Source organism: Brachycentrus maculatus, unplaced genomic scaffold (assembly GCF_059751285.1).
Source record: "Brachycentrus maculatus isolate JH-2025_06_01 unplaced genomic scaffold, ASM5975128v1 h1tg001229l, whole genome shotgun sequence".
Taxonomy (NCBI): Eukaryota; Metazoa; Arthropoda; class Insecta; order Trichoptera; family Brachycentridae; genus Brachycentrus; species Brachycentrus maculatus.
In genome coordinates this window covers 1-55581 of record NW_028281911.1, presented here as the reverse complement: position 1 = coordinate 55581, position 55581 = coordinate 1, and the positions used below count along the sequence as shown (strand labels likewise).

At 37.2% G+C, this 55581-nt stretch overlaps 2 protein-coding genes across 4 annotated transcripts; one reads left to right on the top strand and one right to left on the bottom strand.

The window, feature by feature from the left end:
* Positions 1-6523: 6523 nt before the first annotated feature.
* Positions 6524-13038, bottom strand: LOC148299269 (polyubiquitin-C-like). Of its 3 annotated transcripts, XM_088276250.1 has the most exons (4): positions 11904-13038; positions 10282-11193; positions 8890-9573; positions 7462-8179 (listed from the first exon to the last, which is right to left on the bottom strand). In XM_088276250.1, the coding sequence occupies exons 1-4, from the start codon at positions 13036-13038 to the stop codon at positions 7485-7487; spliced, it is 3426 nt and encodes a 1141-aa protein (XP_088132376.1). In that variant the 3' UTR covers positions 7462-7484. The 3 variants fall into 3 exon arrangements, with proteins under 3 accessions (XP_088132377.1, XP_088132378.1, XP_088132376.1); XM_088276251.1 differs by lacking the exons at positions 10282-11193; positions 11904-13038 and adding an exon at positions 6524-6785 and having other exon boundaries at positions 7496-8179; positions 8890-9796; XM_088276252.1 differs by lacking the exons at positions 8890-9573; positions 10282-11193; positions 11904-13038 and adding an exon at positions 6524-6864 and having other exon boundaries at positions 7584-8402.
* A 24615-nt stretch (positions 13039-37653) lies between these two features.
* Positions 37654-38793, top strand: LOC148299268 (small ribosomal subunit protein RACK1-like). Its single transcript, XM_088276253.1, has one exon. The coding sequence runs from the start codon at positions 37947-37949 to the stop codon at positions 38697-38699; it is 753 nt and encodes a 250-aa protein (XP_088132379.1). The 5' UTR covers positions 37654-37946; the 3' UTR covers positions 38700-38793.
* Positions 38794-55581: the final 16788 nt, after the last annotated feature.

Sequence of the window (55581 nt, the reverse complement as noted above, 5' to 3'; positions counted from 1 at the left end):
TCCCAACCCCAACCCCAACCCCAACCCCAACCCCAACCCCAACCCCCAACCCTACCGATGACCCAATTATCCGACGAAGAATTAACGAGATAATTTCATTTATCTTTCAACTATTCTTCTCATACACATAATAAATAACCTTGATTACCCTTATAATATCATTTACAGTGTGTAGCAATTGAGGCACTTTATGTATTTTTGCTGAACGAACGATGTGCATATTTAATACCGATTGCTATGGATCAAACTAGCATTATAGTATAGTAAATGTATTATTAATAAGTGAAATAAAACTAATGAAGATGGGTAGATACCAAGACTCACAGAATTCAGTAAGTTTCTTACAATTGGGTAACAAATTCAAACCTCGAAGCACGCATGGCTCACTTCCCAAAAACCCAGAGAATACAGTTTAGTTGGGATTGCAGATGAAACTGCCTTCGCTTTCAGCTCGACGGTCTGGTCTGTCTTTCACCAACGAACGCAACACAACAAACAAACTACAAAACCTTTAGCAAAAAATGAAAGATCTGCACTCTTAATTGCACAATGCGAGAATGGATGCGAATGTAGCTTCATAATAATTTTAGTAAACTCTGAACAATATGAAATTCCTAAAGTAGTAACTTGTCGAGAAACAGCTCGCACAAGATCATGAAGATCTGAAAAAACAAGTGAATGGATTCAAGAAGTTAGTACAAAGCACAAAAATAAGCCATGAGTAAAGGTCAAATGAATTGAGAGAAGATTATATTCGACTTTGGAATCAAACTGAGTAGATGCGGGAGCTTGTTTTTTCGTTACGTATGAGGACTGACAGGATCTAGGGAATTATGGGTATGAAGACTATTGAATGATGACGGGTGCTTGAGTTCTAGTTATATTTAATTCTCTGCGTCATGCTAATATATACTTTTAATTATTTGTATCCTATTTATGCTTGTTCGACAAGTTCTTGCTTTGAAAGCTGTTTAAAAGTCGATATACTCCTTTGGAGTATATTCGATATCTCTGACCATTGATCTAGAAAGTGTGGAGTGAATCGTCAAAAAAAATGGTGTGATTTTTCTTATCTAATAATGTGCAGGCATTAACTCTTTGATTCGTGACGAAAAGTATGTTGCTGTAGGGGCTAGGAAGTTAGTGGGAGCTGACATTGTTCTGAAGCTCTGACTTTTATCAAAAGAGGAAAGTGAAGTCAAAGATGGCTTGAAACTTTTTTCTTTCTTGTCTCCACTCGGTCTAAATAACGATTCTAGAAGATAAAAAATCGAGGAGTCATATCTTTCACTTTGGATCACATCCCAAACATCACAAGAGTTCGGAAATTCGACATTTTATCTTATTTGTGAGCCTGATAATTCCACCCAGTGGCAGGTTGAATATCAGGATAAATGAATGTGCGGCCCGCTGAAGTTGATATCTCTACAGTATTGTGCTGGAAATGGAAGAGATTAATGGCGATTTCCATGAAACTTATGTCGTGCTCGTAGTTAGAGCCAACTGTATCATAACTCCTCAGTTCTCAAAGACCCACGTAGCCTCATGCTTAAAAGTGTGGAAATCGAAGACAATAATTGTGAACAAAAATAATAGGAAACGGATACGCAGATATTGACAACCATCTCTTCATTCCTTCAAAGATAATCCCATAAAGTCCATGGATAGCATAAATTGATCCGCCAAATAGCTTAGATCACATGCCTAAAATAACTCTCAATGATATGTGTTGCGAGAAGCCATTATTTATTGATAGAACTAAAAAACTAATACAGTTACAACAAATTCAATTACCTTTAGCATAAATTATTCATCTGTATATAAACCGGGCATCATAGTCAGCCCAACTTGATCATGAAATACGATAGCAATCTCCCAACTTAGTCGTCATAAAGAATGTTTTATCCTTCCGTCAGATATATTCCAATGATGGTTTTGCGTTGAATCGAGTAGATATCGGTTTACAGGGGATGTGTCCTTTTACACTCGTTTAGTGCTACTTCCACTCGATCCTCGAGATGTTCATGCTGCAATGTAACATTTCGATTGATTGTCTCGCTGATTTTGAAGGTCATTTCTTTCAAGTGAGGGTTATTTGCGACTCTGAAGAGTTTCTTTGAGCTTGGGCTTTACACAAAGAACCTGAAAAAAAATTTGATGATGTTCATGCAGGGCACCAATATGATTTTAATCATCTCCCTTCTCTCGTGGATCGGAAAGGCCGTGTAGACTTTATCGAAGTAGTCGGTATGGTGATGCAGCCTGTTTTCGGCCTTCATAATCAGTTCGATTTCCCAGAGGAAAAGCAGAATCATCACCATGATCTCCATTTTGAAAGCCTGGTGAATTTACCCTTTCTTCTCTCCAATCATCGTCAGGAAAGTGCAGATTATGTAGAAAGCTGAGGCGCCAATAATTGATGACAGTAAGAAGCTTTGGCTTTTGAATGCCCATGCAAACTATGTGCCCGTTTCTCCGAAAGTATCGTAGGAGAGACGGCGAGCTGGATGGATAAGCACATCAGCCATACTTTACATCTGGCGAATATTGGCCATCTTTTCAGGCATGGGCATAAGCGAGTGACTCAGGATTTTAACTTTCATGTCAGCCACATGTTATTTGATCTACAGCGCTGAATATGAACGAGGGACATTCAACTACTCGTAGAGATTGCGTGACTTGAACATGAAGAATACTGTCTGATTGAGCCCAATCAACAAAACAACAAAGAGCAAAAAGAATAAATAGGTTTTGAGTGCCTTTTTGCCTTACCTTTTCGATGTAATTTTGGTTATTTTTTTACTGGCGTAGTTGCAGATGATGACATTCATGACCATCTGGATGACAAAACGGGAGGAACTTTATGAAGACATTCCTTGGTATCTGCGATTAATGGTGATATTTATATAAGCGGCTCCGATAATCTCTGATAAACACAGAAGTTGGCTATTATTATATTAATCAAGTAAATGTATGACATTTAATTGCAGAGAAATGCCGATTGTAATAGCAATTGCCTCTCAATTCTAACATCATTTATAATGGTGGATTAGAAATTACTGCATTTTTCTATTTAGTTCCTCCTCCCTGCAATACCCAGCAATGGGTAACTAACAGCAATAAATATAACAGAATTTGATATAAAATATAAGGGTGCTAATTTATAATCATGTGCCATTTCGAAATATGCTCGTTGCAATGATATCTTGTATTTGGTGGATAACATCGAGCATTATTGCTTAGTCATGCTCACTACTTTTATGGTTATCATAGTTTTGTTGTTTTTAATGTCTGTTTGTATGATCGCCTATGTTCGCATATGAAAATTGGATTCCCTCGGCAAAATGATCAAAACTGATGGAATCCTATATCCCGGATTTCTCGATATAGTCGCTAAACAATATCTTATTCTCCTTCATCTCACAGATGTCTTTGATGTTCTTGATGATGGTGGTGAGTCTGCTGTTTGATTCTTCGGCGGCGGCTGTCTTTGAGAGGAGTTATTGGTTCCGGAGGAGAAGAGACTAGTTTGTTTATAGTAACTGGTTTTATATTTATTCGAGTTCGTCCAGTTTGGTGACGAGCTCGTTATACTATTCAAGTTTTTTTGTGTATAGCTATTTGTAATGTTTGTACTTCTGCTTGTATTACTTTATGTGAGGAGTGTGGGGGGTGTGAGGAGTCTGAAGGTTATGGGAGGTGTGAATGGTGCTACTGTTGCTGTACTCGAGTAATAATGCTTCATATTGCTTCTTGAGCATCGTATAGTTATTGTTGACTAGTTCCAGGTTATCATTCAAGAGCCTGATTTTATCTAACAGCAGCTCCTAGCTGCTTATATTCTTGTTGTAATAGTTCGAGCTCGCAGTTGTGTCCGATATGTCTGTTAGCTCTAGGTATGGGTTATAGGCTCTATTCTTTATGTTATTTATGTTGTGCATGTTATGTATGTTATGCATGTTATGCATGCTGTGCAGATACGCGATATTGCTCTGTGCTTGTTCTCCTTCTAGTTCTGGTGAGTTGCTCAAAGTGTTATGCAAACTGAAACCATCCTTTTTGGTGGAGTTGTTATTGCTAAGATTATTGATGTTCTTTTGGCTGAGCCTTTTACTGGCTTTGCCACTAACTTTGTTACTGGTTTTGTTGTTAGCCTTTGTACTTCTGCTACTTTTGTTACTATTGCAGTTGCTATAATGGTTCTCATTGGGCCGGTTGGGACTTCTTGCTACGCCCATTTTTATACTGATTTCAGTGTTAGTTTCTGCATTGGGTTTGCGATGAGATAAGGGAAGTACCGGCTGTTTGGATTTGTTTGCTGATGTCCAGTATAAGCAATTATTATTCTTTTGTCTGGACGGAGTGTTGCTATCGATGGTATTACGGTTCGTCTGCTCCTATGCTATGCTCTTCCTGTTTGTGTGATCCTATATGTTGCATTTATCGGGTTGTGGCTTCCATATGCGCTATGTGTTCCTTAAACTAGCAAAAGATAGGTTCTATTTGCCAGGCATATTGTTGCTGTGCATTTGAATGCATGGGACTCTTTTGGCAAGAGATGGCTACTTTGACAATGACATAATTTTGTTAATATTTCTATGACACGATTCAACGACTAAATACTGTATTTATTTATAATTTATGTTATTGTTATCAGATTCATAGGAGACGATGATTCGATAACGAAATATACTGCATGAAATGAAGTAGTTGATATATTTATGCATATATAATTTGAGGATCGTCATTGATATGTGCATGCAATCATCATTGTTTGGCGATGTATTTGGGTTTCTGGGGGTTCAGTTTCTCGGGGGTGGATTCAAGTGATGTATCATGGCTTTTGTCTTCGTTCTTTTTCTTGTATCTATTGCCATTGTTACTGCCATTGTTGTTGTAGCCACCATTGTTGTTTCTGTATCCCCTGTTACTACCTGCTTCGTTATTGCCACGATAGTTATAACTGCTGTTGTTGTGGCTGCCATGAGTGCTGTTGTTGTAACCATTAGTGTTGTTGTTGTAGCCTCTGTTATTGTTGTAGCCTCTTGCACTGTTGTTGTTGTAGCCTCTAGCGTTATTGGAAGTCTTGGCTGTTTTGTTAGTGTCACTGATTTCGGATTTTTGGCTAGTTTATGGAACGGTTTCTTGTTTCTAGATTTTGGATGATTATGGTTCAATTTTTTATTGCTGTTGTTTGTTCGCTTCTTACTTTTTGCCCTATTATTTTGCTAGTTTGTTGGAAGCTTTGGTTTATTTTTTAATCTAGGGTTTGACCTCTACTTTGGATTCTGGCTTTGCTTATGGCTTAGTTTATGGCTTAGTTTAGGATTTCGCTTATGTCTTGATTTACGATTTCGGCTCAATCTTGGCCAAAAGCTTGGATTCAGCTTTAGTTTACGGTTTATTTTCTGGTATAATCTGGGCTTTGGTTTCTGGTTGAACATTTGCTACACTTTTTTACGTTTAATTTCCACGAGGCTAGTGACCATTGATCAATTATTCCTAGATTTCAGCAACCTCTGAAATGTAATCTTGACAGGCTGCATAGGATTTAGATGCTAGGAATTAGTTTAACACTGTGAAGTTCAACCCTGCCACATCGGCAATTGATTAGCCCTTTCCCCATTTTTGTCCATTAAGTTGCCGATAGCTTTCCGAAACTGCTTTAATCTGACCATTTTTATTATGAGCTGTGGATGTCTTGCTCAGAGTGAGATGAGCCCCGACTGCCATTAGTGTTGCAATCTTCATAAGTTCCTCAGAATTGTCAAAGACGATGCCGCCATTTTCAACAAGTATGCTCTTATAGAAAAGTGCAAACTATTAGTTTTTAGCAATTTAGGCCTCTACTTATCCTCTTGATTGTATTTTGGCGATCTGCTCAGGTTTGAGGGTGGCTCGGTCTAGTTCTTCAAGACTCTCGATATGTGTGAGCTTCTTATTCAAGTTTCGAACTCGCTTATAGATGGCTTTGAATATCGGATTGTTGGCGCGGTCTTCCTCTGTGATTAAGGCAGACTATTTGATGGATTTAGCTTAACTATTCTTGGAGCCTTGTTTCATCTAGATTCAATTATTTTGAATTTATACATCAGAGTCGAATATATAAGGAATAATGATAAGACACCACTACACTTAAATTTTAATCGATATCTTAGATTAGTTTAGGCGCTTCTAACTAGAAAGTATTGTTTTTACGGTGAGCGAGATTATAGATCGTTGCGATTGCTATGCTAGGCCATATACAAATGTTGAGTTTAAAGAAAAAAATATAATTGTCTAGACTATAAAATGTTGCTTCATTGTTGTGAATCGATCTTGATACTTTACTAATTTTAGAATTGACTTGCATTTTGTTTTCGGATAGTGTAAAGCTTGAGTGCTAGATATACAACATAAAAATAATTTTACGGCAGAATTCTAGAAATTATCTTAGTTTTAATAAACCTTGCAAAGCGATTACCGAGAATATATTGATTGAGTTTGGTTTCATAGGCAATTGAATTAAAAAAGTGTAGGATGGGAATATAGTTAGATTCAAAACAATCATTGACCACCTCTAAGTCTGAGAACTAAGTGGAGAGTGGACTCCTTCTGGATGTTGTAGTCAGAGAGCGATCTTCCGTCTTCGAGTTGCTTTCCGGCGAAGATGAGTCTTTGCTGATCTGGGGGAATTCCTTCCTTGTCTTGGATCTTGCCCTTGACGGTTTCAATGCTGTCAGAGGGCTCAACGTCGAGGGTGATGGTCTTTCCTGTTAGGGTCTTGACGAAGATCTGCATTCCACCTCTGAGTCTGAGGACTAAGTGGAGAGTGGACTCCTTCTGGATGTTGTAGTCAGAGAGCGATCTTCCGTCTTCGAGTTGCTTTCCGGCGAAGATGAGTCTTTGCTGATCTGGGGGAATTCCTTCCTTGTCTTGGATCTTGCCCTTGACGGTTTCAATGCTGTCAGAGGGCTCAACGTCGAGGGTGATGGTCTTTCCTGTTAGGGTCTTTACGAAGATTTGCATTTGTAATTAATATAAACTCTTTGCTTAAATGTGCCTTTAAAAAAGCTGATTCGTATAAATACCGATTACTATCCTTTTTTTATCAGAATTCATTAGTCATACAAATCTTAGTTCACACTCGCCGACAAAATCTTTTTACTCTTCTTCTCTTTGTGCTCCATAACTCATAAATAGACATTTTTCGCAAGATATGCAAGATGTCCTCGTTCGATTTTCGAAAAAGAATTACTTAAACTGTAGAATTTAATGAATACTTTCATAAGATTTATATCTAGCGAAAATTCGATCAAAATCAAGAAAGCTACGAAGGAATACAATAAAGCTATCGGCTAGTTTAGATTTTGATATCAAGGGAAGGCAAAGATTTTTATTTATTAGGATTCAAATAGATAACAAAAGTGTATTAAAGTTTAAAAGATTGAATAGGGAAATAAAATAAAAAGTGTAGGATGGGAATATAGTTAGATTCAAAACAATCATTGACCACCTCTAAGTCTGAGAACTAAGTGGAGAGTGGACTCCTTCTGGATGTTGTAGTCAGAGAGCGATCTTCCGTCTTCGAGTTGCTTTCCGGCGAAGATGAGTCTTTGCTGATCTGGGGGAATTCCTTCCTTGTCTTGGATCTTGCCCTTGACGGTTTCAATGCTGTCAGAGGGCTCAACGTCGAGGGTGATGGTCTTTCCTGTTAGGGTCTTGACGAAGATCTGCATTCCACCTCTGAGTCTGAGGACTAAGTGGAGAGTGGACTCCTTCTGGATGTTGTAGTCAGAGAGCGATCTTCCGTCTTCGAGTTGCTTTCCGGCGAAGATGAGTCTTTGCTGATCTGGGGGAATTCCTTCCTTGTCTTGGATCTTGCCCTTGACGGTTTCAATGCTGTCAGAGGGCTCAACGTCGAGGGTGATGGTCTTTCCTGTTAGGGTCTTGACGAAGATCTGCATTCCACCTCTGAGTCTGAGGACTAAGTGGAGAGTGGACTCCTTCTGGATGTTGTAGTCAGAGAGCGATCTTCCGTCTTCGAGTTGCTTTCCGGCGAAGATGAGTCTTTGCTGATCTGGGGGAATTCCTTCCTTGTCTTGGATCTTGCCCTTGACGGTTTCAATGCTGTCAGAGGGCTCAACGTCGAGGGTGATGGTCTTTCCTGTTAGGGTCTTGACGAAGATCTGCATTCCACCTCTGAGTCTGAGGACTAAGTGGAGAGTGGACTCCTTCTGGATGTTGTAGTCAGAGAGCGATCTTCCGTCTTCGAGTTGCTTTCCGGCGAAGATGAGTCTTTGCTGATCTGGGGGAATTCCTTCCTTGTCTTGGATCTTGCCCTTGACGGTTTCAATGCTGTCAGAGGGCTCAACGTCGAGGGTGATGGTCTTTCCTGTTAGGGTCTTTACGAAGATTTGCATTTGTAATTAATATAAACTCTTTGCTTAAATGTGCCTTTAAAAAAGCTGATTCGTATAAATACCGATTACTATCCTTTTTTTATCAGAATTCATTAGTCATACAAATCTTAGTTCACACTCGCCGACAAAATCTTTTTACTCTTCTTCTCTTTGTGCTCCATAACTCATAAATAGACATTTTTCGCAAGATATGCAAGATGTCCTCGTTCGATTTTCGAAAAAGAATTACTTAAACTGTAGAATTTAATGAATACTTTCATAAGATTTATATCTAGCGAAAATTCGATCAAAATCAAGAAAGCTACGAAGGAATACAATAAAGCTATCGGCTAGTTTAGATTTTGATATCAAGGGAAGGCAAAGATTTTTATTTATTAGGATTCAAATAGATAACAAAAGTGTATTAAAGTTTAAAAGATTGAATAGGGAAATAAAATAAAAAGTGTAGGATGGGAATATAGTTAGATTCAAAACAATCATTGACCACCTCTAAGTCTGAGAACTAAGTGGAGAGTGGACTCCTTCTGGATGTTGTAGTCAGAGAGCGATCTTCCGTCTTCGAGTTGCTTTCCGGCGAAGATGAGTCTTTGCTGATCTGGGGGAATTCCTTCCTTGTCTTGGATCTTGCCCTTGACGGTTTCAATGCTGTCAGAGGGCTCAACGTCGAGGGTGATGGTCTTTCCTGTTAGGGTCTTGACGAAGATCTGCATTCCACCTCTGAGTCTGAGGACTAAGTGGAGAGTGGACTCCTTCTGGATGTTGTAGTCAGAGAGCGATCTTCCGTCTTCGAGTTGCTTTCCGGCGAAGATGAGTCTTTGCTGATCTGGGGGAATTCCTTCCTTGTCTTGGATCTTGCCCTTGACGGTTTCAATGCTGTCAGAGGGCTCAACGTCGAGGGTGATGGTCTTTCCTGTTAGGGTCTTGACGAAGATCTGCATTCCACCTCTGAGTCTGAGGACTAAGTGGAGAGTGGACTCCTTCTGGATGTTGTAGTCAGAGAGCGATCTTCCGTCTTCGAGTTGCTTTCCGGCGAAGATGAGTCTTTGCTGATCTGGGGGAATTCCTTCCTTGTCTTGGATCTTGCCCTTGACGGTTTCAATGCTGTCAGAGGGCTCAACGTCGAGGGTGATGGTCTTTCCTGTTAGGGTCTTGACGAAGATCTGCATTCCACCTCTGAGTCTGAGGACTAAGTGGAGAGTGGACTCCTTCTGGATGTTGTAGTCAGAGAGCGATCTTCCGTCTTCGAGTTGCTTTCCGGCGAAGATGAGTCTTTGCTGATCTGGGGGAATTCCTTCCTTGTCTTGGATCTTGCCCTTGACGGTTTCAATGCTGTCAGAGGGCTCAACGTCGAGGGTGATGGTCTTTCCTGTTAGGGTCTTTACGAAGATTTGCATTTGTAATTAATATAAACTCTTTGCTTAAATGTGCCTTTAAAAAAGCTGATTCGTATAAATACCGATTACTATCCTTTTTTTATCAGAATTCATTAGTCATACAAATCTTAGTTCACACTCGCCGACAAAATCTTTTTACTCTTCTTCTCTTTGTGCTCCATAACTCATAAATAGACATTTTTCAAGATATGCAAGATGTCCTCGTTCGATTTTCGAAAAAGAATTACTTAAACTGTAGAATTTAATGAATACTTTCATAAGATTTATATCTAGCGAAAATTCGATCAAAATCAAGAAAGCTACGAAGGAATACAATAAAGCTATCGGCTAGTTTAGATTTTGATATCAAGGGAAGGCAAAGATTTTTATTTATTAGGATTCAAATAGATAACAAAAGTGTATTAAAGTTTAAAAGATTGAATAGGGAAATAAAATAAAAAGTGTAGGATGGGAATATAGTTAGATTCAAAACAATCATTGACCACCTCTAAGTCTGAGAACTAAGTGGAGAGTGGACTCCTTCTGGATGTTGTAGTCAGAGAGCGATCTTCCGTCTTCGAGTTGCTTTCCGGCGAAGATGAGTCTTTGCTGATCTGGGGGAATTCCTTCCTTGTCTTGGATCTTGCCCTTGACGGTTTCAATGCTGTCAGAGGGCTCAACGTCGAGGGTGATGGTCTTTCCTGTTAGGGTCTTGACGAAGATCTGCATTCCACCTCTGAGTCTGAGGACTAAGTGGAGAGTGGACTCCTTCTGGATGTTGTAGTCAGAGAGCGATCTTCCGTCTTCGAGTTGCTTTCCGGCGAAGATGAGTCTTTGCTGATCTGGGGGAATTCCTTCCTTGTCTTGGATCTTGCCCTTGACGGTTTCAATGCTGTCAGAGGGCTCAACGTCGAGGGTGATGGTCTTTCCTGTTAGGGTCTTGACGAAGATCTGCATTCCACCTCTGAGTCTGAGGACTAAGTGGAGAGTGGACTCCTTCTGGATGTTGTAGTCAGAGAGCGATCTTCCGTCTTCGAGTTGCTTTCCGGCGAAGATGAGTCTTTGCTGATCTGGGGGAATTCCTTCCTTGTCTTGGATCTTGCCCTTGACGGTTTCAATGCTGTCAGAGGGCTCAACGTCGAGGGTGATGGTCTTTCCTGTTAGGGTCTTGACGAAGATCTGCATTCCACCTCTGAGTCTGAGGACTAAGTGGAGAGTGGACTCCTTCTGGATGTTGTAGTCAGAGAGCGATCTTCCGTCTTCGAGTTGCTTTCCGGCGAAGATGAGTCTTTGCTGATCTGGGGGAATTCCTTCCTTGTCTTGGATCTTGCCCTTGACGGTTTCAATGCTGTCAGAGGGCTCAACGTCGAGGGTGATGGTCTTTCCTGTTAGGGTCTTGACGAAGATCTGCATTCCACCTCTGAGTCTGAGGACTAAGTGGAGAGTGGACTCCTTCTGGATGTTGTAGTCAGAGAGCGATCTTCCGTCTTCGAGTTGCTTTCCGGCGAAGATGAGTCTTTGCTGATCTGGGGGAATTCCTTCCTTGTCTTGGATCTTGCCCTTGACGGTTTCAATGCTGTCAGAGGGCTCAACGTCGAGGGTGATGGTCTTTCCTGTTAGGGTCTTTACGAAGATTTGCATTTGTAATTAATATAAACTCTTTGCTTAAATGTGCCTTTAAAAAAGCTGATTCGTATAAATACCGATTACTATCCTTTTTTTATCAGAATTCATTAGTCATACAAATCTTAGTTCACACTCGCCGACAAAATCTTTTTACTCTTCTTCTCTTTGTGCTCCATAACTCATAAATAGACATTTTTCGCAAGATATGCAAGATGTCCTCGTTCGATTTTCGAAAAAGAATTACTTAAACTGTAGAATTTAATGAATACTTTCATAAGATTTATATCTAGCGAAAATTCGATCAAAATCAAGAAAGCTACGAAGGAATACAATAAAGCTATCGGCTAGTTTAGATTTTGATATCAAGGGAAGGCAAAGATTTTTATTTATTAGGATTCAAATAGATAACAAAAGTGTATTAAAGTTTAAAAGATTGAATAGGGAAATAAAATAAAAAGTGTAGGATGGGAATATAGTTAGATTCAAAACAATCATTGACCACCTCTAAGTCTGAGAACTAAGTGGAGAGTGGACTCCTTCTGGATGTTGTAGTCAGAGAGCGATCTTCCGTCTTCGAGTTGCTTTCCGGCGAAGATGAGTCTTTGCTGATCTGGGGGAATTCCTTCCTTGTCTTGGATCTTGCCCTTGACGGTTTCAATGCTGTCAGAGGGCTCAACGTCGAGGGTGATGGTCTTTCCTGTTAGGGTCTTGACGAAGATCTGCATTCCACCTCTGAGTCTGAGGACTAAGTGGAGAGTGGACTCCTTCTGGATGTTGTAGTCAGAGAGCGATCTTCCGTCTTCGAGTTGCTTTCCGGCGAAGATGAGTCTTTGCTGATCTGGGGGAATTCCTTCCTTGTCTTGGATCTTGCCCTTGACGGTTTCAATGCTGTCAGAGGGCTCAACGTCGAGGGTGATGGTCTTTCCTGTTAGGGTCTTGACGAAGATCTGCATTCCACCTCTGAGTCTGAGGACTAAGTGGAGAGTGGACTCCTTCTGGATGTTGTAGTCAGAGAGCGATCTTCCGTCTTCGAGTTGCTTTCCGGCGAAGATGAGTCTTTGCTGATCTGGGGGAATTCCTTCCTTGTCTTGGATCTTGCCCTTGACGGTTTCAATGCTGTCAGAGGGCTCAACGTCGAGGGTGATGGTCTTTCCTGTTAGGGTCTTGACGAAGATCTGCATTCCACCTCTGAGTCTGAGGACTAAGTGGAGAGTGGACTCCTTCTGGATGTTGTAGTCAGAGAGCGATCTTCCGTCTTCGAGTTGCTTTCCGGCGAAGATGAGTCTTTGCTGATCTGGGGGAATTCCTTCCTTGTCTTGGATCTTGCCCTTGACGGTTTCAATGCTGTCAGAGGGCTCAACGTCGAGGGTGATGGTCTTTCCTGTTAGGGTCTTGACGAAGATCTGCATTCCACCTCTGAGTCTGAGGACTAAGTGGAGAGTGGACTCCTTCTGGATGTTGTAGTCAGAGAGCGATCTTCCGTCTTCGAGTTGCTTTCCGGCGAAGATGAGTCTTTGCTGATCTGGGGGAATTCCTTCCTTGTCTTGGATCTTGCCCTTGACGGTTTCAATGCTGTCAGAGGGCTCAACGTCGAGGGTGATGGTCTTTCCTGTTAGGGTCTTTACGAAGATTTGCATTTGTAATTAATATAAACTCTTTGCTTAAATGTGCCTTTAAAAAACACTGATTGGCATTAATACTTTTTATGACATTTTTTACCAGAATTCATTAGTCGTATCAATGTTTTTTATATATCCCTATCACTAACCACATGAGCTTCTTATCGAATCTTCATTTATAACTTTTACGACTTATTGCCCACACTTTCCATTCTCTTTATCCCATCATATGCCAGTTTTATAAATTATTCCGACAGACAGACACTTTCATATTTAAACCATCCTAAATTAACTTCATATTGCTCCTATGCAAACCTAGCTATATTTTTATCTCATAATGAGCTCTAAGATTAAATCTATTCATATTTGCTTGCATATAATTATATTTTACTTCATCCTTATATTTATCAAATTAATGTTCCTAGGAGTCGAATTAAACTAGGGTTGGGGTTGGGGTTGGGGTTGGGGTTGGGGTTGGGGTTGGGGTTGGGGTTGGTTCCAGCGACGTTCGAATTAACTAAGTTATTGCTACCGATGACATAATTTCCATCGCCTTCCACACTGTTCCTTCCTCCTTTAAGCTCATTGAATCCTCCAAGCACAGCATTCTGACTCCCATCTAGGACATTTCTAACCCCTCTGAGTTGATTCGAATCTCCTAATACGCTGTTCTGATTCCCTAAAATCTGATTTTGTGCGCCGATTAAAGCATTGTTGAACCCGTTCACCTGATTGGCATTCCCTTACATGGCATTAAGGCTTCCTTTAACTTGATTTTGATCCCCTTTAACCTTATTTTCACTGCCATCGAACGCATTCAACGATCCAACTACCTGATTTAAATTTCCAGCAAGCGTGTTTTACGTACCTTTCACTTTATTTGCTTCTCCTTTAACTGCATTTTTGTCACCCAAAATCTGATTAGTGTTTCCAGCCACCCCATTTAAATCGCCGGCCACTTTATTTTAATTTCCATTCATCAAATTTCTGTTTCCTTCGAGGAGGTTATTACTTCCTGTTAAGGAATTTTGCAGGCCTGATAATATGTTTTGGCGACCTTCAACCACGTTTTCAGTTCCTCTCAAATTGTTCGAAGTTCCTGCAACTAAATTCTTATTGCCGAATAAATTATTTAAATTGCCAATGACTGTCGATTCGTTGCCTGAAACGCTATTATTATTTCCTTGAAGAATGTTGGTAATTCCCAAAATGGAATTTTGGTTGCCTTAGCCGAGATTGCCATCCCCCTTCACAAGATTGAGATCTCCTCGAAGAGTGTTGGTATTTCCTTGGACTTAGTTGGTATTTCCAGCAACTTTATTTTGGCCTCCATTGATTTTATTCACATCACCCAATACTTGATTTGTATTTCCTTGAACTATATTCTTTTGTCCCAAAAGACTGTTGGAATTTCCTTGGAGGCTATTGTCCTCGCCTCCGACCTTATTCAGCTGCCCTTAAAGCCTATTCAACCTTCCACTGAGTTCGTTTTGGTTACCAAAGACAAGATTATCATTGCCAGCCAAAGAATTTTCTGAGCCAAGAATCCTGGAATTGTTGCCCCTAACAAGATTCCTATTTCCTTGGATTTATAGGCTATTTCCGGCTGCTTGATTTAAGTCTCCAGATATCGTTGTTTGTTACCCTTGAATCACGTTAGTATTTCCAGTAATACGATTTAGATTTCCTTCAATATAGTTCTGATCACCTCTTGGAATGAAATTCAAATTTCCTTTAATTTGATTTTGGTTACCAGAAAAGATGGCATTTTGATTGCCGAGTATTGTGTTCAAAGAGCCTGAAATTGTGTTATCATCGCCCCCAACTGCATTCTAATTTCCTGCCAGAGAAACTCGGTTACCGGATAAGAGGTTGCCATTTCCATGAATGCTGTTATCATCTCCCTTGGCCCTATTTTTATTGCCTTGGAGAGCATTGAGGTTGCCAATTAAAGAATTCTCAGATCCTTCAATAAAGTTTTCATTTCCTGCAACTCTATTGCTATCTCTAATAATAGAGTTCAAGTTGCCAACTATTTGATTGCTGTTTCCGACCAGCCTGTTAACATTGCCGTTCAGGAGATTCAAACTCCCTGAGGCCTGATTATTGGAGCCAACCAAAGTATTCTGCGATCCTAATCCTGTGTTCTTATTCCCTGAGACATTGTTCTGATCACCAATGAGGATGTTCTATGAACCGAGCAGATTATTTCTGTTACCGAAAACAGAATTGATACTACCATCAGCTTGATTTATGCTTCCATCGATCAAGTTAGTGTTTCCTTTGAGAAGATTTTCACCCCCTCTTACAATGTTACCATTTCCGCTTTGGACATTATTTTGATTTCCAAAAACAGAATTCTTTGAACCAAAGACAAAGTTTGTATCACCGAAAATAGAATTGTCTAACCCTGTCAGCTTGTTTGTTGAGCCCTAAATTTGGTTTTGAGTTCCTCTTAGCTAGTTTGTTGATCCTTTCACAACATTCACAAGCTAACTTGAAAAGGCTGGTCTGTTCTTTAGCAATAAGTCATCCCATGCTTTTCTTTGTTGGTCGACAAGAATCTGAGAATTTGCAGCATTTTGGCCTGCTAATAAATTATTTATGTTTGTGCTGGGGCCAGTCAAAGCTCCTGAGACAGAAGTTGCGGGGGTCAATGTCAATAATGGGCCGGATGTAGATGTAGATGTCGATGGAGATGGAGATGCTTGTGGAAGAACTAAAGTTCCTGAGACAGGAGCTGGCCCAAGAGGAATAATCTGAGCATCGACTGACATCATCATAAAGAAAGCAGCCGCACAAATCATGCCATACTTAGTTTTCTTATTACTGTTGGATGAATTCATTTCTGGTACTTTGCAGAAGAATATGTTATTTCTATAAATAGAATACAGATATCAGTCTCTGAAAAGTTCGAATTATTGCAGTGCATATTCTAATTAGGCGTTATTTGGCAAATGGGGGACCATTGAGTTTATTGCACATGCCACGATTAGTAGTTCATATTATAGTCATAGTCATTGTAATTTAGTCGGCATTCAAATTATCAGTCCTTCGCAATTAATTTATCAATTTTATTTGTCATAAGCTGCATTTTGGATGTTTGAAATTTGATGTTCGATGACAATAAGTCTATGCAATTATTCCCTGAATATGCCAATAACTCAGATTAACAAGCAAATGTAATTAATTTTGCATGAATATCAAAATGCAATGGCAAATAATTGCTATTCGATCGCAACTTCCACAAATTTATATTCACTTTACTGTAAATAAGATCAAAGAAAAAGCGAAAAAGCCATATGAAAATATCTCAGCCCTAAATATGATAATCTTCTGTAATCCGCATCATATTTTTATGCAAAATCTTACGATAGAATATATCAGTTCTGTTTAATTCTAATAAATATATACATAACATCCATTACACTACATCCCAAATATAAATTAACAATACTTTCCCCTCATTCTGAGATTATCATATTTTGGTTCACATTGACCATATAATTAACTCCATTAATTATAAGCACAATCTCCAAATCTCTACTCTAATAAGATAAGAACACCGACATTATATTCATATTAATTATAATGCTGTTTAACGGTTATTAAAGTTAAAGTATCACAATCCCAAACAAAACACCTATGAATAGAAGATACACGCAACGTGGCTCTTACGCAAATTATAAATAGCAAAGACAGTTAGGAACAATCAATAAAAATATACATACTCCTGCTCATCAATTCGATACCTTTAATTAAAAAATAGCCTAAAATCGGGAAAGAACATAAAACTATAGTAAAAGATAGGTTTATCGTTCTTTTGGGAATAAGTAGCATTAGTAAATAAAAAGGAAATATGAGAATTAAGCCATGAATAGGAACTGCAATCTTAATGAAACAATTAACAGAAGCTATAATTCGAATGACAGAAATTGTGATTATTAGCCGCATAAATAGAACCATCTTCAAGAAAGAAGGCAGGTAAAAATATATGAATAGGATCAGTTTGAACAATTACAGAAGAATACTCATAATCATAACACTTTTGAAGCTCAGTAACCAAGGTACTCTAAACAAGCCAATTTATAGCCTGAAAACTATGGGACAGCATCTTTGAAATATGGAGAATCCGCACAGAAATAGTTACGATCGAAAGACGAGCTTATAAACTAAAGGGGAAGATGCGAAGAAGTATACAAAAGAAGAAGAGCCGGTATTTATGAGAATAGGGAAGGCCCTAGTACAAGATAAAACAAATATAATAAATAGAACAAGACAAATGCAAACCAATATTATAACTATTCCTTGCAAAACAATCCGACAAATATGAGGTAATTCACATAAATCAGCGAAATGAGTGACTACTCTAAATACTCGTATTTAACAAATGATAAAAATTAACGCAAAAAGGAAGGAGATCCGAATTGCAGGCCCCATAACAACTATCTCCAACCGAAGCAAGATCTGTCAAGAATCAACCCGACAGTCAGCAACTAAACATTATAATATTCAGACAAGAACATAAGTGCATATGAAAGAACTTAATACCAGTTTCGTAAACAAATTACTCCTCATCTATAAAAATAACCCAATCGTGAAAAATAACCCAATCGTTAATAATAACCCCATAACCCAATTATCCGCCAACCATACACTCCTTAATCAACAAATAAAAGCTTAAACCATCGGTAATAGCTTATAAACAAATCTAAAAGATTGAAATAAAAAGTGGATGAATTATCGGCACAGAAGAGTAACCACTCCCCAAACATCGACAGAAATAAAAATTCCTACCAACCCCAAAGCTGTGAGTTGAACCCCAAATAATAAAATTAATATGACAGATTGAAAAGAATAAAAAATCAGCCATCAAGAATCTATGACTCACCCTATAAGTAAACACTGAAAAGTAGAGAAGGCTGTAGAAACTACGAGAAGTACCAAAGAAATACAGAGATCTAATGCAAAAACGATGGCATATCTATAAAGAAATAAAATTATCACTAACCCAAATAACAATGCAGTCAAGTATAAATGAAACGTGTCAGCTTATTTGGTCATGACAATGCAGAATAGCAGCGTTATAAGGTTTCAGACAAATCTATTGCAAAGAATGAAGCAGGAAGTCTAAAAGATTCGAGAAACCACGCAGAGAGAAATGATGGTATTGTTAAAAATCATGTTGTCAACCGAAATTATGCATGTGCTAATTCATTAAAAAAAGGACAAGGAAAATAAGGGGACTGTATGGGCAGAATCGCAGAACTTAATAACAAAATTAATTAGAGAATCAATTCGATAATAAACTCCTATGCAAATAATAAATGATCCCATTTTATGCTATATTTTAAAGTGTAGAGATATATATATTAGTATGTTAATGAAGGTGATGTCTGTTCTCCTATTGTTTGTTTGAGCATTAGTATTAGTAGGATTATTAGGGAAATTATGGAATCTATATCACTATAAATATTATAAATTCTAAAGCTCATGAAATATAAGAGAATGCAATAAACAATGATTTATTTATTATTATGAATATTTAAGAGCGCATACATTCAATTGCAACAAAACAGAACCATGGCACTTTTCGGTAATCAAAACTTCATCAAATAAATCGCCAAATAAATGGGATGCAACAATCTTAACGAATAAGTTCTCGATATGATTCAGACCTTCGCATAGACAGAAACCAGAAGATTGGTGCAAAGAGCTGGCAAGTTTATGCACAGTGACCGTCGAGATTAAATAGATTTTGAAGATATTCAAACAGCAGCATAAGAGCTTGGTCATTCTGACATGGCACTTATCCAACAAGAAGAGTAGTACATTCGAGATGCATCATGCTATATACGCAGGGATCCAATCTACAAATCGGCGAAAGAGCTCATTGAAGAATAACTTAAGACTTTATTTGTCAATTTCTCAACCCCTCCAAAACTCCGTGGACGATGGATTTATATCGATGGCAAAATACCAAAGATAAATGATAACAAAGCCCTGAAATGTAAAACTGAAATTCTGAACATCCGACAAAAAGAACTGGGATAAAAAAATAAGAAATTTAACATTATAATGGATCAACCTGAATCAATGCTCACAGGCTTCGAACTTAAATACTATCGAGATGTCACAACAATGTTATCATAAGGCAATGAAAATATCGCCAAGCTTAGTGGCATTGAAGTGACAGGAAATTTGAATAACTTGTTTCCTTTATTCTTGAAGTATTTGCTTAGCACAGAAATCACGGATATCAAAATGACATACTGTCTTAGTCTCCTCTCAAATAAGTATGTGGAAGCGAGTGTTGAATATCATTTGCATCAGATTCTTACATATCTTTGGGCATACGAAGGCCCTTTAAGCTTCAAAATCGGGGAGAAGATAGGGCATTATATCAAACTATTCTCACATAAATACCCATTTCTCTACACAATTTGGGGTTAGTCCGAGTAGTTTTAAAGACATTAAGACTCAAATGAACTGACCACAGAAGAAAGCCGAAACACAGCCTACCATAATACCATAAAAAGAATCGCAATTTAATTAACCACTGGCATCCAAATCAAAATCAACATCCAGATCATCAAGAAACTCGAAGAAGATGTGGTTTGTAACATGAAGAGTGCACAGCTATGCAAGCAGGTTATGGTGGAGTACTGGGGGCATATAAGCTGCTTGAAGGGACCAAGGCCCGATGGCAAGTACGAATAGACCAATTATTGGCTGCCGAATTAGATTGTTAATGAGAGATATTTGATGATGGGCCTTTGATTCTCTATGTTTTAGTCAATGAATATATTAAACTTATGTTTGCCTCGTGTTATAGATACAATTGCCCTCGATTTGTACTTATAATTGGATTTTGTGCATATTAACTATTGAGCTTCTGAGAATATCTCATCAAATTATTAGCACAATAAACATAAATATTTGTTTTTTAAGTCCAATGAAGACTGTTATTAATAATTTAAATGGGTACACTAATTATATGTGTATGAAATGCTATTAATGGCAAATTCATAAAATTATAATTATAAACAAACAACAACGCATAATCCAAATAAAAAGCACTCTCCCTCCAACGAAAATGATGCGAGTCCACCCAATACTGCAGAAATTCATCAAATAAGAGCTCACAAAGAACCCTAAGCTGGATGAAAACTCCCTCTCTTAGAAGATATGCGAGAACCCCAACATGTTCAAAGAGCTCAGACTCAAGAAATAGTCGATAAAGTCAGGCATCAAACACTATTTCATCAAAATGAAAGATCTCAATGAACAGTCAGGTAACAATTAAGCCAAGGCTGCCGAAGTATTACCAAGTATCGCAACAAACGACAACTAAGATCATGGGCATGACACCATGAAGAAGAAAGTGAAAAGGAATTTCAATTTCTCGCATTTCGAGAATTAAATGCGATTCATTGATCGTAAGTAGTACAAATTTACAAATTTGGGAGGAATTTCTAAGATTATAGCTGAAATCGATTTCTATTTGCTTGCGCCTCTTCGGACTAAAATCTAACCTATAAACCTACTCAAAAACTTCATAATTTCAGGGCCGATAGGTTGTGGCAAATCCATGCTTTCTAATTGCATTCTTTCCCTACTCAAGAATTAGTATTAGTTCAATGCCTACAGCATAAACTTGAGTAGCGTAATCGGCTCTGCTGGAGATGCCGACTAAAAAATCAAAAAGGTGTTCCAATAAGCCATCTAAAGACAGCCTTCAATAATTCTTTTCGACGATCTTGACTTACTGTGTCAGAAAGACCTATCGAAGAGACCACAAGGATCACCATTGTCAAGTTTCTTGCTAGAGGTTGATCGATTGAAGGACCATCAGGTTTATTTGTTGGGCACATCTTCAATGCCTTAGAAACTGGACATTCAAATGAGAAAGTTGCATAGATTCGAAAAGATAATTGGGATCGATGTCTCAAGCGAAGAGAATAGATTGGAGATTATTAAGATTCTGCTTACTAAGATAAAAAATGATGTAACAAAGGAGGATGCTGAGGCCCTCTCGAGAGTTACCTCTGGGTATATGCCTGCAGATCTTGAACTACTCATTAAATAAGCCATTATGCAGAGAGTTAATCAGCTTAAAGCGAAAAAGAATCCCAGCATCAGCAATCTTCAATCATAGTAGCCCATTGTTAACTAGCCAGTTGCAATTGCCATTGCTGATGAACCCATTGCAATTGCTGATGAACCTATTGAAATTGCTGAGGAACCCATAGCGATTTCATTTTAAAACATACTATCATCAATTCAATTAGTGAAGCCTTTGATGATAAAATAAGGTTTTACAGAAATTCCAGAAACGAGCCTCGAAGATGTGGGAGGACTCCATGAACTAAAGAAGCAGCTAATAAAATAAATAATTATTCCCATCCAAAAACAAAGATAGTTTAAAGAGATGAATTTTGCTGTACAGAATGGAGGTGTGCTCCTCTATGGCCCACCTGGCTGTGGTAAAACTATGCTAGCAAAAGCAATAGCCAATGCAGTCCGTGCAAACTTCATCATTGTCAAAGGGCCTGAACTGTTAAACAAGTATGTCGGATAATCATAGCAAGCAGTCAGATAAATCTTCGGAAGAGCACAACGAGCAGCTCCATGCATTATATTCTTTGATGAGTTTGATGCGATTGCACCCAAAAGAAGCGATCAGGGCAACCAGGTTACATAACGAGTTGTGAACACTCTTTTAACCGCCTTGGATGGAGTGGAATAAAGAAAGATGGTGTTCATTGTGGCCGCTACAAACAGGAAAGATATGATTGACGATGCTGTCCTCAGATCCGGGAGAATCCAGAAACATCTCTATGTCCCGCAGCCTGACAGCCAAGATCGAGTGGATATCATCCGAGCTATCACTAAAAATCTGTCGATCAAATCAGATGAAGATGAAAATTAAATGGAGATAGAAGAGAAGATTCTCATTTGCTTCGAGAAGATTGCAGGACAGACTGAGGGATGCTCTGGGGCTGACCTTCGTTATATCATTAAAGAAGCTGTTGTGGAGACAGTCACACATGGTCGAAAACATGTTCGGATTTCGGATTTATAAAAATCTCTACAATAGTTTCTCCAAAGGAAAGCAGAATAAGCCTACCATGAAAACAAAAACAGCTCATTTTTTGGGAAAGTATCTTCGTTAGAGAATCGATTCGCATCTGCTAATTTAAAGAAGCTAGAACTCTTCGGTAATGGCGATCACTTCAAATTTCAAGCATCCTCAGCCATAGAATAATAGTAACATGCAAATCCACAATAGAATATAGAAATCGAAGGCCAAAACAAAAGAAAAAACAATCACTCCAAAAGAAACATAGCTTCTTCGGGCATATTCGAATAGTTTATGGAATTCATGATGAGCAAAAGAATGAACGATATGAATGAGCAAAGCAATGGGAAACTATGATAAATCCTATACTTCACCAGCATTAATTAATTAGCATATATATATTTATTGCACTCATAGGGTATCGATTCATCATCAAATTATTTTTACCGCACTCCTTTTCTATCGGCTATTCCCTAGTCGAATGAATTTGGTACTCGACATACTTTTGCTTGACGATCGTGTAAGTTTGGGCTTTGAGATGTCAATATGCTGGACAGTATTTATAGCAAGGTGGGAATCTGTTATTGTTGTTGTTGCATTTTTTGTATAAGCTTACGATTGATATGCGGTTGTTAAATTAACTGTGCTTGAAAAGTCTCCAGAAATGTCCATTGGGGATTTAGTAAGAGGATTCTTGCTGTGCACAAATAGACGTTTGGATAGATACGTCGAGTTGGATTTGGAAATCCCTGATTTGTTGATGTCAGTCCTTTTTGGGGTATACAACAGTAGGTCTTTCATATGCCCGAGATTCTTGCCCTCGCTGGCCAATCCGATATTATTCTTTTTGTTTTTATAGATGTTCTATTTATTATATTTGTTGTTCGTGGTGAGTGCGTTCCCCTTGCATGCAACATTATGAGCTTTGTAAGGCTTGGCGATTTGCTGACAGTTAGGTTTATAGGGAAGTACTTTCTTCAGTATACTATGAGCATCTGACATAATTTTAGTGTCAGTAGATTTATGGTATTAATTGTTGGACTAAAAAGTCGAATGATTGTGATGACCATAATCTTGAGTTATTGCTATATTTTTGTTTGTTTTTGAATGTGTTGCTGTGTACTCTGTTTTCATTCTGTAGTTTTCGTTGGAGGCTGTGGTGGGGTTGGGGTTTGCTGATGACAAATTGTGCTCGTTCTTCCGCTTAAATAGCTTTATTTTTTTAGGGTTGCTTGAGCTCTTGGCATTATCGTTTGCAGTAGGGCCTGCTTTCGATATAAAATTGAGATGTATATTTTACATCAAGATATTTTATTTTAGGAGAGTCTTTTCTGAGGTGTATGGCATATTGGTTGTAGGCTCTTCAGCAATGGAAAGGTCATGGCTCAAAAATGCACTTCGTTAGAAATTAGCCTACGGAGTGATTACCCTATTGGGTGATGTCTCCTACTATGTTGAGAGCTGCGAGTGCAAATCAACAATTTCAATGTTACTAGAACCCTAAATTTCGTAATCACTCTCAGCCATTAGATAATTCCTTGGAAAAGTGTATGTTTGGTTAATAGAAGAGCGTGCAAACTTATACTAGATGCTAAGTTTGAGTTACTGCTTGCTCTGATCGATATTATACAATGATCGTAGAGAAAGCTGATAATTCTGTATACTCTAATGCAGCTTTTTGATTTGTTTCTCTCGCGATTAGATATCTTAACGCATTTTTAATACTATAATTTATATATTAATCTATGATGGATATAGCACAAGGAATGCAATGCATAATTCATCTGACTATATGGAATCAATGAGTTATATTGGATTCTTTATTTTTGCTCATTATTTTGTTGGATTAGTATTGTTCATAATAGCATGGCTTCTTGATACCCGTAACGACAGAATTATTCTGCTCCGTTTTATCTGATCATCTCCTTGAAGATTAATGGGTATTTTATTTTTAGGAATGTGAGCCCAGCAACCCCACAGCCCACGACAGACATCCACCCGATACTCTGCCGCATCCGATTATGTTTGAGGTTATCAGCAGCTAAGTAAAATGGCCAAAGTGTAAGTAAAAAGGTTATGAGCATCCCATAGCCATAGACTTAAACTTGCAATAAGCCAAAAACACCAAAGTAGAACATCGAGAATATGGTAATCTTATGCGTATCTTGCTTCACAAAGAGACTCGATAGAAATCTGGCAGCATTATGCGATCTGTTTGCTTTTTAATGTGTGTAGGACTCAGTCTGCGACAAAATAAGCGAGATAAGATTTAAAATAAACCAATAGAGTGCAAACTTAGGGCAAAATGTCCGAGTCAATTGATAGAAAATTGAGACTTTGTTCAGCAAGTCGAACAGAGTGATTTCAAGCACTTCTAATAACTACTTTAATTAATTATTTACATTTTTGTTGTTGGTCAGATCGAACAGCAATACCACCACAACCAGTATGCACTCGATCAGAATTGCATGAGCGTAGTATTTGTTACGATGCGTCTTCCCCAGTATGATTAGCGCTAGTTTCAGCATGAAAAGTAGTATGAACTTAAATGTAAATGACTTTGCTATTTTTTATGGGAATCTTGAGCGATATGTCAGGGTGAGTAACACCCCTAGCAAGCCATAACAGATGTTAAAAACTTCGATTAGTAGGACAATAGACAAGAAGTACCAATCTGGAGGAACTGCTAAAGGACCACACAGTACATCAATGAATCCGAAGTTGTAGAATACAGTTCCATAGATAGCCACAGAAAATATAAGCCTTGATGATACAACTGTGAAGTGAGAGTTCATCGGGAACTATATCATTTTAGATATTTGTTATTGCATCATATAATTATGAACTCTTGTTATTTATGTATATGTATGTGATTAGTGTTTTGATTGAACATGGAATAATAATACGATTTACTGTGTTATGTACTATTCGTGTGTACTATTCGCCTTAAATAAAAAGCGAAGAGAGAGTCCAAAATAATTTGGCATTGAGAATTTCAAATATTTAATTTATTGTTTATTATTCGAATAAAATATAACAATAACATAGCAAATAACAATTAACATAATGGGGAAGAACACATCAAAGCCGCTTCATCAAATCGATCCAACTGAGAATGCCGAACTTTTCGACCAATCAGGCTCATGCAAATTCTACAGGAATAAGGCAGGGACAGAGTTCGAGAAGTACATGGTCGAAGGCGAGAAGTAACTTGAATTTGAAAACAAGTATGAGTATAGAATTAGGAACCCTTCACCATATCTGGTCAATGCTTACTATGCGAGTAATAATTTAATATAATACAGAGCCGATTCTCAATGTCTTAGGGTGCTCATCGAGATAGTCATATTAAGTTGTCACAGAAAGAATATACAAGAGATTGTCGGATTTGGACAATCTCTCTGCAATCGAGAGTCTGAATGCGACATATCGAGCATTGAAGGGCTACGAGCAGATCTACAAATCTTCAGGGATGCTTTTAGTCTTGTACACAATGATCGGGCTGGATAAAGAGAACAAGATCAAAGTGTGGATGAACTCCAATTTTGCACTGAACATCAAAGAGAGTCAGCCTGTGTCCTATTCGATGCTGCCACAAATTTAGCAAGAGAATGCGCTTGTTGATAACATAATCTAATTAGTGAACTCGAAGACTGTGCGGAGTCAGGCTTGGAATGATTTTTTCTAGGAAAGGCATTCATATGGCAAGGTTGGATTTAGGGAGGCTTTGGAACTCACGGAAAAACATGGTGCCAAGAATAATGTGCTGCTTGAAGGCTCCTTAGGCTAAAAAACTGATGGTTAATATTGGGACTCGAGTTACCCCAAGTCAAAAATCACCCTACATCACCAATTACCTGATAACTCCAAAAACTTACCCTTCTTAGCCAGCAATGTCCAAGCCTTCGATCCCACCCAAGTTTAACACACTCAAGTTCAACATCACACAACCACTTCCTTCAATGCGAGCCAGATTCGGCCATTAATTCGCGAATAAACAAGAAACTCCAGCCTCAACAAGTAGACCCCCACTAATATCATCTCCCTCAAATCTAAGCAAAGCCATCACCCCCACTCTCAACACCCACACCCACACCAATCTGCGAATATGACCTCCATCAGAAACAAGGTCACTGGGGGTAATTCAAACTCAAGAGTCATTTACAACAATTAGCGCAAACCAATCATCAATGGCCACCAAAACTTGTTAAACACTCACAGTTAACGAGAATTAATTAGCGACAATCGTTCATACTCTCAGCCTCATCCACTTCCCACCTCCGCATTAAATCATCATAATAAGCTAAACCATAGCATTAACTCTCAACAACAGCAATCTGCCATACAAAACATGGCCCCAATCCAATCCAATACACCCAAAATGCCAATTCCCATAAAAACCAACATCAATATGGTTAATAATAATAATAATCATCATAATCATCATCATAATTATCATCATAATTCATCCACCACATCAAATTTGCCAACAATTCAATCATCAGCCATACCCATAAATGCAATGGCTCCTCAGCCAGTTACAATTAATGCAACAGGCACATTATTCGCAAACACTGCACAATCGATGCCAAGACAAAACTCAAAAGAGTTGATTCGACACAGTTTCACAACCAACAACAATGCCAGCAATATTAAATAGGTAAATGCTCATTAGAACAGATTCCGATCATATTCAGTTGAAAATGGTTATCAGTATGCTTCTAATGTTGCTAAAAAGCCTACCGTCAATTTGGGGGGAGGGTTGTGAATACTACTGCAAGTAACATTCATAATTTTCCAGTTCCCAATCATGTCAATGCTGCCAATACTGCTCATAACGCATTGGCATCGACCATAAAGACAACCACTAATAACCTAGCAACGAGGAGTAATGTCCGCATTGAAAACACTATCACACCTCTATCAAATTAACAAATGAATAGCAATGTGAATACTAACATACACAATAACATACAGAATAATCAAACAGCTATCACAGCCCATTATCAAACTTCTTCTCATTTCAACGTAGACCCTCCTTTAAACTCCCAAATCCACTACACTACAAACACAGCCAATGCCAATCAGACCAATCCTCCCGAAATCCAAACAAAAGATCAGTTATCAGCAGCTGATCGGGAATATGAAAAGCTATGCGCCTAGCAGTAATATTATTATCATGGGCAATCAGAATAGCAATAACAATCCAAAGAGCAATGCAGATAACAATCCAAAGAGCAATGCAGATAACAATCCAAAGAGCAATGCAGATAACAATCCAAAGAGCAATGCAGATAACAATCCAAAGAGCAATGCAGATAACAATCCAAAGAGCAATAACAGTAAGCAATGAGCCATGTTATTTACGTGACAAACAATAATGCTCTGAGTAGCCCCATCAACCCATTCGATAACTTATTGGTCGATCATCCAATTAAGCAATCCCACATTAATTAAGAGCATATACGGGCTCAGCCTCATTCCTAAAATCAGCAGACTCATCTGAACAACAGTCACCTGAACAACAGTCACCTGAACAACAGTAATATGCAAAATGTCCAGACAAGATAATCAAACAATATATAAATTAGATCATCTGAAATTACTTAAGTTGTCCATGCCTTCCCTAACAGAGTATAGATAGCTTCACAAGAAGCCGACTCAGGCATCATGAACAATATATCGAATAGCAAGATAGAAGCATCGAAAATTTCTGTCAAGAGCAGCGCAGATCTCAAGGGCATGGTGTCATATAAAGATCTCAGGGATATCCTCAAGAACACCAGAAGGAAGAATTGATATCTATTATATGTTGGCGATTTATGCTTACAATATATAGTAACAATATATAGAACAACATATGTTGGCAATACGTACATGATCATTATAATCAAAACACACATACACATACACATGCCGCACTAATTAATTATAGAACATTATAAATAACTGGTTTTCATACATACTCATACTCATCCAACATATAAATAAGAGTTTAAGGTTTAAGTCCACATTACATATATAAAATCAGTTGCTAAGAAATGGACTACCCAAAGCTGTATACATTCTTACCCAAAGAACCCATTAAGTGGACAGTGCACGACATTGAGACTTGGCTTCAGTTCATTGGCCTGAAATCACTATATGAGAAATTCCGTACATTATAGTTGACTTAGGCGAGCTATCTATTGATGGGAGCTGTCTTAATTCGCTCACAGAAGAAGACCTGAGGGATGAGCTCGGCATCAAGTCCGGGATCACAATAAAAAAAATAATGGCATGTAACACTTTTTGATTATTTTTAGGGATTACCAAAGGATTGGAAGAATATAAAATATTTTTAAAATCATCGATGGCCGGAGCCAATGAAAATTAGTGTAATTACTAAGGGATTTCTGAAGTTACTCAAAAACAAAGCAAAAAACACGCTCCCAAAGGGTCCGATTAAGGATAATCATACAGACAGTCGTCCTTGAAGAATATCTCGTTATAAAACATAGAGCATAGCAACATCATCAATAGTATCATGCCACAATAAACTTAGGGCCAGCATTAAGTCATCATTTGAGTTTACCACCTCAGCCTCAATTGCATAAGGCAATTTCCGAAAATGCTATACATAAATAGAAATAGAATTTCATGGAGGAAGAGATTGCCTGCGAAGAGAAGAAATAATATTAGTTGGTAATCCAACAATATGACGGCCCTCAAACTTCCTTTTATTCAGTGAAAGAAGATGGTGCTAAAATTGGGAGGCATAGCTCAAATCAAATTCTGATTCTTGACGAGAGCATATCGAGATTCCATGCATAGATAAAGTTTAGTGAAAAGGCATTTTATATCAGAGATACGGGTAGCACAACAGGCACCTTCATCAAGATAATGTAGAAGATACAGATTCAGCCAGTACATTGTGTATAATATACAGGAAATTATTCTATAATTAGGCTCTAACCAGTTCCAGGCCCATTTTGTGGATGGCATATTGACATTGGAGATGTAGAAGGCCCTTCTCAAGGCTCGATCTACTAAATTCCCAAAAACTCCAAATTTAGTATCGGCAGAAAAGCTAGCAATCTCATAAACTTTCCTGATGACCAACATCTCAGCAATATCCATGCTTCCATATATTCGATCGAGAACAAGTACTATCTGTAAGACATGGGGACGACCAATGGCTCATGGAAGAGACTTTCACTTGAGGGCGAAGCGAGCAGTTTCGAATAGATCGAGGACAAACAAGTCTTTAAATTCGGGTCAAATCACACATACATTTCAAAGATTAAAACTGCAGTTGTGACAGAGAAGATCATCCCAAATGCTTGCATAATTTGTTACGAGAATGATAAAGACTGTGTGTATATGCCATGCAAGCATAACACTGCTTGCATAAAGTGCTCTAAGAATTTGAGGGAATGTCCAATTTGCCGTGAAAAAATTGAAGATTTTGTCAGAATTTACAAGTCTTGACACAATTCCAAGACTATGATATACTCTGCACTCTGCAAATTCATTAATTATTTACGATTATATTGGGGCGATAGATAGTATGTATGAGTGCATTGGACGTATCAAATTTTTACAATCGAAATAATTATTATATTATATTTAAATATCTGTCATGGGAGTATAAGCATCCAAACATCAAAGCAATGTCGAGCAAATACTTCAGAACTAAAAGCCAGACTGCAAAATGAAAATTGAATTAGAGAGGAGTAAATTCAAAAAACGTAAAATAGTCAGAGTTGCCACATTGAACATCGGTAGTATAAATTCCCCCTATTTCTGTAACTACCCAGATAACTGTGACGAGCTTCCTTTTGATTATAAGCGACTGAACGATCATCTTTTGAAAATGCGGAGATAGAAGTATCAATTTTTGGTGCCTGAAGTCAGTTCAAGCTAATCGCATACTTGAATAAAAAGTACACAATAGGAAGATACTCGCCATTTTACTTTAAATATGCAGGCATAAACTTATAGAAAATGCATTTAATGAATCGTGAAGAATACTCACTATCTTGGGATAAGCACTTTGAGCAAAATAAACATCTTTACGCTGATATCTTTGCAGAAGTAAGCCCCAAAAAATTGCAAGACTATATGATCGATCTCAAGAACTATGACTTCATGTGCTTTCATTGCATTCTGGCCTATGTCTACATATTGAAAGATTAAACATAAGTGCCTGAGGATGAATAGAAAGAGAAACTAAAGGCAAGTAAAATTCATGACAGCGTTGTGAACATAGTAGAGAAGTACAATGCCTGCGTATATCGACAATTCCAATAAGAAGCATTTAGCCTACGTATCATATCTCAAGAGTACCAAGGGAAAATATTGACAATAAAGCTATAAAAATTGAATTACGATATCGTTTTTCTGCAGGATGCAAGCAACAATATTCTTGAACAAATAATTAAATTCTCAAAGGTTTATCGAGTTGCCTCGATTCCTGAATCGTAGTTGACAGGGATTTCCTCTTCTGCTATTCTTATTAAGAAGTAATTGACCCATCATATTGGACTCAATGAAATTTAAATCAAATTGCCATTGCCTAATCATAATCGTATGTATGTCAAAAGTCACAATCACTCTTAGATTATAAATGGTTAGAGTTCTAAGATAGATTTTAGCCCTGTTCAAAAATTAAACATCTTATAACAAGCCAAAAAAATAAATCCTAAACGGAAGTTAGAGCCCATAAAGCCAAAATAAACTAAAACCAATTTTTGAATAATGAAGATATTAAAGACAAACCGCTTTTCAGCTATGAAATGAACATATAATTGAGGCAAAAAAAAATGGGATGTTTAAAATAACTGCATCTTGCTTTATGGAGGAAGTAATGAAGATGGAGCTTAAATACATTCTCATCCTTTTTTAGAGGAGAAATAGATAGATATGCTAAACTGGAACAGCAATACTTTCGTGCAATTCTTTGGAAAGTTTATTTTAATTTCAAGCAAGCTGGTCTTCAACAAGAACACAGTGTTGGATGAGTTAAAAAAAGTGAAAGAGACATTGGATATGTTGCACAATAAGTTCGAATAATACCAAATAATTGCAGGAATCAGCATAGAACAGACATATATATCAAGATGTTTCAACCCAAAAGTTGTCACCACCATCTTCGAATAAGGCAAGATATTCTAAATATTTCCGAAGCTCTCCTTTTAGCAAAACTAACAAAATTCTAGTCAGTACTTGTATGTCGAGCAGCATCGCAATGTCAACCAGCAAATTCGAAACTAATCTGCAATGACTGTGAATAATCGGCTATTCGGATGCCAATTTATTTCCTAGTACAATGCTAATTAGTATATTGGCCTTCAAGACTACATTATGACAAACAAAAGAAGCCGGTTTGGACGTATCTTCGATTTGAACCAGCGCATAATACACCAATAGTCGGCTTGTATCCCTGATTTTTAACACCCTTTCGCTCATTATTTGGTCAGCATGGAAACATAGTATGAGTATGTTGATGAGATTGCGTATCAAAAAATGCAAGCAAGAAAATAGGAAATGTAAGAGTATTAATGAGCAATTTAATGATTCTGATTTCTTTTTTTAAATTTATTTAACGATCTTATATGATATTGATATTCTAAGACTTCATAAATATTGTCTGATTTGCCTTTCTCTCTTCGAATGCAGAATCAATATCGAATTTATAATTTGATAACGTTTAAGGTTTATTTAAAGGGGTTGGGGTTGGGGTTGGGGTTGGGGGTTGGGGTTGGGTTGGGGTTGGGGTTGGGGTTGGGGTTGGGAATGAATCGATACAATCTCCTCTAATGCAAATTTGGCCAGCGGGACAGAGTTTCTTACAGGTCGTCAAAAGACATTTGCCATTATAACAGATTTCTTATTTGCCGCATTGAACTCCTTTGCATGCATTAACGCAATCTCCTCTAATACAAATTTGGCCAACTGGACAGCGTTTCTTACAGGCCGACGGCGAAAGACATTTTCCATTGGAGCAGATTTCTTATTTGCCACATTGAACTCCTTTGCATGTATCGACACAATCTCCTTGAATGCAAATCTGACCAGCGGGACAACGTTTTCTACAGGTCGGCAATAGGCATCTACCTTTGGAACAGACTTCGAATCTTCCGCATTTAACTCCAGCGCATGAATCTACGCAATCTCCTCTAATGCAAAGTTGGCCAGCGGGACACTTTTTCCTACAGGTTGGCTCGATAGAATTAATAAGTTTGCACTGTCCAAATTCGCATTTGGACCCAGATGCGCATCTCATAGTTGCGCATCTATCTGTGCATTGGCCATTTAGGCAGAAATCATAGGACTTACACTGAGAGTCCGAATCACAGCCACTTTGAATGGTATCAACGACAGTCACCACCGGGAAAACGACTGATGTTGAAGCAGCAGGATGCAATATCATTCCCGTGGCGAGTATAAGAGCCGCAAAGGATATCTTCATATATTTTCTATTTCTATTTCTATATTTAAAATGTTTCAATTTCTATCATATAAACGCTGAATTTGGAATTTCCAGGAATAGAAAAATAAATAAATAAAATAAATACATTATATATTAAATAAGCAGTTACAAAATTAATTTTCTATTAAAATTTGAAAAATGCACTCGCCTCAACCATTATTACTTTAGAAAAAGGAAAGGAGATGAACTGAGTAACTCAAATGAATAAAATTTCTAATCTAATTTTAAATATTTTGTTTTACAGAATAAATATATTTTTTTAACGGCAGTGACATTAAAATGAGTTGCTTAGAGCTTAACAAATATAAAAAGTGCAAATAAAGGCATAATAATCTTTGTCGACAAATCAGAAATCATTAGTATTGTAATTCTAAAGCCAATCATTTTTTAGACTAATGTTTTCTTTCCTAACAAATTCCTTAATTCCTTCCCTTTGGAAATGGACAAATGAAATCTGATCCGTTAGCTTGCTTTATAAATGAATGCGGCCTTTGGAAAGAACTAAAGCCATTCATAATTAATTGTTGCTTCCAATAACGCCAAAGAGTTTCCATTTAATAGGATGATAAATTTATTGATTAAGTAATATATATATAAAAGTCTGAAAGGCAAAAACAAAGTCTTATCGCCATTATTGTGACAGCCTGGTGTAATCGATGCTAAAATACTTTTTTGTCAAAATCCTTTCTTGTCTGCTTATGTGCTACCACTCTTTCTTACTTAACTACACTAATATACTAATAATTTCAGACTTCGTAAATATTGGCAATTACTTTGTGAGAGTAATGTGATTGTCATTTGCTCAATTCGATTCTTTTTGAAATGCCAATGCTCTGATTTGCTTTCTCTCATCAAATACAGAATAAATATCGAATTTATATTTGATGATGTTTAAGGTTTACTGAAGATAATCAATATTAGGGCTCGCATTTTCCTTTATTGCAATTCTCTCCACGTTCGCAAGGCGTTGTTTCGCAGAGATCAATGCATTCAAAGCCAATGCACGATAGTCCATTTCGACAACCATTATCATTTCTACATTGTTCAGGGACATCTGCGTAGCCACACTTACCATATTTGCAGTTAGCGCATCTAAGTAAGGCGCACTGGTCGACGCAAGCGTTGTTTAAGCATCTTTGCCAATCATAGGGACAATCGGAAGCACTTTGACACTTTTGGCTTCCGCAGTAATATCCTAAACATTCAGAAGGCTTCTCGCAACTGAATGGAGCTTTATGGCAAGGAGTATCGAAGTAATAAATAATGCCCTTATTTAAGCATGCCTCGCATTCTCTTGGGAAGTTAATTCTGGTTCCATTTTCCAAAACTCCACAGTAAGCTGGATCTGGGGCTCTAATGTAATTAACAACAGGGCAGGTCTTGAGAGTTGGGCGAGGCTCTGTGCAGTAAATGGCATTAGAATTCGAATCGGCGGGGCATAATTATAATTCCGCTTAGCATTTACCATTCACGCAAACTTATCCATTGGGGCATCTGATTGTTTCGCAAAGGCTATTGCAGACTCCTAAATAGCAGGTTTCTCCGTTTGCGCAATCTTGATTGCTGAAACAATAGTCTGGGTTTTTGATGCATCGACCTTATTTGCAAATAGAGCCTGTTCCACATTTTACAGCAGAACATGTATCGACGCAATCTCCATTAATGCAAGTTTGGCCAGCGGGACAGATTTTCTTACAGGTCGGCAAAAGGCATTTACCGTTGGAACAGATTTCGAATCTTCCGCATTGAACTCCAGCGCATGAATCTACGCAATCTCCATTAATACAAGTTTGGCCAGCGGGACAGATTTTCTTACAGGTCGGCAAAAGGCATTTACCGTTGAAACATACTTCCAGTCTTCCGCATTGAACTCCCAAGCATGCATCGAAACAATCTCCTCCTCCAATACAAGTTTGACCAGCAGTACAGGGCCTATTACAAGTCGGCAAAAGGCATTTGCCATTGGAACATACTTCAAATCTGCCACATTGAACTCCTACGCATGTATCTACTACACAATTTCCTCCAATGCAAATTTGGCCAGCAGGGCAGAGTTTTTTACAGGTCGGCTCGATAACACTAATAGGTATGCACCGATCAAACTCGCATGTGAACCCAGGTGAGCATTTTAGAGTTGAACATCTATCTCCAAGCTTGCACTGTCCGAATTGGCATGTGTACCCAGGTGCGCATTTGAGAGTTGCACAACTATCTCCAAGTTTACACTGTGCGAATTCGCATGTGTACCCAGATGCGCATCTGAGAGTCGCGCATCGATCTGTGCATTGGCCATTTAAGCAGAAATCATAGGACTTACACTGAGAGTCCGAATCACAGCCACTTTGAATGGTATCAACGACAGTCACCACCGGGAAAACGACTGATGTTGAAGCAGCAGGATGCAATATCATTCCCGTGGCGAGTATAAGAGCCGCAAAGGATATCTTCATGTCTTTTTCTTTCTTGTATATTGTATATTATAGCTTCAATGCTCAAATTTCGACAACATAAACATCAAATCAGGGGTTTCCAGTAAAAAACAAAAAGTAAATACATTATAAAATATAAATTAAATTAAAATTCGAAAAATGCACTCACTTCAATCATTATTACCTTATAAAAAGGAAAGGCTATTAATTGAGTAACTCAAACCAAATAAACTTCACAATTATCTAATTTTATTTGTTTCACAGAATAAATATTTTTTTTATTAACGGCAGTGACATTCAAATGAAATGCTTTATTCTAAAGTAAATCATTTTTAAGTTTGAGTGATGAAAGGCTTATATTTTTTTTCCTAACAAATTCCTTAATTAATTAATTCTCCTTTGGAAATGGACAAATGAAATCTGATCCGTTAGCTTGCTTTATAAATGAATGCGGCCTTTGGAAAGAACTAAAGCCATTCATAATTAATTGTTGCTTCCAATAAACGCCAAAGAGTTTCCATTTAATAGGATGATAAATTTATTGATTAAGTAATATATGTAATATTTTTGTGTATATTAAACATTCAGAATAGAGCGTTTTGTATGGAGGAGAAAATCGAAGAAATCATGCCTGATTTAGAAAAGGCTAAAAATTTGTTTGACCACTTTGTCTAAGAAGTCGAAAAACACAAGTTCCTTGAGTCAATAATCCGAAAAGGGCTTAAAAAATATGACATTAAGAGCATGAATATTGCTCATATTACACTGAAACGCGCAAAAGGTTTCTTTTAATCCACTATTTTGAAGTAATGGTCTTCTGATGTAGGTACGACAATGGAGTGAATGCCTAAAATAGTTGGTTTGAACATGAGCGGAGAATATTCGTCTGGATATTGCTTTGCTATATGCAACTGAAAAATATATCAATTCATGAAATGGTAAGCTTAATTTAATTTCAGACAGAGGATGATTACAGCGAGCTGCAGATGTTTTTCCCACGCAAATGCAGGAACCTAATAAAATTTCAAGCGAACAGTATAATTAAAAGAGTCACCCGAAACTAGGTGTGGAAAATCGAAGAAGATGAAGCCCTGAAGAACATTATTGAGTAGTTCTATTTTTAAAGTAGGGAGCATTTAAAATAACTGAACCATATTGAGTGGGTGGTCATCTCTAAGGAATTTTTTTAAAAAACTAATGAGGCGTACTTTCGTAATCCTAAACAGTGCCGCGAAAGATGGTATAACCACTTGGACCCGAACAAAACAAAAGGAAATTGGTCTACGTCTGAGGATATCGCTATCTTTACCCAAGTTAAAAGAATTGGAAAGAAGTGGGCAAAAATTGCTAATTTTTTCGGAGGCAGGAAAAACGATCATATGGTTAAAAACAGATTTAAGTCTCTGCTCAAGAAAGTGTAAAAGAAAACTCCAAATAGCAAAAGCCTCAGAGAAAAAGATTTGATATAAATAGTCTTAAGTGGGCTTGCAAAGGAAAAACATATCCCATAAAATCCGCTGACTAATAATGCCATCTTAGAAAAGCACCTTAAATACTGTGTATCCGATCAAATCGAAGAGGAATCAGAATAATACGAATAAAAATAAGAGATGAATTCCTCCAACCAATAACATTCTTAGCTCGTCGATTAGTAATAGAAGTGCTTTTCATTATTCCCGGATGTCCAAGAGAAAACCATAAATAGAAAAGTGGAGGTGATCATCAGTGCGGAGCCTAACCAAGGTTACTTGTAATACCCTAAAGTATAGCATTAAGAAAGCACACTAAAGGCGCCTTTCATTCCAAATAGAAGGACTAACACAATCATAAAAAATACCTTAATAAATAAGGATAAAATTAATGATTCAGAAACCAACAAAGACCAAAATCAAAGCACAAGACATAAAATCACAAGTTAGACTAAACAACAAAACTAATTTTATTCGAGTTGCCTGAACTAGAACATCGACGATGGACTGTCGCATATTATCCAGAATGTAAGCACTCCTAATGCTGAAAACAACAGATACTTTTCAATAATAATGGGACCGATCAGCCCTGGGTATTTGATTTCCCCTTTCCAGCCACTAACCTGGACTCCAAATAGCATCTTCAGTTAGTAGAGACCAGATTTGTTAAGCTTTGGCAACTTCTGCGATAATTATACGCAATAATTCATGAAGCACACAAAGTAGCCGGAGAATTCTGAGGGCAAGCAGTGAATTCAAACCGCATATATTATAATTAATCTCAATATCTCGTTCATTTGTCTATTCATCGGAGGCAATAGGGTGTGAACCTCCTTATCATCGAATTTGCATATAGGTTGGATTAAGTGGTAACCAAACAATAATAGATATTAAAAATATATTGATATAAAAATATGAAAAGGGAATATTTTTCAAAGCAAGGATAAACTCTCTGATTGAGATTTTATTGGACTCCCTTTAACATTGATTATTTTTGGTGATGGTTTCATACATAAATAAACTTATATGCCATCTCAATTGTAAACGTGATGATTATATTGCCTATGCATTAAACATTTAATATTGAATTAAACATTTAATATTGAATTAAATGAATTAATGGATTAATTAAATCCATAAATTAATATTATTATCATTATCATTAGTTTGTGGCAATGGCATAAATTGAAGTAAAGATCCATGTGAATGAAATTGGACATCTCAAGGGACACAGCGATTGGGTTACAGCAATCGAAACAGGTCACTCCCAAAAACAAAATGAAGACACTCAAGTCTTGATTACCAGCTCAAGAGATAAGACTATCCTCATCTGGAAATTCAACCAAGAATCCTCATCCATCAACGAGTTTGGATCCCCAGTTAAGTGCTTAACTGGCCACTCTCACTTCATCAGTGATTTGGCAATCACCAACGACAACAACTATCTCCTCTCTTCATCATGGGATAAGGAAATGAGATTGTGGGATCTCAGAACAGGAAAGACAACTCAAAGATTTGTGAAGGATGGTCACACCAAAGAAATTCTATCATGTGCTATTTCAGCAGATGGAAGATATATTCTCTCGTCAGGAGCCGACAGAGCCATCAAGCTCTGGAATGTCAGAGGAGAGTGCAGACACACCGTCAAGGACTACAACCATCAAGATTGGGTCTCCAGAATCAGATACATCCCCACTTCCAGCAAAAGCAGCGTTGCTGGCCAATACTTCGCATCAGTTGGATGGGATGGATACCTTAAAGTTTGGAACAACCAAAACTTCAACATCAAAGACAGCTTCAAGGCTCATGATAGCAATGTCAATGCTATTACCGTATCTCCTGGAGGTCAATACATTGTCACAGGTGGAAAAGATCTTAAAGTCAGAGTTTTTGATTTCAATGATGTCGAGAAAGACAACAGAGCTCACGATGTCACCGCCCCCATTAACGCAATGGCTTTCAACCCAGTCTGCCACTGGATTGCCGTCGGAACAGAAGTCGGATGGGAAGTCTGGGATTTCAAATCAAAGGACTCACCAGTAATTGCTGACGGAAACTTCAAGTTGGAGAAGGTCCAATCCCAAACTGAAACCAAGAAGGTGAAACCCACCAAATACCACCAAGTCACTTCCATCAACTGGAACACATTGGGAACAAGACTGTTCGTCGGCTACAGCAATGGTGACATCAAAGTTTATGAGATCACCGAAGAGAAACTGAACTGATCTATATATGTTAATCTCGTGATTGATCTTCATTGCTAAGACGGAGAGTGTATCATAAAACTCTCTTAGTGACAGCTGCCAATAGGTATGAGGAAGGAGCATGAAGACAATCATTTATTATCCACAATATCAAATATCATAGATATCGGATATTATGAATATTATGAATATTATGAATATTATGATCATGCATCCATGTATGCATTAACGGGTCACTCAGAGTTATTGACTTCATCGAATTGTTAATGACTGTCGGATTATTTGAGTCTGTTGATATTATTTGAATCTATTGATAAATAAATACGAATATTATATACTTAATCGATGAAATTAATTGAATAGCTTTAACCCAATTAAGCAATTGTCTCTGATTACTTAAATAACTAAATAACTAAATACCTTAAATATCTTAAATATAGTTTATTAATTTATTTAATAGATAATAATCAAACATTAGATTTACTTTGAAATAATTCGATAATTCTCAGTTATTGTGCATTGAATCAATCAGTTAGTATCCACCCATAATCCAATTGTCTTCACTATAATTGCCCCTGTATTCATTATATGTGTTAATTCCATGTATGCCAATCAAATAGATTCAGATAGGAACAGTTCTCTTTATTTGAAGCCATATAAACATTTGATGATAAACACAACAAAACAAGCTACTGATCAAACTTATTCTGTTTTGTTTACCCTCAAATGCTTATATTTCCTATAATAAAGCTGAGCATATTCACAGTATTTCTTATTGATTGTTAGCATCTGCATTATACTCATATCTTTACTGACTATCTGTTTGTTACATATATCGGCCATCTATGCTATCTGATATTATAGAGGGATGCTCTTTACACGATAAGCAGATGAGTTGGAAGATGAGCCATAGTATGATCTGATTGTTGTTGTTAGTTTCGTGTTTATTGATTCACATTTGCAGTCTATTAATAAATAATTAATAAATTAATATGCACATTTGTTCTGTAGAGCATTGATTGTTTAATTATTAAGTGCATTCGATTTATTTCTCCTATTATTATGAATCAACAAATTAACAAATTATCACACACACTTTTTCTAATTGGATCAATACAAATCAATTATCTTATTAGCTTACTTATGTTACAAAAGTCCAGTGCATCTATAAGCATCTAATCATTGACCAATTTATATCAGTAAACAAATGCTATATATATATATCTAATCCTATCTATAATCCTATGCTGAAATCCATCAGAACAACAACCAAGTCAAAAATGCTGACATATTTACTGTCAATACTGATAATACAAATAGCTGCACAACTCGATAATTAAACTCAACAGATTTAAACCATATTCCTTAATGACCATATATCTATCAACCAATCACTCCAAAAACCAAGCAGTGTCGGCTATTCTTACTATTATAAGTTGGTATTGCCTAAGGACAACAGTGAGGAGTATTAGGCATTGCTGATATCTGCCTATTCTAATCAGGATACCGATTTATAAATATACACCAAATTCATGACAGTAGAGTTAGACTCTGGTAGCAATCATTCAATTACGGTTTAGCAAATGCCCAATTTCAATGACTACTAACATTATACAACAGCCTCCAAAATTATATCACTACCCATTCTACGCAATTATACGAAAACTAATGCCAGCAACTCGGAATTATCGTCAAATAAATAATAGTATCTGGCTATCACAATTCGTATACCTTCCATTTAGCGGCAGCAATCATATCAACAATCATCATAACAATAACAATCATCATAATAACAGTAATAACTTATGAAGAGCATCCAAATATCTCTAACATGCACGAAAATAACACAAATATAGCAGCTTTAATTAAATAAAAAGCAATAGCTAATATTTACAAATTAGTATAAAAGTGGAAATGCTAAACTATTCAAAATCCATATGAAGAGCATCAGTTTAAATAATGGCAGTTATGACAATACTGTCATATATGGCGAGTATGCAATGGCCCATGACACTGAATTTAACTAAATGAAGCAGTTTAGGATATAGAGAGTCTATAACAAAAGTAGGAATAATGCAGAATAAGGATAACCAGGAACCATGACAACAAAGGATATAATGAGAAGAAGAAGATCAGTTATAACTACCGCTGCTTCACAGATACTCCTACTCTCATAGTAATCAGAGCGATAGTAGTAGTCATAGTGGATATACGTAACAGTGACCAGTCTGCCATAGTGCAAACTATCCATCCTCATTTCAAATACTATCATCACAAACTAACTACTGTAGCAGATGCAAGTTGCATAATATGAATGGGGTGCCCCATTATGGTTTCTTTACACTAATTAATCTGCTCTGACAACTCGCTTTTACACCTATTCTATTGACTTGAATGCATTGGAAGATACCTCGAATCAATAAAATATATATATCCACACCAGTATCTATGTTGGACAGCATGCTAGTGTTACATTGAGATATTATTGTACAGATGGCAGTGTTAATGGTAGTGGTGATAGTGACAATAGTGGCAGTTGGACATACAGATTTGTTAATCAACATGGCTAATCGAACAAAATAATAATCTCCAACTCAATACGAGCATAATGCCTACATCACTCAGCTACCCCAAACTCCACACAGCCCAAATACTCATAACACATAGAACTTATAACAACAAACATTCCTTTAAATAGCTACACTTTCTACAAACTAACAATACGAAATCATGCAAACTATCAGTATGAGCCATTGTTCATCAGTCAAAGCATACAGTCTACTTTAGCATTATCGGAGGATGACCCATCTTGCTAATAGTACTAGATAATGTGGGTTCGAGATGAGTAATAGCTCGTAATTGAGTTATCAGGGGTGACCAATAAGACCAATAAGACAGACTATAGTGAGTAGATCAAAGTGAACTTCCTTGATTGTTTACATCTTGATAACTAATCGTAATCATGCACGGTTTACTAATTGTTGCATCCTGAACATCATCCTTAATTGCAGACATACACATACACAAACCAATGGCAGACCAACATCAGCAATATCTATCGCGTACAGGCCTGTCTCAATGCCAATAACAATACCAATAAAGGGTTAACATCTTACTTTAATTACACGCTGGCAGTGAACTTGCTACCGAAAGTGAATAGTATAGGGTTATTCGAAGAGATTACACAAGCTATTGAGATGAATGAGAGGAAGATGTACCAACTAGATATTCTGGATCAGTAATTTGGTTCATTGATTGAGAGATGTCATGGGCTATCTATGTGCTGGTTGGTTTTGAGATTGAAGGTTATTAATGGCATTATTGGGTTTAGTCGCATGATTGCCAACCAATCATAGTCCTCACAATCATAGTAATTGGAAGAGTACCGAGATCACGGACTTATCATATTAGAGCAACAGTAAGCCATCAACACCTCAAATCCCATATAATTTACAATCCAAGGCAAAACCCAATCAATCTACACAATCTAAGCCTATATCAAATAGTAAATGCCACCATCTCCATCCCCTCCATCTCCACAAACACTCACCATATAACTAATCGATGGCCCAAACTAATTAAATCTCACATCCAACTACACATACATAATCAAATATACTGCACATATCCGACCATACCGAATTGCAATCAATGCATCCCAAATACAGTTGATTATTCAATAAAAAGATATATGTGTGTTCATACACAAATGCACGAACTGTCAATAGCAATAACAGCAATAGACAGAGAATTGCATGAGCTATAAATAAATCGATCAATTCTTTGCAGACTCTCCTTAGTTTATCGACGATCAAGTTGTATTCACATTGTCATACACTGGCAATTAATCTATGGACAATGACACTCATAGCAATCTTGACAAATATCAACTGTCAGTATCGATTCTATTATAAGAGATCATATTGACTAAATCCAGCTACATAATGCTCGCATGCAAAGATTATTGCTATACAACTGTGACTGCTTTGTTATCTTAGTTAAAATAGCTAAAACAGAAATAGGCGCAGTATGGGGTTAATTACTATGGCAATGCAGTTATTACTACATAAAATGGCAGTCCATTGCAATAGCTAACATGCAACAATAAAAGTACTAATAATTCTGATACTTGTAATTGCAGTATCCACATAGTTCTGCCATTCGGTGGATAATTGTTCATCGAACTTACTGAACATCCGAATAAAACAACCAATAAGAGCAGTTTCGCCACATAGCAAAAACAACATATCCAGCTCAATGCCCATAATGCAACAAGCACGACCATTCGATTGCTTATACCTTTAAACAAATACTCATAAGTGAATAGCTTACTACTTGAATATCGAGGCACATGCATCGACATCGCGTACACCGAATACCATATCAACACAACATCAAATAATTACATAAACTATCAATACTAATCCATGGAGTAAGCAATGTTCAGTAAAGAGTGCCATCCTTTCATATTCCGCAATTAGGTATAATTCAACATAGAGGACAATAAACCAGACACATGTGCAGAAATAGTGCGTATGGTTACAATGCTGATCTATGTTAACCAGGATATCTACCCTGTACAAACACAGGATGTTCACACAAATGGTAGTGAGGATATGATTAATATAAACTATGCTCTAAATAGTTACAATATGTTGCTGCCGATGGATATGCCATTTATGATCCATGAAGTGTATGGGATTAGGTATTTCTCGTTAGCCCCCAGTAGTGTTCAGCAAAGTGTATATGGGAATATCATGCTACTCTCGTAATCATGTTCAACAGCCAACATTATTATTAATGATAAGAATAAGACAATGAGTGTTTAGCTGGTGGAGCCCTGCGCTTATATTGCAATAATGAGGCAATGTCGATACACACCTTTGTTGGTGGGTATCCCTCAATTCTTCAGTGCTAAACAATCACAATCAGTGAACCATGCATTTGTATACTATCACCTGACAAACAGAAGCGCCTCCATCATAATAAATAGTAATAACACAAACACAAGTGACATTCTACATGCAAGAATTCAGCATCTGTCCTCAGATAAGTAGTGCTAAACAAGTAGCTACGAGGATAATCCAGAGCTATTCCATTAGTATCACTACAATAGCTAATTACAAATATATCAGCTAAGCAACGAACCTAAAGTGGATGACCATATCAGTGATATAGGTCGATATCTCATTGAGGTACAATCATCATCATAGATTAATATGAGCAATAAAACGATTGTTGTGATAATAAATGATGATATGCCTGATGATGGCAATGCAAATGACAGTCAGCATGATGATACTGATACTGATGTTGATCAATAGATGGTAGCTCTATCTTCAATGCCGGATTGTGTTATTCCTATTATTCCATAAAGCCGTATAACAATCAAATACTTTACTAATGCACAGCACTTCCGATTTTGTTATTCTATTCACTATGGCAATACGAATACAACCAACAATACAACCAACAATACATCCCCATCTCCATCCCCCTAATAACAATCAATAATGCACATGCACATAACATGCAACAACTCAGATGTAATAACCAAGACCACAAATTATAATCTATCATAAGAGATAGCAGAATGCTTATAGGTCATTGTATCTCACAATAAAGAACGACAGATTGCTGACTATAGCATAGAAATGCGGCTCACCCGTCTGCAAGATGATCAGAATAGTACCAATAATGAGAATGAAAGTAATTGGTCATACTCAATGCAATATAATGTGACTGAATAACCGAATATGATCCATCTGCTTGAAAACCAAGCTCAATACATGCATAGCAATAGCCATATTAAACAATGCTACAAATATTAACAGTCAACAGAGTCCGAGCAGCCAACAGATAGCATCACAGTATTCCTACATTTCAATCAGCCAATTGCACCATAAAGTATCATCATCACACACCCACACATCACCAATAATAATAGTCATGAGTTTCCTGAATTACATAATCTAATTCCATAATATTAAGATTCATTCTCAACCTCTTTTGAATGGTACATGCTTGTAATTTTCCAGCTCAGCCAAAATAACAGTATGAAGTTTATGTCAAGATAATGGTGTATGAGCAATGAAGATGGGACTGACTATGTGATTGCGATTGTGGGTAGAAGTCACCATATTATAGGGCAATAGATGCATCAGCGTACTCTTACAATAGTCCCATTGCTGTCTTATTATCACACTGTCTATCAGAATAATACTAATACTAATACGAATAATAACAATGGCCATCGAATGCTAACAACTGCCGATCAAATCTAACACATTCATGTTGGAGGCAATATAGGAAACAATATGGGCGACAGCAACAACACTAATTACGATATCTATCAATTGATACTGATCAACAATAGCAGCAACATATCAGCATAAACAAACGAACTAAATAACCTAATAATCGAACTAACATAATGCAATCCTTTATTCAGATCGAATGCATCAGCAGCAGTCTCATCTTCAGTTTTAGCCACAGGCTCCACGAAATACTCGGATATTGCAGGAGGAGTCATCACCAATATCCAGCAAGTTTACACTGAAGTTACGAACATGTACATATCTCGGGCAGTAGCGATCTCACCTGGGTACTATTACATTGGGGTGAAGCATAAGGGCAATATAGATGGGTACACTCTACGCACATACACCATAAGGGATAAGACTATCCCCCATTCGAAGTGGAAACTATCCAATTCTGAAATCACAGTCGAGTAGTTTGTCAACAACGATAACGGAGAGCTATATATTGCAATTGCGCTCCCCTATCTGGTGCCCACCTCAAACACAACTGATACCAATAGGACATAGGTTACTTACTACTATATATACATTGCGCGATAAAGTAACAATAATAAGAGCTTGACCAACGCCTGCAATAAAATTTAATTGCTCTCAGGGTCATACAGTGACTTCCAAATACACAATAGCAGTGATAATGGCATAGAAAATCTGTTTAAAATAAATTATGCGCATCTTTATTAGTACCTATCTAACCCCAATAGCACGACAAGCAATGTGAACACTACTCCTGAGACCCCCAACAATACCAAAAAAGTGGAGACAATGACAATATCGATACATGCAAGGGCAATCGTGTTATATCCCACAATTAACAATCACATTGGATTGAATTACTACTATAATAGCCGTAGCTACAAACTATAGAAGCCATCTATTGGGTAAGACAACCATAACACATTCTGGATGGTCATTATCATCTTCATTGCTATATTGTCTATTATTCTGATCAGATTCTTGTACAAAGTGTGGAGGAGGAAGACCGGGGCCAACACCATACAGTTTTAAATGACAGAGAACAATCCCAATAACACCAACAACACCACTAACCCCACTAACACCACCAACATCCCCAACACCAACACAAACACAAACAGAGAGCCAATGATCGAAATCAACGAGAGCAATAGGACGAGCAAAGTCGAGAATGATAATGTCGGTTATGGCTAATTTGTGGATGATACATCCTGATTCCTTTATGCAAATCAATTCTATACTTCTATTGATTCCCATAAACATAAAACTATCAATAGTCCGATTGCTATTGCAATTGCCAACCTTCAATCTTTCCTGCTCTTAAAACAAAATTTATTTATGTTCGTTAAATCTGTACAGATATTTATAATTAGTATGAACACTGCATTTATAAAAAAGAAAGAACATATGAAACAATCCCAAGGGGTTGGGGTTGGGGTTGGGGTTGGGGTTGGGGTTGGGGTTGGGGTTGGGGTTGGGATACATGTCTGTAACACAATCTATGTTGATAACCTCGATACCTAACATATCCCTTATCATCGAATATACAGCAACAATTCACATCAGATTACTCATCAAACAAATAAACTACCAAACAATGCACAAAACATAAATAACAAAAGTAACATAAATAACAAAGTATACGATGATTCAGATGATGTCTTTGACAATCAGAAAACAGTAAGAATCTATGAGCCTACCATCAGCATCAATAATCTGGATTCGCCAAGTTAGTAATCTCTGCAGTATGCAAGGCTATCAGCAGAGCAATGCACATAGCGATACTAATACGCTATCGCGAATACTATCAGTCGAATGTCGCAATAGTCCCTTGAATAGAATAGTTATATGGGTCACGAACTATTCTAAGAGTCAATGGTCATACACTAGTTAGAATCACTAAATCGATAGAACCATCTCAAAAGTGTCGCATTAGACAAAGCAACATGCTGTATCGATGTGCTGATAATTGAAAACAACAAACTAAAAGAACAGATAAATCAACTACAAATGTTAGTGCATTAATTGAAGGGAAGAGAGGATAACTGTATGGTTAAACTAGGTAAGGCTTATGATATTATTAAGTAGCAATTGAAGATGAAAACCCACAACAACAACAACAACAATAATAATTATAGAAACATATCGATGACACACAATACTTACACCGACTAAATTATTAATAGTTCGCATAAGAATTTGGCTAAAATCCACAAAATTAATGATCATCTTCTGGGGAACAATATTCATGTGAAGCATTAAGCGCATTCCCCGCATTCAACCCATTTATCGGATATTAGTAACATTATCCCGATGATAGAGAAACTCACCATATTTGCATAAATCGATTAGATAAAACAGCAAGACAGATAACTCTAAGATTTTGTGCTCAAATAACAGAAAGAGATTTATGGCATCATTGAGGAGAGACATTGCCTAACTGAAACTGTCCGTGAGCAATTTTAATAGTTAGAGTAGTGCAAACATAGTGGCTTCAGTCCTACTACAAACAATGGCCAGAAGAGTTAGATATAGCTTATGCGAAAGGGATATGAGTAGATGATTCGATATTGGAGCAACCACGCAAACAGCCTGAAAATATTATTACTCTAGGCCATTATCTGTATCAAATAGATTTCTACTCCAAACGACAAAAGTAATCATGCCTTTGCAACAACCCCATAACTAAATACGAACATCTCTGCAAGAGAGAATTATGACTGTGGCAAACATTAGAATTATGGGTCATAATCAGAGCCATCATAAATCAGACTCCCGATGAAATAGTATTTTGACGATACGCTGCGTGATGTGATTGTGCAAAATATAATGAAGAACATAAAGAGGCACACTAAGGCGATGGAGAAATAAAACGAGTAATTAAATAAGTTAATGGGTGAGTTGATATCAAAGATAAAAAGTGTTTGAGATCACATTCAAAGCATTAATTAATATGCTCCATCTAATGTGTTCCACAAATGCATATGAATTAGTGCATATGGATTATTATAATGAGTTAGCGTGATAACTTAATGAATGCAACATAAAATGCAATATTCACAATTTCTTAAGATCCTCTTGAAATTCCATCTCCTTCTGCTGGATCAGAGCAGCCTCATTAACTTGATTGGCAGCATCCATCGCAAGCTCACCCTTCAAGACATCAAGCATGTTGTCTGCAGTCTGGTCAGCATTGTTATTTTGTGACATCATTTCTTCCATCATCTTGCCATTGATGAGAATGTCATCCATGCATTTTTAGAGACTCGACATATTGTTCGACATGTTCTCAAAGTTAGGGTTATTCATGTTGGCAATTGTTGCCATTTGCTGGAAGGAGTCCATAATCTTTTGGTTACCATCCATGCTCTTCATGTTGGACCCAATGAATTACATTTTCATTGCCATTCTCTGCACGTTCATTGCTATGATATATCGCACTTATACATTCGGATCGCTTTGAGGCTGCGCTTTGGAGGTATAATTTAGCGCCTTCTTCATTGTTTTTCTTTAGGGCCTCTTTGGCTTTCTTCATGTAGGCCTGGGATTATTTTAGAGCTTTTGCTGATTCCCGGTTCAAGCGCTTTGAGTTGATTCTCATGTCGATCAAGGCATCTTCCAACGTCGGTTTGGGTGCTTTTGGTTGGTTGTTTCCCATCTGCTTAATTACTTTACTGCCAACAAAAATTATATTAGATTATTGGCTTGTTGCAAATATAGCCTACTATGCTTATGCTATCCTATTATACCACCATTTTATTATGCTTATTAGTGTCTTAAACAAACAACAATTTCAAGTGTATTATGATTCAATAATTTAATGTTCATATGAAGTTTGTTAAGGCTGATGCTGAATTTGCAGGAAATGAAGCACTAACTCAACTCTAATATTAACATGGAAAAATACAATTCATTCATTCAATATCATATTGCCCGATATTGCCAATAAGTGACTTAAAATGGATTAGAGTATATGATTTCGTAATGAAGTGCATTAACACACGCGTGCTTAGAGGAAATAACTCCGTCATTGATACACCGATGTTCAGATTGCATTAAATGAAATGGTAATATTTAGGAATGCTCTTATTTTGTGCCATATTAACTAAATTGACAATCAAATCAAACTGATAATCATAATAAATTTCTAAACAATACTTACCGAATTGCATCGACAAATGCCTTGGTTTGAAAGTAGCAAATAAAAGTAATTGCGAGTCCTCGTTTAAGATAAAATGCGACTCTGTCTGACTAAGCCTGAGAGATACGATTAGTCTTGCAAGATCCTAGACTCGCTCACTCGCGCAGGCAACCAAAGTGTAATCGAAATGATTGTTGACCATGTAAAAGAGATGATTAAAGATGAAGATGTCGAGCCAATGAGGAAGTATCAAGCCATCCTCATGCTCAAGGATTTGATGAAATCGCAGAATAAAAATCTAGGGAAGTATGTTGTGAAGAAGATCCTCAAAAGACTAACAATACTTGCTCAGCATCGTAAGAACTCAAAGGAGGAAGATCGAGGCAAGGATATATTTCCCAAGAGCAAAAATAAGCAGCAGCAGGCCTATGGGGCCAAGCTTTTGTCTACTTTGCTTCTGGCTTTAGAAGACTGGGGCAAGAACTGGCCTAGGAACCCAGATGGACCGTTTAGGTAATTTTAATCGGCCTATAATGAGTTGATTATGAGTGGAGTGCAGTTTCCAGTCGAGACTAAAAAAGTTCAACCTGCAAATAGAAACTCTCTAAACAAGCCTACCATCAAAGAATCCCCCCGAGGTAGCAGCACCCCGAATAGGCTGATAAACCAACCAGTCAATAAGCCGTCCTCTGGCAGCATACCAAAGAAATAACAAATCCCTAAATACATTTCAGAGCACTTTGAAAAACTGATCGAGTGCCTCAGAACAATGGCCACAATCGTAAACGAAAATCCATAATTCGGAGAAATTTGGGAGATTCTAAAGTAAGTCATTAACGAGTTGAAAAATATAATTGGATAAGGAGATGGAGTACTCGCACAGCTCATGAGCGCTGGGGAGTAAGAAAGTGAAGTCTACCAAAAAATATAGGCCAATCAAACATTTATGGCAGGTTTGGACAAAGATGTCAAAATTGTGAACAACAAAAACTAAAAGTACTCCATTTTCAGGGCCAAGTATATTAAGAAAGTCAATTCAATGATTCCAATCTTTTAAATTTATTTGTCAGATCGCTCAAATTCCCAGTCCAAAGTGCAAGATGGCTCCTACGGTGATGTCCGAGATTCTGAGAGACGTGCAAACACCCCCAACAGAAAGATATAATAACCCGAAAAGCCGAAGATTCAAGGTCAAAAGAACAGATATGACTCTACTTCCAATTTACAATAGCAACTCAAGCAAGGTCATATACAAATCAATAAATAAGATTTCAACAGCAATTCACATTCCGATAAAAATAATCCTCAGAGATATAATTCTTTTGGAGGTCGGATCGATCGGCCAAAGAGATAGAGTGTAGATAAATAAAAACAAACAAGTGAAGCTTCTGTAGCAGAAAATAACATAAACGATCCACCAGCAAAATAATAGTAACAATACGAAAGTGAAAAACCTGAGTCTTAGAAAATTGATAAAGTAATAACTGAAGAGCAAAGGACATCGCCACAGAAATAGAAACAGCATATGAGTAAAATAAGTTAAAATCCAATGTAAAGTGATCATGGTTTTGAAGGATTCTAAGTGAAAAAAGTTGAGGGACTTCCTCGCCAATAATTTAACTCGTTTTAACTCGAAGCATCGAGGAACGATGTCCATAATTCCAATTCTAATTCCAATTCAGACTTCTTTAAATAAATCTAAAGGAAGTAAGTTCAAGGGAAAGCCCTCTCGCGGCGAACAGCCACAAGATCGAAAATACAGCCAGCAAACATCAATAACAACTTTTTCGATTAATCCTTAAAGAATAAGCCGGATAGCTCAGGCTTATCAGGATTTGATAAATCGAACATTAATTCACAGTCGATTGCAGAACCCCCGAAAAGTTCACTTGTTGAAGGGTTTGATACTTTTAAGCGGCCTTAGGAAATCGCTGAGGCGATGTCGTAAATAAGAAGGAAACATCCTTAAGGGCAGGATAATCCCTTTGCAACGAATAATAACGAATGGAATAACTAAAAATCCAGCTAATAATAAAATAAAAAATCTAAAATTAGCAATCCGTTTTCCTCCAAGCATGGAAGCACCGATAGAGATAACAGTTTTAGCGGGCAGATTCAAAATAATGTCATTCCACCCGTAAAAATAATGCAGAGATAAACTGGAAACCCCTTCGATGACAGAGATTCCGCTCATAATTTCGCCGCCTCTGAAAAAAAAAATCAGAGCCTAAAGCCTATTCTCTGATAAAGAATCAGTCTCCCAAAAATCAATCAGCTTAGTGCGAAAGAATAATGCAGACAATCCATTCGATGACAGAGACTCAAACACCTAAAAATCTCAAAAAATTATGAACAACCCTTTCGAAACAAGCGTAATATCAAATCCATTTGAAAAGAGCGTAATTTAAAAATCTGATGACAAAAGTCTGAGCCGTAACAACTCATTTAAGAATCCACGACCTATCATAGAAAGTGCTGCGAACAATTTCGATGTTGATGACCCGTTTTAGGCCAAAATAAATCAAGTTAATCCGCAACAATCCAAATAAATCCCGAACAGAATGCAATAGATTGCTGAGATTGCCAAAAACTCTAATTTTTTAAGAGAAAGCATTCAAGGAAACTTCGATTTTGATGACTTCAACAATATGAGCGAGGCCAATAAAAGCTAGAGAGAATCAGGAAATTTTAATTAGTCGAAAAGTAAATAAAAAAGGCAGTCAATAGAGAGCGATTTCTGGAAGAATGAGAATACACAACAGCAACAAAAAGTATCAGTAAAAAGCCAGGAGTTCTCACAGTTGCAGATACCCACCAAAGAAGAGAAAAACATAACTGGCCCACAGAATAAGATTGAAAAAGCTGAATTCGATTTCGATGATTTCGGTGTCGAAAATAGCATGTCGAGACAATCAATCAAATCCAACACCGAATAAATAATACCCCGGAAAGAGGCCAATATGTTTTAAAATTTTGACTATAGTTAGCATAATAAATCCAAAGACTAAGGAAGCAAAAAGAGCTAAATTAAATAATAATTCGGCCTGTCGGATTTCGATAAATTCGAAAGAGAAAAGTCAGAACGTTCGCGACAATCCTCTGTCCAAAACCCATTTGAACAATCGAAAGCGGCACCCGATAATGAAAACTCACAGGCATGGTCATGGGATAAGAAAAGCGTGAACAATAAAAATAATAAAGATAATAGCAAAAATGAAGTCAGCGCCCATTAATCATATAATTGGTAAAATTTTGGCAATCAGTTCGCAATACAGAACAACGATAACAGCTCCCTAAATAAAAAGAGTCTCGATTAGTCAGTCTACCAGTGCAGCGAAGATATCCAAGCCAAAATGAGCCTGCAAAATGCTCAAATAGACAGCATCAAACCCAATAATGAACATGCAATCGATCAGTAAGCCAACAATCTCATGAACAAAAGCAGATCAAACTGTTCAAGATAATCAGACAGCAAAAAATAAGAGCAATCGTGCGATAAAAGTAATACATAATATCCCCAAAAACAACTACCAAACCGCAACAATCAGTTCTCCCAAAATAATATCAAACTGGAATAGAGTGCCAGTAGTCAGAATATACCACACAACCCATCCTCGAAATATAAATTGGAAGAATTATCCTTGAAACAGAAAGAGACTGATTTATACAACATGTAATCTCCCTTTCAAAGAAAATAGCAGCCATGGACATCCTAAGCATTATCCCCAAATTCGCAACAACAACAAAATGCCATAAAAAGCAGTCGATACAACCCCGCAACTATCGATTAGCTCCTAAAAGCCAAAAAACAAGAAGTCGAATAGAAAATGAAATAAAACCTACTCAAAGTGCAAAATTATAATGTTCTTAAGAATAAACTATAGTTATTGCGTAGTTAATATAAATAAGATATCGCGAGTGTGAGCCGTGCAAAATAGCAAAAGGAATAATTTAAAGTGATTTATAGTACTCTAAAGTAGAGCAATTAAAAGAAATAAAAGTAAATTTAGTAACTGTTCAGAACTATAAAGAGAGCGAACTAAATAAAATCAAAAATTCTGGAGAAGGAAAAACTGCTCTATGAACAAATTAAAAACTAAAAGAAACTAAGCAACAACTAAGGCACAGAAGCCGTAAGAAAAGGGCAGAATGCTGCCAATAAATGGGATCGGTTCAATAAAAACATTCAGAAAATCAGATAAAAATAACAAAATATGGTCGCCAACAATAACTCGCATTTAAAGCATCACCTACGCAACATGGATAGAATGAACAAAGGAGAAATAAGACATTAATAAAGTGTTTACTATTGATTATCATCCGTTCTGACAGCAGCATCGACCATATTAATAAATGAACATGTTTAGATATTGGCATAATGTTTGTGATGCTGTTGTTGATAGCAGCTGAATATATATAATTTATTGTTTTTAACTTATCATTAAATGTTCTGCTTATGACTGGATTGAGGGGTCTTGGCTCATGATTGATATTCCATTTTATTTCAAATTATAAATTAATGAGATGGCATTGCTTTTCGAGATTTCTGTTGACGGTTTGAGTATGAATGTGCATATCGCCCATGGCATGCGAATAACAACAAAAATAAATAAAATACATCAATCAAAGTATAAATCGACATCTGAAATCAGATACTGTTGGATTTAGGAGTCTCCAAATAAATATGAAATCATTAATGGCATAAAATATATATGAAAACCGGAATTCCAATATAGAAAAACTAAGATAAATTTCGATTACGGTTCCTACCTCAAAATCATAAAATGTAAATAATTTATAAATAGAGTATTTTCTTAGACTATCATCCTTTTAGTGGAGTGACGTGCATATTCGTAAAAATAGTACTGAAATATAAAACAATGTAACTTCAAGTTAAGTCGAATTATGATATAATATATATTTGCTAATCATGGATCAATATAGACTCGAATCGAAGAAAGGAGAAGGCACATTTTCAGAGGTGTTTATGGCACAGTCCATCCGAAACCATAAATACGTTGCGATAAAGTGCATGAAAAAGAAATACTAATCCATAGAAAAGGTCAAGAAACTTAAAGAAATTCAAGCCCTGAAGATGCTCATGCCGCACGATTTCATTGTCAATCTCATCGAGGTGCTCTATGATGAGCCATCAGGTATCTTACATGTTATCCAGGGAAGCTTGCGCTGGTCTTCGAACTCATGGAGCAGAATCTGTACGAGTGCTTGGTTTAAAATAAGCATCTCAACCAGAAAAAGGTTAAAGTCCTGATGTATCAGCTGTTGAAGGCCATCGAGTACATGCACAGCAAAGGAATTTTTCATCGTGATATCAAGCCCGAAAATGTGCTCGTTAAGGGAGACTGCATCAAATTGGCGGATTTGGGTTCTTGCAAAGGTATGAAGGCTGTTATGTTTAGGAATTTACAGCAAGCCTCCCTATACCGAGTACATTTCCACGAGGTGGTATCGAGCGCCATAGTGTTTAATGACAGATGGCTTCTACGATCATAAGATGGACATCTGGGGTTATGGCTGTGTGCTATTTGAAATGGTCTCCAAGTACCCGCTTTTCAACGGGGTTGACGAACTCGACCAAATCCATAAAATCAATAAAGTGCTTGGAACTCCGAAACCTGAACTACTGTAATTTTTTAAAAGCCATGCGTCTCACATGAGCCAAAATTAGTTTAACTTTGCCCCCAAAAAAGGAATAGGATTCGAGCGGCTGCTGCCCAGCGCGCCCAAGTAGCTGATAGATCTGCTTTATAGGCTCTTGACGTATGACCCTCAGGAGCGTATTTCCGCCAAGTAAGCACTTAAGCATGAGTATTTCATGGACATTTCAGAGCAGAAGTTCCGATCCACGGTATTCGCGCCACCTGCGTCAATCAGCAAAGGCAAAAGCCATGAATAGACTCCTGAGAAGCAAACAATTCAGAAGAAGAAAACAAAGAAACATGGGCTCATCGACGAAGAAGTGAACTCCCTGCCTCCGATCCATCACTTCCGAGTGGATGTCAAGCTCAATTTATACAGCTCGACGAGCAAGACCCAAGACAACGTGTTTAAGAAGACTCTGGCGAACGTGCAGAAGGACAAACGGAAATAAGAGAAATATATGATAATGGGTAAAAAATTCTAAAAATGAGGATGATCATCAAATACCTTATTATCAAATCGATATGCACACGTATACATTCCAACAAAATCTTCGCTCTTGCTTTATTATTCTATAATCCTTCACTCTTTCTTTCTATACCACATTTACATTATGTTCAGTATTGCTTTTTAAATAGCTATGGTAAATAGCCAATGCACATCACTCATATATAATATCCCTTCTACATAATATGGTTCATAAGATAATATCATATTATCATAATAGTACCTCCGAATACTTTAGGGGTTGGGGTTGGGGTTGGGGTTGGGGTTGGGGTTGGGGTTGGGGTTGGGGTTGGGGTTGGGA

What these genes read in the sequence shown, in the direction of transcription:
- LOC148299268 (XM_088276253.1), top strand. Translation starts at nt 37,947, where the DNA reads ATGAGATTGTGGGATCTCAGAACAGGAAAGACAACTCAAAGATTTGTG.
- LOC148299269 (XM_088276250.1), bottom strand. Translation starts at nt 13,038, where the DNA reads ATGCAAATCTTCGTAAAGACCCTAACAGGAAAGACCATCACCCTCGAC. An exon ending in CTTAGTTCTCAGACTTAGAG is followed by an intron (nt 11,194 to 11,903) that starts GTGGTCAATGAT and finishes TCAGACTCAGAG; the next exon opens with GTGGAATGCAGATCTTCGTC. An exon ending in CTTAGTTCTCAGACTTAGAG is followed by an intron (nt 8,180 to 8,889) that starts GTGGTCAATGAT and finishes TCAGACTCAGAG; the next exon opens with GTGGAATGCAGATCTTCGTC.